This window comes from Carassius carassius, chromosome 23 (assembly GCF_963082965.1).
Source record: "Carassius carassius chromosome 23, fCarCar2.1, whole genome shotgun sequence".
Taxonomy (NCBI): Eukaryota; Metazoa; Chordata; class Actinopteri; order Cypriniformes; family Cyprinidae; genus Carassius; species Carassius carassius.
Window position 1 is genome coordinate 27,734,070 of NC_081777.1, and position 60,929 is coordinate 27,794,998.

Sequence of the window (60,929 nt, forward strand, 5' to 3'; positions counted from 1 at the left end):
CGTTGGACACAGTGCACTGCAGCTATGGAAGCAAACAAATGAACTGGGTCAGAGATTGCAGATTCTACCTGACTTAAAAAGCCTTGGTGTTCATCTAGAAAGATCTATGAGCAGAAGCTTATTAAAACACAGATAAATCATCTCATCAATTTACAGTGTAAGGTTTGTCACTTCCACTGTCAAATGTGTTTTTTCCTGTTGTGTGTCCTCAATCTGGCAACCCTCATGATCACCGAGTCTGAGGATGAAGGAGTGAGAGAAATTACAGTTTTTACATTGGTCTATCTATCTATCTATCTATTTATCTATCTATCTATCCATCCATCCATCCATCCATATATCCATCATATATTTTTCTATCTATCTGAACATTAAATTGCCCCTATTATGGATTTTTGAAAAGTAACTTTCATGTAGTGTGTAACACAGCTCTAACTGAATGAAAACATCCTGTAAATTTTTAAATCTGAAAGTGCACCATGTATAAAATTATTGTTTCTCAAAAGAAAGAGCCGACTCTGAATCATTGAAATTAGTCATAAACGAATCCCAAGCCATTTCATGCTGAAGTCAATAAGAAACATTAGCATATTGCCCGCCCACCTGTTGGTCTTTTTTCACATTGGTATATGAAAATGAAAATGCATTCTTTGCCACTAGGTGCCACTTTTGGAGTGGTAAAATAGCGGTTTCCCTGGTAACGCTGTACACAAAGCAGTACTCACAAATGCTGCTTTATCAGGCATTACAGGCAAGATGAAATGGAAATGAAATTGACAATCTGACCAATCAGCGCAGATTAGCGTAACGCAAAGGAGGGGTTTGGAAAAATGAATTGAATCGTTTCGGAGTCATTGAGCAAGTAAGAATATATGCATATTAATAAGAGAATGAAAGTGTTTTGACATGGCGTGCATGTCAACCTGTTGTTGGTGACTCCCAAAACATAATAGGCACACTTTTAATTCCAGAGTAAAAAAGTTCAACATTACACATAGGAAACAAGCTTAAATTCTAGCCTGTTCTTTAAGATCACTGACATACTTTGAGAGCTGGTGTGTTTAACAGTCTCAATCTGGTGTCCATGCCTCCATTACCAAAACTAATTATCGTCCAACCCCGCAGTCATTGCCATAAAAAGTCCCCAAATTAACAGACACATGGAGTCTCACCTTCACACACCCTGGCTACAGAGAGCTAAACAGCCCGCAACAGGTGTATGTTTGATGCATATGTAGTGATCTTCTACACCCAGTTAACAATGTTAAGATGCTCCTTTGTGGCTATAAAGAGACAATCTTATAGTCAAAGTCACAATTTGTACTGAATTCTCAGAAACAGTTTTTCACAGATCTTGTCAAGTCAAGGTGACTCTTGATATTGTCTCTTCAGTTGGTGGTGGCATCATGTTAGTCTCTGGAAATAAACAGCAGAGAGTTAAAAAATTAATCAACATGTTTAAAAGCTTTAAGGTAGGTTTTTATGGGACTGATAGGTTAGTTGTCGTGGCTCTGAGGCACAAAAAAGGCCTCAGTGACTGTGTATGTGTGTGCACACACTGAACAGTAATCAATCAGTGGAGCATGGCTGCCATTGTGCAGTTGATAAATGAGCCATTGATAATCGTATTAATACGTGGACTGCGCTGAACATTAAGGCCATGGATGTCTACAGAGGGGGAACAGATGGACTCACCCCATGTGGGGGAAGTGTTAAACTCTCTCTTTCACTGTCTTGCTCTCTCTATTTCTCACTCTCTCAAACTGACTCTAATTCAGCATATGAAAACGTCTGTGGGGGGACTTGTGAGAGGGTGGGTTTATCATTTTCCCTTTCCATTTCCTTTTCTTTAGTTTACCAATTTCTTCTTTGTATTATGTTTATTTCTACCTTTCCTTCTGTTATTCCTTAAGTTTACATTTCCTTCCTTCCTTCCTTCGTTTTTTTTCTTTTTCCTTTGTCTTTCTTTTTGCTTCTTTTCTTTTAGTTTCCTATCTTTCCATTTCTTCCAGTCCTTACCTTTTTCCTTCTCCCTTTTTGCTTGCTACCTTTGTGTTTGACATTCTTTCCATCATTTTATTTTACTTTGCTTTCCTTACTTTTCCCATATTCAATTCCTTGCTCCATTTGTTTCTTTCTACCGTCATTCTCCTTCATTGCTACTTTCCTTCAATCCTTTCTTTTACTCCATCTATTTTTCCTTTTCTGTCATTCCTTCTTTTCTTTTACATAACTTTGCTTCCACTTCCTTTTTCATTATTTTTTTTGTTCCTTCCTTTCTTTTTAGTTTGCTTGTTCATTTCTTCCTTTCTTCTTTAGTTTGTTAAATCCTTTCCTTCCTTTTCTTGCTCCTTACCTCCTTCCTCTATTTGTTTGTTCATTTGTCCCTTCTATCATTTGTTTGTTGTTTACATTGTTTCTTACTTTTCATCTGATCTGTCCATTTATTTTTTCTTACCAAATTTACAAATTTTCCTTTTCCAACTTTTTCCTTTTGTCTCCTCCCTATTTATTCCTTTCTTTTGTTCAATTAATTTTCTTCCTTCCTTTTTCTGTAGTTCCCTTCCATCCCATCTATCCATCCCTTTTCTTGCCAAAATTCAACTTTTCCTTTCCAATTTCCTTTTTTTTTACTCTTTTTCTTTATTTTCCTCCTCCTGTTTCTAATCCCACACAACACGTTTTACTTCCTCTCCCCTCCTCTCTTTTACCAACAACTAAGCTGGACAATATGAAGACGCACCCGGCACAAAAAAAATCTGGCTTTACTGTGTATGGGTGTTTGTGTGTGGATTTTTTGTGTATGAGTGTGAGAGAGACAGAGAGAGAGAGAAAGAGATAGAGGCGTTTGACCAAAAAAAAAACAGTTCTGTCCAGCATACATGCATAAAATTGTACAAAGCCTCTATTCTTCAGAGGGCCAGTGTGTAAAGGAGACTGTTGCTTTAGAGGCATCCATCAAAGCTGTGGTACCAGCAGCAGGGCTCTGAGAAACTACACTGGGAAACAGCTTTGATTGACAGGCTGATCATAGCGCTCACTCTCATTCAGATGAATCAAAGAGAGAGGTCAAAGGCAATCCAGTTGAGATGTCCAGGCACCATTTCTCTCTCTGTTATATTAACACTATTGCCTACGGATGCCGTGTTTATTCACACATTGAAACACAGTGGTACACATTGAAAAAATAGATTTTAGGATAATATAACGTTGCAATAAAATTAATAATCTAGCTACAATTCCTTGTGCTCAGGAAGTTTGGCGTGACTTGCATGGAACGCTACAAAGTCATGACTTACAGGCTCAAAACCTGCCTGGAACGCAGCATAATAGACAACCGCGATTATTGTGCTTTTTATATGGCACGAGGGGGGGAGTCATACACTCCACACTTTACAAAATAAACAGAAAAGCACCTGTTTGCTTTTCATCCACTGTATAGCCTATATCATCTGAAGCCATTCAATTTCTTAATGTGAGGGACAGAACTGTATTTACATTGTTTAATTTAAGTTTACATAAACTCATCTTCCTTCTGCTGCAGCTGTCTGTCATTCTCCCCTCAGTATTTAAACAGCAAGTCACATTCAGTTATGACAGTCAGCACGGTAAAACTCTTTCTCCATGGTGATATATTCTCATTATAATACTTGTTGTGAAGATAAAGGTCTAGAGATTCGCATTAAAATTACATCTTGCAGGAGTTCATTGCTCTCTCATTTATCTTCTCTGTTTGTACCATGTGGAGGGCAGTGCGCTGTGACTTATGTTGCTTCAAGCACATCATTCTGCACCTTGGATGTGCATAAGAGCGTTGTGCCACTATGGTTGAAGCATTTAACATTATCAAAGTTTTGCACACAGAAAGATTATTAGAAGCCTTTATTTTTCTATGATATCTACCTTATTTTCCTAAATGAATTTTTTGTAAGAATACAAGTAGTTAACAGAAAAAACATGTTTAAATTGTATTTTATGAACCAAAGATTTTTTTAAGCTGCTAAATTATACAGTCAGTGAGGAAGTAAGTATTTAGTGGATTATGTTTGACAAAGGGTTTAAAAAAGAGTGACCATTTGTTCCACAAACACAGTAGGCTATTGATATTCTGTAGTGGTGTAGAAAAAAATAGCGCTGGTGTTGGATCGGTATTAGAATTTAACCTTACACTGCAAAATAATAACTAAAAAAAAAGATTAAAACATAACATCATAATTATTTACTGAACCCTTAAATTAATCACAATTATATAATGAAAGCCATAAAAAAACAGACAGTTAATCATCATAAACGTCATAATCACCAAAGCCTTAAAACAGACAATTAATAACGGAATAACGCAATAACAATAACGCAATAACGGTGACTATTTTTAGACAATTAATCGTCAGCCAGATTTCATAATACTGACAGCCCTAGTCTTCAGTGTCACATGATCCTTCAGAAATTCTTCTAATATGCTGATTTATTATCAGTGCTGGAAACCGTTGTGCTGCATAATATTTTTTCGGAACCTGTGATACTTTTTCAGGATTCTTTGATGAATAAAAAGTTAAAAAGAAGAGCATTTATTTAAAAATGAAATATTTTCTAACAATATAGACTACCGTTTAAAAGTTTGAGGTCAGTAAATTGTTATTTTCTTTTTTTGAAAGTAATTAAAACTTTTATTCAGCAAGGATGTGTTAAAATAATAATAAGTGATAGCAAAGATTTATATTGTTAGAAAATATTTATATTTAGAATAAATGCTGTTCTTTTTAACTTTTTATTCATCATATATGAATATATACTTTTATATATAGTATGAATGTATACTTTTCATATACTCTTTATGTATGTATGTATATATATATATATATATATATATATATATATATATATATATATATTAGGGATGCACGATCATAATTTTTCATGGCTGATTCCGATACCGATTTTTTTACAAGCAAACTGGCCGATTCCGATACCGATTTCCGATTTTTTTTTTTATTATCTTTAAGCAACAAACAAGAAAGAAGGAAAGTGTGCATAAACAAGATGTTTATTTGGTATTTAATAGGCCAAACTGGCTTTTGGCTATTAAAAACAATAACCGTAACCATCTGAAATTAACGGCAGTACCTGAACAGTAAGTAGCCAACAAACATAGATGGTACAGACATCAGCATTTAGCTTTTGTTTTTGAATTGGGTTGAAACTACAGAGAACTGGCCTTAAATTAAAAGATTAACTGTAACCATGCGAAATTAAAGACAATAACTGCATAGTTCTACAATCCAAACAACAAAATCAACACATATTCAATAAGATGTTCCTTAATCAGCGTTCAGTATTTGTTTTAGTTTTTAAATTTGCTTTTAAATTAAAAAAAGGTCTTTACCAGTGAGACTAAATAAAAGTATGCTATATAAATACATTATTCCAAAATGTTAAAATCAAATAATGTTGGTGCGAATAAAACAAAGATACAAAAAGTATTTCATTCATCCAATAAAAAAAAAAATAGGGTAATGATTCACATCTATATTTTTTTTTTTACTTGAGTCAATGGAAAATAAATAATGTATTATCTCAAGTAAAAAAAATATAGATGTGAATCATTACCCTAAAAAAATGTAATTGGATGAATGAAACACTTTTTGAGTGTGCTACAGCAGGTGATTCTTAAATCAAATTAAGTCGATGTAATTTCAAGGTAAAATAAAAATAATCATCCTAATGCAGAGCTGACGTTTACTTCTGGCTTTTCAAACGTGTATGCAAGTTCTACTTTAGAAAAAAAAAAAAGATTTCAGTTTTGTCACAGTTTAGTCAGTTTCGTTTCTCATCCAACACGTGAGAAGTTGAGCTGAACATCTCTTTACGGTCTACTCGTGTTCAGGGCGCGGACCGGTACAGCTTTAGTGCGCGCAGAAAAGGGGCTCTTATTTGTGCGCCAGTACAAAAACGGCTGTTCGCTTCCCGCTATCTGTGCCTCAGACATGAAGCTCTGCATTTCCAGTGCTGAACGGCTGCCCGTGTCCTGAGCAAAAATGTTTTCGAAATAGGCTATTTCCACACAAATGGCATAGTGAACCATTACAATGTATTCTGTGCACGCGAGCGCACTTCCGGAAAAAATCAGCCGAAAAAAGACCAAAAACCGGCCGATTGCCGACCACGTAGGCTATTTTAATAAAAAACCGCCCGGTTCCGATTTATGGCCGGTCAACCGGTGCATATATATATATATATATATATATATATATATATATATATATATATACAGTCCTGGCCAAAAGTTTTGAGAATTACATAAATATTCGTTTTCCAAAAGTTTGCAGCTAAACTGCTTTTAGATCTTTGTTTCAGTTGTTTCTGTGATGTACTGAAATATAATTACAAGCACTTCATACGTTTCAAAGGCTTTTATCGACAATTACATGACATTTATGCAAAGAGTCAGTATTTGCAGTGTTGGCCCTTCTTTTTCAGGACCTCTGCAATTGGACTGGGCATGCTCTCAATCAACTTCTGGGCCAAATCCTGACTGATAGCAACCCATTCTTTCATAATCACTTCTTGGAGTTTTTCAGAATTAGTGGGTTTTTGTTTGTCCACCCGCCTCTTGAGGATTGACCACAAGTTCTCAATGGGATTAAGATCTGGGGAGTTTCCAGGCCATGGACCCAAAATTTCAACATTCTGGTCCCCGAGCCACTTAGTTATCACTTTTGCCTTATGGCAGCGTGCTCCATTGTGCTGGAAAATGCATTGTTCTTCACCAAACTGTTGTTGGATTGTTGGAAGAAGTTGCTGTTGGAGGGTGTTTTGGTACCATTCTTTATTCATGGCTGTGTTTTTGGGCAGAATTGTGAGTGAGCCCACTCCTTTGGATGAGAAGCAACCCCACACATGAATGGTGTCAGGATGCTTTACTGTTGGCATGACACAGGACTGATGGTAGCGCTCACCTTTTCTTCTCCGGACAAGCCTTTTTCCAGATGCCCCAAACAATCGGAAAGGGGCTTCATCGGAGAATATGACTTTGCCCCAGTCCTCAGCAGTCCATTCACCATACTTTCTGCAGAAGATCAATCTGTCCCTGATGTTTTTTTTGGAGAGAAGTGGCTTCTTTGCTGCCCTTCTTGACACCAGGCCATCTTCCAGAAGTCTTCGCCTCACTGTGCGTGCAGATGCGCTCATACCTGCCTGCTGCCATTCCTGAGCAAGCTCTGCACTGGTGGCACTCCGATCCCGCAGCTGAATCCTCTTTAGGAGACGATCCTGGCGCTTGCTGGACTTTCTTGGACGCCCTGAAGCCTTCTTTACAAGAATTGAACCTCTTTCCTTGAAGTTCTTGATGATCCTATAAATTGTTGATTTAGGTGCAATCTTAGTAGCCACAGTATCCTTGCCTGTGAAGCCATTTTTATGCAACGCAATGATGGCTGCACGCGTTTCTTTGCAGGTCACCATGGTTAACAATGGAAGAACAATGATTTAAAGCATCACCCTCCTTTTAACATGTCAAGTCTGCCATTCTAACCCAATCAGCCTGACATAATGATCTCCAGCCTTGTGCTCGTCAACATTCTCACCTGAGTTAACAAGACGATTACTGAAATGATCTCAGCAGGTCCTTTAATGACAGCAATGAAATGCAGTGGAAAGGTTTTTTTGGGATTAAGTTATTTTTTTATGGCAAAGAAGGACTATGCAATTCATCTGACCACTCTTCATAACATTCTGGAGTATATGCAAATTGCTATTATAAAAACTTAAGCAGCAACTTTTCCAATTTCCAATATTTCTGTAATTCTCAAAACTTTTTGGCCACGACTGTATATTTGGCAGCACAACTGTTGCTAACATTGATCATTCTAACAATAAATCAGCATATTGAAATAATTTCTGAAGGATCATGTGACACTTTAGACTGGAGTAATGGCTGATGGAAATTCAGCTTAGTATCACAAAAATAAATAATATTTTAAAATATAGAATCATAGAAATCATTATTTAATATATTTCTCTAAATTTTGTTTCATTTTAAACTTTAAGGAGTACACTAGCTTATAGACCTCACAGCTAACAGAGATTAACAAAGAAAGCTACAAAACTCTAATGGGGTCATACATGTTGATTAGTCACAGTAATATGCACTGTATTATTTGTAATGCTTTGCCCGAAGACCTATTTATAGATCATTATGCTTGTATCTACATATTCATTTGTATAAACACAGCACATTCCACCTAAGACTAACAAAATTGTCGATTACATGCCTCAATAGAGATATTAAGCAATGACAGAGGATTAAATAATTCACATCGGTAGGCAACCCATAAAAGTCTTCCATCTGGAAGTCACTACTCATTCCCAACAACATGCATCCCCATGCAATAAGACTGGCACATTTGTAAATCTCATATGTAGCTGTAAACGTCCCGTTAGATCATCTGTCACTTTTAGAGGACAGAACCAGAAATGAGAGAGAGAGAAAGTGAGAAAGAAGAGAGAGAGAGAGAGAGAGAGAGAGATTAATTGCTCAATTAATTCCTCTTAAGTCTCATTTGTTTAGCAGCGGACCCGGCGTGGTATTAAAAATGCTGCCAATTTCCATTCCCCTTGATATGCATTACTCACTATTGGAGGTCACCATTAAAATGGCATATTGTTTCAAGATTGGACTCCACCTCCTTACCTATTTTTTATATTGTAAAAGTGCATGATATTAACTCTAATGTAATTTATTATAATGTATGAATGCATATAATGATGTAAATCATGTCGATAATGTAAAAAAAACACCTTAACATAAAGATACACTCATATTAAAGCTCATGTGGATGGACTAATACGGTTCATCTGGTGTGTGTGTGTGTGTGTGTGTGTGTGTGTGTGTGTGTGTGTGTGTGTGACACAACTCAGTATAATGACATGGGTATGACACAGGTATTACAAGGAGAGGGTGACTTATGAGGACATAACCCATGTCCCCATTTTTCAAAACGCTTATAAATCATACAGAATGAGTTGGTTTTTTTTTTGTTTTTTTTGAGAAAGTAAAAATGCACAAAGTTTCCTGTGAGGGTTAGGTTTAGGGGTAGGTTTGGTGTAGGGCGATAGAATATACAATTTGTACAGTATAAAAACCATTACGCCTATGCATTACGCCTTTTCACAAAAACAAACGTATGTGTGTGTGTGTGTGTGTGTGTGTGGTCCTTGTATTGCCTTTGTTTTGGGTGTATAATGCAGTAATACCATTAAATTTTCACCTTGTGGAGACATTTCTTGGTCTCCATGAGGAATCATACAGAATGAAGTTTTTAGCAAATCTAAAATAGCAGAAAGGTTTATGTGAGGGGTAGGGTTAGGGTAAGGGGATAGAAAATACAATTTGTATGTTATAAAAACCATTAAGTCTATGGAATGCCACCATAAACCATGAAAACCAGTGTGTATGTGTGTGTACTTATCTAACAAAACTAGATATGACAGTTATGGATGTCCTGTAAAGAGAAAAACAATAGATGTTTAATTCAATGTGTTACTATCTTTATTTATTTATTTAGAAGTCTGTCATTGTCCACGTTTAGTTAAGTAAATGTGTGTTTGTGTGTGATCGGTGTGCACTTATGCCTCACATCAGTGCTTGTACAACATTAGCTAAACACCATACAGTGCATGCCAACTAGTTTTATCACACACACACACACACACAATCAGTATGTGGTTTCTTACAATACAGAAATTAAACATCCACATTTCCGAATTCCTTCCCACACTGCACAGACTTGAAAAAATACATACATAATAAGAATGAATCAACTATAAAAACAAAATTCCTTCGCAAATGAACATTTTGTATTTTATTATATTGCAGTAAAGTGTGGACAAAGAAGAGCGCCACACACAAGTGCAACCATGCATGTGCCTTTGCTCCGTCCAATTGCAGCCCATTCGAGGGGAACCACAGGCTTAAATACTTGCATTTTAATGACACTCAACAGACCTCGTTGACATCATGTCTGAGACAGAATGATTAAGTATTGAAGGACAAAAATCTTACTGCTCATCCTACACTGTAAAGCACAACATGCTCAAATGTTTACAAGTGTCCTGACGTCTCAATAGGGTCAGCATAATGAGACAGGAGTGTAGCCACACACAATAAAGATGACAGATTGCAGATGTTAAATTGGTTATCTAAACAATTACCTTAAACTGAAATGACCATGGTCTCTCTGCGCATAATTAATACTCTCAGAGATGTGTTTGTATGCAGAATGAAAATGATCTGGCTGCATATCTAACATCACTGCGCACTGCTGTCGGTGGGCAGAGCTCATTTCACACAGAGCCGCTGATACCCCCACTCATAACCGATCAATGTTTAGTTGCATTTAAACATGCATTTGAAAAATACACATGCAATTCATAATGTTGATCTACTGTATGCATTAATATAACTAATACCCAATTAGGACTACGGACAGAATCATAGCACAGCTGAGACCCTGACCATGTGCTCCTGTAGGTAATGTTTGTTGCTTTCTCTCTTTATACCTCCCAACCTCACAAATGCATTATCTAGGTAGCTGATCTTTATCTGTTTGAGCATGCAACTCATATTAATTGTTTAAAGGTGAGTTTTCTCTCTTTGGCCAATAAAAAATGCATCCTCTCCAGATCGATTGTTGTTGCTAGGAGACAGAAGCATCCTGAGGCGAGGCAGCATCCCAAACGCCAGACGTGTGTTTTCTACTACAGCAACGGCACTATTTCTCTCTCCCTCTCCCTCGCTCTTTCTCTAGCTCTCACTCGCTCGCTCTCTGATGAGTGAGGGCAGTGTTGTCAGCCTCTCTGCTGTGCTCCCTGCGTGCGGACCCACACAAACGGAGTTAAGGAACAGTTTGAAATACGGCAAAGAAGAGGAAAAATGCAAGATTGCAGACAAAAGGAATGTTTAATAGAGGTAATGCATTTTCTTCACACAGAAAACTAAATAAGCTTTGCTGCTGTTTTATAACACTGGAGAAATGGATTGGGAATGAATGCAAAGAGAAATGATGCTGTAGATAAGCCAAAGTGCAGAATGAGCTTCATAAATCAGGGCTGATGTGACATTGTTCATTTATGAGTATATGGTAATGCATAGAAATGAAGGCAATTATTATTATTCAGAAATGTTTTAAACTTGTATATGGGATCTAACATGTTTAAAAAGACACCAGGATTGCATGAGAAAACTTTGCATGCTTTTAAACTCATCATGCCCGTCTTAGTTTAGACAGATGCAATGCGTAAAAGTCTTTAACCACTTTGAATTCTAAAGTGAAGTTAAAACTCAGTGGGTAAAATTTGTATATATCTTATGCATATATCTTACCCATAAAATGTTCTGTCTGTTTTGTGTGAATCGCTCGAGAAAACACTACATGAAAAAAACAAAAGAAAACAGTGCTTCAGTACTGTACTGGAATACTCATGGGAAAAGTTTTTTCCAAAAGTTTTGTATGAGCATTTATTGTGTATGTTTAGAAATTCTGGAAAAAGTGGTAGTGTTGCCTTGTGGTTAAAGATCTGCACCCAGTTAAAACCCCTTTCATTTTAAGGGTTTTCTTTGTGTAAGAGTTTGTTACTGGTGGTGAATGAAAGGTTTCAGCTTTGAACATGAATCATTCTGTCCTTGATCAAGACACATCATCTCTGGAATCTCCAGGAGGACTGCTCTCTTTCTCATATATTTAAGTCACTTTGAATAATAAACATCAAATTATAGACTCACTTATAATTAGTCTCGTTTTGCATCCTTACAGTCAGTTTCAGCAACAGTGTGGTAGCTGTACTTTAGACTTCACCTGGATCTGTAAGTTAACCAGAGAAAAGACGAGGATTATTCATAATTTATTGCTTCAGGGGTCTGCGCTGAATTTTAATATCTCTGTTGCGTTAGGTTGGAGCAATCAATGTTATAATGAGATGTGAGGTTGTAAAGCCTGATGATGTTCTGATATTCTGCACGCAACAGAGGTGTGGCTTTAACTCATTTGGAATAATAATTAGCACAAGTAGTTAAGCTGGAGAACACTACAGAATAGAGTGCACACATGTAAAGGGACTTTCACTTAATCTCAGCCACTGATAAAGGCAAACAATGTCTGTGTCGTCCAGGGTTGCAATGGAGAGTGAGCGTCATTAAAGGTCTATAAATGTAATGATGCGCACATGTTTTGCATAGGTGTTTTTAGAAGAATAATAAAAACGTAATGTGTGTGTGTGTGTGTTTGTGTGTGTGTGTGTGCGTGTGTGTGTGTGTGTGAGAGAGAGAGATACAGTATAGATAGATAGATAGATAGATAGATAGATAGATAGATAGATAGATAGATAGATAGATAGATAGATAGATAGATAGATAGATAGATAGATAGATAGATTATTATAGATATTGATGTAGAATACGCATCATATGTAGAATATATCATGAGTATATTATGCCTTTTTTTAAGAAAATACATTTGTTTGTTTATTGTTCTTGTTTGTTTGTTTTGTAATTTTAATACTTTTTAATATTTTTTAGTATTCTCCTAGATACAAATATACAAATCACACATTAAATGTGTAGAATATATATAAAATGCATCAAAATCTAATAGTTTATTATTAATAATATAATGCATAAAATTATACTTAATTTTTCATAGACTGACATTCATCAAATTATAATAATTTAACTATTCATATATATATATATATATATATATATATATATATATATATATATATATATACTCACTAAAGATTTTCTAACATAATATTTGCAACATATTTTGTTTTAAAATGCTGTCTGAAATTCAGTCGATGATGTGTGGATTGTGTGTGAATGTGGGTGCGCTAAAGAAATCATTGTTATTGGACTGGAGGAGTTGGCTTTGAATATGCCAGACCACCCTGTTGAAATGCCTGAGAGTGTGTTGTGTTTAAAGCTCACAGTGTATGCATTCTATAACCATGCATATGTGCATGAAATTTACAGCTTCTAATAAAACTGCACATGCTCATGCACACAATAGCGTTTACTAATTAGCAAGCGTCAAAGTTGTTATTCAAACTGTCTGCTGGGATTTGCAAGATTTTATGCATGTGTGCACAAGCGTGCTTCTCTCCATCAGCATGCATGTTTGTGCAATGGGCTGTTTTGTACACACGTGTGCTTGTGTGGGAGTTTGAATTAGTAAGATGCAGAATGGCCTTGTATAAGACCGGACAGCACTACATTTAATGAATATGATGCAGTAAAGTGCTGTGCAATAATAATTAGCCTTTCAACAGTGTGGTCCGCTCGGCGCATGTAAATAAGTTCTTCCACAGCCCAACGCGCTATAACTAGACTTGCACATATGCTGGCTATCCATCTGTCAGATGTGCCTTAAATGAGACTGAGATCTCACTCTATTACAAAATAAACTTTAGAAATAATTTCTTGATAATTACATAAGATAAACATAAAGCAGCAATGGAGTTTTTGCATTCTGTACCTTGTCACCATACACATGTGTTTTCAAAAAACCAAAAACATGCGATAAACAGTATTCCAAGTCCAACCCTAAAATGGCAAGCATGTAAACCACTGTGAACACAGCTGAAGTATTTGTGAGCTCAGTGATGCGAATGCTGTTTATCTCCATAAGCGTTAAAGCATCCTGACTGCTTATATTTTTCTTCCTCCTACGCATGTGTTCTCTCTTCGCTTAGGAAGTATACCTTTGTTAGACTGCATTTTTCCCTGCGACGAAGCCCCTGGGTGCAGAACTCTGTTAGAAATTCTGCTTTAGTAAGAGACTCCAAGGCCCCATCAAGCTTTCAAAAGCCTTGCCTTCATATTCATTAATATGGAAAGAGTATGGAGCTGAACACTAAAGATGCCATCAATACATTGTAATATTCTTACATGCACAGCAAAGGTGCTGCGCGGTTGCATATGCATGCAAACACGCACTTCCAAAGTGTTCTCGTTTTCTTGGCTTGCTAAAATATGAAATTTGCATTGAAAGGCATCATTGTTTAAGAGTAAAAGAGTAGCGTTAGATCATGATGAGAAGAATGAGCATGTCAAATGCATCACGCGGTGGCTGCCAGAGGGTGGCGTTCCCACTGAAAGTGATTTTATAAAGTAGGCTAGCCTCTTCAGACTCCTTCAAAACAGCAATTCTGTTGCATAAGTCATGCATCAAATCAATAAAGAGATGTTTGAATGTGTCTGTCTGTGTGCATGCAGAGAGAAAGAGAAAGTGATATGCAGAGATTTCAGCAGTCTGGCAGTCCCACTCGCTGCCAAGTAAATCCATTTCTGAGCAAAAAGAACAGCTTTGTAGTGTTTTTTTTTTTTTTTTTTGGAGGAGCAGCGTTGTTGCTGCAGAGCACTTCTACACTCTACAGAGCTCTACAATCTCACGTTTACAAAGCTAACTGATTCTCAAACCAGATGCTAACACATTATTATGATAACAGAATGTTTTTTTCTTAGTGCAGCCCAACAGTCGATTATGTCTATTGGGTTTAGGTTTAAATTCAGCAACAGATTATTTTGGTAGATAAACAAGCGCAATGCAATGAAGAAGGTAAGTAACAACTTTTCGTGTGAGAACATTTCTTTCTTCCTCCAGGTCAGATTAGTTAAACTCTTAAATTCTGTCATAGTTCACTCACTCTCATTTTCTACCAAACCTGCTTGACTTTCTTTCTTCTGTAAAGCACAGAGGGTATATTTTTGACACATGTAATGTCAGTGAATGTGCCTGTGGCTGTCAAGCTTCAAAATGACAAATTAAATTGTAAAAGTATCATTAAAGTGGCCCATATGACTTGTTTATTATTATTATTATTATTATTATTATTATTATTAAAGCTCCAGTCAGTAAGTTCTGCCTCTTTGTAGCCATCTCTGTTTGAAATCCTGTAATTGCAGCTGTTTGTGGAATTATCATCACCACACTAGTGTGGATATCAGTGTTGGGAAGGTTACTTTGGAAATGTAATAGGTTACAGATTACAAGTTACCCTGTTTAAAATGTAATAGTAGTGTAACTTTTTCAATTACTTTATTAAAGTAATGTAACTAATTACTTTTGAGTACTTTTTGATTACTTTTCTAAATTTGTGAAAATTAAATAATAATAAATAAAATCATATACATCAACTCAAATACAGTTATATAATAAGCACGTGTATAATAAACTCCTGAAACATTGGTGTTTTTTTTAAACTGCTGTCTCTTTGTATATGATGTGATGATAGTTTTTTCAAAATAAGTAAAATGCACATGAAGTGACACAGAGCAGTTCTAGAAATTATGTTTATGTGCTCGTGTACTCCTATATTGAGGCAGCAGAGGTTGAAAACACTGCGAGCTTCAGTAGGCCTATGTGTAGTAAATGAAACCATGTCTTTGCCATTAATTTACGGGAGGGACGGACTGGGAAAAAAATTCAGACTGGAAAATTCAAATTCATACAAACAAATTAATGGACAAAACTATTTTTTGTATGGACCTGACATAAAAAAGGTTTAAATCTTTAATTTGGGGACATGCAAAATAATTAAAAGTTCTCTCCTGAACTCTACCTTCACTTCCATTTTTCTCTTCAGTCTCTTTATTTTGCCCTGTTATCCATCTCTCTCTTGACTTTAATACTCAAGATTGAACAAAACTATACTTTACAATACAATACTCTACAATACTACAATATATTTATAGAAAAATCCTAATACTGTACATGAGTCATGTTTTTCCCTTACAAAAAATGACCATGCTTTTATTAGCCTATATAAAAGTAAAATAACCTTGTTTTGTTTTTTGTTTTGCAAATGGATTTCTATTTATTTTTAAATAAATAAATTTGTAAAATAATTTTTGGTTACCACAGTTAAACAACAGTAACCATTTTCTCTGGATTATTAGTAAAATAACAAAACTTTAATTTTCGTAAGGGTTGTGTTGTTGTCTGTCGTAGCTTCCACAAAAAAATCTGATCATTTTTCAGCTAAATTACTACTGTAACATTACAACAGATAATAATGATGTCCTTCATATAGTATTTTGAGTGATGACTGATGAGCAACGTGCTGCTGCTTGATTAAATAAAAAAATAAAAAAATAAAAAAATAAAAAAAAAAGCATCTTTACAGATGAAACTGGCCTGAAACTCACTCTCTCTCTCTCTCTCTCTCTCTCTCTCTCTCTCTCTCTCTCTCTCTCTCTCTCTCTCTCTCTCTCTCTCTCTCTCTAACTAATTACAGTTACATTAATTTTGTAATTAAATTACGTAACGCCGTTACAGGTAACTAGTTACTCCCCAACACTAGTGGATATACCAGTGTGGACTTCGCAATCACAGATTCTAGCCTACGTCTTGAATTTTATGATCCAAAATAGGAATATTCACTGTATATTGTCATCTGAACACGTAACAAGTCTGCCATGTTTGTTCTGACCAACTGAGGAAAAAAGCATTACAATAAATTGCACTATGGTGATTTAATCTAAAGATTGGTTAGCTCATATCAAATGAAACTGTGCAAATTATTATTATTGTTATACTTTATTCTCAAAATTATTAATGTTAACAAAATCAGCATTTCGTGACTATGAGTATAGTGTGTATTAGTTATGTAGATTTCAATTTCTGTACAGTCTAATCTCCAATTAGTCTATAAACTACCCGGCAGCAACATGCACAAATTTTCCATGAAAACTTACCCATACACATTATTTTAAGATAACAGTGTTAATCGGGCTAAAGTAAGGGGATAGTTTTGAACACTGGCTGGTTATGTACTTGCTCAAATATTGATTTCAGATCATTTTTAACCAAAAAAAGTTACGGACTGCAGCTTTAATGAAAATCTTGACATTCACCCCTCTGTATTTCTACTTTGCAAGTCAGATTTTTTAAAATGAATCCGTTTACAAAACTGAACTGACTGATTCATTCACAGATCAGACTGATCCAGCTCTCACTGACTAGCTGTATGTCCATTAATGGCAAAGAATTATTTGTACAATATTTAAAAATTTCTTCTTCAATGTTCATTGTCATGAGCTTGGAGCAACATTAGCATGATTAAAGAAATTATCATTTTTAGTTAAACTATTCCTTTAAAAAAAAATGGTTCCACATAGCACCAGATCAAGGTTCTTTGATAAATAAATATCAGAAAATATAAATATATAAATAAATATCAGAAACCTGCTAAAGTGGCATAAAAAAGCATTAACAAAATGGTCATATGATCAATTTCAAAAAGGCTAAAACAAGAGGAAACATGGTCGAACATTACACGCAGTTCTGTGCCCCCCCCCCCCCCCCCCCAAAAAAAAACTAGAATTTAGATTCACTGCATTTATTTAAGCAGATTTTTTATTGTATAGGCTATAGAAATTTTTTTTGTAAAATACTGTATTAGAATTTGGGAAAGGCCACAGCCATGAAGCACAAATTCTCAATGGTACTAACAGGCTTCATTCAAGTCTTTCTTTTTTAAAATCGGATTATGTTAGGTTCACCCAGTAGGTGTCGTTAACTCATTTACTAACCTTTGTATATACAGCGTATAGTTCAGTTTTGGGGTAACAATGAATAGGGGATTCGGTATCTGTCTTAAAATTCCCTTTCAGCGCATGTTGAGTGACTGAAGCAGACTACATCTGAAACGACTGAGATGTTAAACATACCGTAACGTACATCTCTTCTAGACTGGAATGAAGACTTTCTAATGATAGTAATTACTGACAGCGACGGCTTGGCAGGAGGGATCACAGTTGACTGGAAAAGTTTGGGCAAGTAGCCCAAAATGAAACAAACTCTTTTGTCCTTTAGGAGTCTACTACTGATTGTGTCAGAAGATGTATCTATTTTGTGTGTGTGTGTGTGTGTGTGTGTGTGTGTGTGTGTGTGTGTGTGTGTGTGTGTGTGTGTGTGTGTGTGTGTGTGTGTGTGTGTGTGTGTGTGTGTGTGTGTGTGTGTGTGACTAAATAAATGATGTGATTTATCAGCTTCAGTCTATGGCTCCTGACAGCGCTTCGCTAAGTCGTCACTTCCCCACTGAGTCACAGCATCCTGACATACACTTTATCTCTCTGCTCTCTCTGGAATATCTCTCTGCTCTCTCTCTCTGCTCTTCTCTGAATATCTTAATCCATAGAATGCGATTAATGGGGAACTCACTCAACTCCATTTCATATCTCAGGAAATGTGGCTTGCTTTCGAGTCATACAAAAGTCCTAATAAAACATGTAGGTCACTCTGTCTTGCAGGACTTGTCCTCATGCTCCGCTTTCTGGATTTGCTGTGTTTGGAGTTTTTCCGGCTATACCTCTGTGTCCTATTTATGGATCAGTGGCCTTACAGCTATTACAGAAGCATTTTTAATATTTAATTGTGTCCCTCTACTATTGCTGCTCCAAGGCCTCTTTCTAATCTGCAACACATTTATTATCATCAAACAGCCTTCAGATGCATCTTACAAAAGGATTCAGCAATAGTGCATTCAATACTGTGTGTCAAAGGTCACACTTGCCTGTTGTGGTTTTGCTATGTGGTTGCAGATTGCACAACTTCAAGCTCTCGATTCGATTCGATACGGGTCTTGTTTCAATATTGATTCTTTTGGAAATATTTTATGTACCTGTCAATTTTTCTTAAGTAAAAAAAAAAAAAATTACATTCTGTCAACTAATGCTGCAAACTGGGAACCTTCTCACTTGATGCATTACAATTATATTAAAGGTTAAAATTAACCCAAAATATATTAAATTCAATTGCTATTTATCAATATTCTATTTATATTAATATTAAACCTTTTATTTTAATAAACAGCACTCAAATTAAGTTACATTTAAATGTACACATATTTATATCCACTTTCTAATGATATATAGGCTTATGTTTTACTTCAATTCATTATAAACCTTATAATAGTAATAGTAAAAACTAATGACAAATATATTACTTCAACAGGTTAAAAATATAATGAATCTAATAAAGTATGTACACTATAAAAAAAAAATCCATAAAATTTATGGTAAAAAAAAAAGCAGCTGTGGTTGCCGGAATTCTACCGCAAAAAAATATGGTAACAACGTTTTAGGTTTTATGGTTTTACCTTAAATTTACAGTTAAATACCGTGATTTCATTAACTGATATAATGTTAATATACCAACCTATTGAAGTACTGAAATCTGTTGTGTACCTTTGTAATACACCATGATAATCACCAAATGCTGGGGGTGTTGAGAACGTCACGTGATTAACAAAAGCCCATCACAAGCAGCTTTTAAATGATAACATACAGTGTCACATGTTTGTTCCGATTTTCCTTATTTGGTCCTTCCTGTGCCTGTCTTCATCATGTGTATTAGTTCCCAGCTGCGTGTCTGTGTATTTAAAGTTTCAAAGTCCTTAGTTTTTTCTTTTATGCCAAAAACCATTAGGATATTGAGTAAATCTTATGCTCCAAAAAGATATTTTGTTACTTCCCTATCGTAAATGTATCAAAACTTAATTTCTGATTAGTAATATGCATTGCTAAGATCTTCATTTGGACAACTTTAAAGAAGTTTTTTTTTTTTTTTTGCAGCCCTCAGATTATATTTAAAACTCAATAAATAAAAAAAATACCCATATGACTGGTTTTCTGGGCCATGTTCACAAATGGGTTGACATTTGTATGATTTGTCAATTGTGTGAGGAGGATATGGCAACTTGGACAACCTTGGAATATGTTGACGTGATTATTCATATAATGAATTTTAACTGAGGCGAATGTAGCAAACATATCAGATACGCCCAGTGTGATTATTATTATTATTTTTATTATAGAAAGAATACAAATGCAGTAAAATATTTAAACAGGATGATAGCAGGATAGAACGGTAAGATAAGGGAGAATAAAAAATGGAGGGTTGACAGGTATGCATTGCAGGACGATTAATGGTGTATGAGGTGTAATTTGTTAAAGCAAGGTGTACTATTAGCTGATATTAGTCATACTTAAAATTAGGGATTTTAACTCTAACCCTTAACTCTAAGGTTCCTTTAGTGCTAGCTTCAAGATTAAACCTACTGTCTTTTAATATGAAGGGCAGAACCATAAAGCTACACAGATCTTAACCACAACATAGATTGTGTTAAAGCATGTGAAACAAATGAAGAGCTCTCTGGCTCTGAATAGCTACATCCTTTAACGGGGGTTGATGGTCCACCGGGCATCTGTGTGTGTGTTTGTGTGTGTGTGTGTGTTGTAGTGCCAGGTTTCAAGCTTAGTACCACCCCCTTATTGAGGAACTCAAGTGGATCTTTTAGTCCTTAAAGAATCGCTTCAATTGTGGGAAAATGTTCCTACAGACACTCTCATAGCATACAAGCAGAGACACAGAACACAAACACATACTTCAGAAATAAACTCTATTTGAACCCAACCTTAATTATTAAACCTCTGTGTGTAACTCAACCTATACCGTTTACTGTTCAGAATTATACAATCTGCCTGGAGAATGATGAAACCGATAGAAAAATAAAATCATAAACTCATAAAAAAGGCAAGGAGCGACCATAGACACCTGAATATCTTAGACTGTTAATATGTGTGTGTGTGTGTGTGTGTGTGTGTGTGTGTGTGTGTGTGTGTGTGTGTGTGTGTGTGTGTGCTCTTGTTTTTGTGACATATCAGGACGCAACGGGTATGACACAGGTATTACAAGGAGAGGGTGACTTATGGGGACATAACCATGTCCTCATTTTTCAAAATGCTTATAAATCATTCAGAATGAGTTTTTTTTGAGAAAGTAAAAATGCACAAAATTTCCTGTGTGGGTTAGGTTTAGGGGTAGGGTTGTTGTAGGTAGGGCAATAGAAAATACAGTTTCTACAGTATAAAAACCATTACGCCTATGGGATGTCCCCACTTTTCACAAAAACAAACATGCGTGTGTGTGTGTGTGTGTGTGTGTTTATTTTGTAGCTTCATTGCCAATACTTTAAAAGGAACTGCTAAAAAAAAAAAGGTACAAATCTGAATAACTGTACCAGCCATAATTGGGGGGGGGGGGGGGGGGTAAGAACATCTTTATTTTGGGGTTCTAGAATGTTAGAATCATCAGAATTCAAAGCTGAACTGAGACGGCTCACCTAATTAAAGGTCAAAGGTGAGCCTGAAGTCAAGGGTCTTCCATAAAAATGACAATTCAGTTCAGATCCTTTCTAAAAACTCCAGACCTAACAGATGGATTGGATTCTACATGGCCTAACCACATCAACACACAGTGACTTTATTTAGATGACAACAGAGGTTCTTAATGAGCTGTATCTGGTATCAGACGCACCAGCGAGTGATACGTCCTCCATGCGTAATTTGTCTTCAACTCTATTTCTAAAACCATGCTCTAGCTTAATGCAGTGCGCTGTGGTAATGCCCTCCCTTGATCTGCTTTGCTGATTGGCAGATGAATCGATTGGCATGCTGGTTAAGACTCTCCGGCGCCTCTTTTGGTGCGTTTCATCATCAGAGGAGTCACTCATAAAGAGGACGAGTCATCAAAGGCTCTAGTGCACATTACAACTTTGCAAATGCAAGTTCTGACAGATGATTGGATGATGTCAAATATCTCGGCCAATCACAAGCTCTAATTTTGCTGCAGAAAAATGGTGTTGCGTGCACTACATGCTTAGGTGAATGTGCAAAGTATTTTGTAGCAGAAATGGGATAGTCTTCTCAGATGATTTGAAAGGCCTCAAAAATTACGATGTTTTTCCTTGTATGGTCAGGTCAGGCCAGTAATTTAGATTTGATGACATACAATAGTGCATAGTCGTTTTTTTTCTAGTAAAAATATTGACAGAGATGATAAATTAAGTGCAAGTCTAAAAGGGGCCCGTTTTTTAAAGAATAGAATTACAATAGAGATTGCTAGAGTTAGAGGGTCAAATAAAGATGGAAGAGATGTGTTTTTAGTTCGTCCATGAAAGTGATTTTGTGCCTCTTTATTGGCACAATAAAGCGACGTTCGTTTGCAGAATGCAAGCTTCTAGAGGGCACATAAGTCTGAAGTAATACATTTAGGTAAAGTGGTGCAGAGCCAGTGGTGGTTTTGTAGGGAAATATTAATGCCTTGAATTCTATGCAAGCAGCTATAGGTAGCCAGTACAAATTGATAAACAAAGTTGTGACGTGCATTCTTTTCGACTCATTAAAAATTGTTCTTGCTGCCGCATTATAGATTAATTGTAAAGGTTTGACAGACCTGCCAAAAGAAAATAAATTTTAACATGTACATTTTACATAATGCCAAATACATTTTTAGGAGCAATTATATCTATCTATCTATCTATCTTTCTATCTACAGTATCTATCTATCTATACACATAAAATATAAAAAGAAAGTAAAATCGTAAAAACAAAAAAGTTAAAAATATATAATAATTGGCTTACCATACTTTATCATTTTCAGCCCATTCTAACTGATGCTTGCACTATAGTCCCATAAATCATTTTCACAATTTCAGCAGTCTCATCTGTGTAAACCAGCTACATTATGTTACCTTGGCATTACATATTTAATTTGCAGGAACAATGCTATAATACATCACAGAAAAACAAATGTTAAAATTCGAAAGGCATAAAAACATGCACATGATCAACAAACATGAAAAGCAGTGACAATGCAGCACTTGCAAGTGACAGTTCTGTCAACTGGTCTGAACCGCTCTCACACTGGCCCCGGGGCATCCTTACTGTTGAACCCCTGCTATTATTCCTGTACTCTTGTAAAAGCACAAGTATGCAATTTAATAGAAAGTATTCTGTCCCAGGAGGATCCAGACTCTCTCCAATAAAGACTATTTTCAAATAATTGCACCATGACAAAAGAATTCTTCTTTAAAACATTTTGCATCAACTCACTGTTCTTTGTGGCCCTTGAAGCAAGCAAAACTAATTTTTATAGTTTAACGCATGAAAAGAATTGTTGTGTGGAAAAAGAGAAAACTTTAATATTTCTTTCAAGTTATTTTTGGCACAGGAATTTAGAATTGATATTTTCTAGCTGACTGTTTGGTTTGGTTAAGGAACTGCCTGCACGCAAAATCCAGTTAATTCCTGACTCTCTCTATACCCAAAAAATGCCCCGTACCACACTTCTGTCCTACCCCTCTTAACTAATTAACATGATTAGCCATGAGGAACTGCTTAAAGATAGGCTACAGTAGGTGGTTAAGGGAAGAACAAAACTACCTGCGACTTCCCACCACCAAGAAATTACTGCAGTCTGGGGAATTGTTTCAAAATCAACCTGTTTGATTGATTTGATAATGAGCACCTTGATGAATATCATAATTAATTTAAAGATGTTCAGGAATTAGTTTGACTTCAGATTTTGTTGTGGTTAATTTTTTCTGCCTCTGTATAGATTTACAGCACTTGTGAGAGAATGACTGTGTGATGTACTATTTCATGATAAAATCCTTTATAAACGTGATTTTTAATTTGCAAAACTCTCATTTTAAAGTGTTTATCTTACGAAAATGAATATCTTTTTACACATGTAACACCTCTTCTTAAAATTTTACTCCAGTTTGGTGGAGAATGTAAATAATTCATTAGCACAAATTATGCACAGGGGCTTCCTTTGTGAACAATAACATACAGCTGGTTATTATATTCCCACTGATTTAAGACAGACATATTTACAGAGTAATGTATAATTATAGTTAAAAGTCTGTGCTCTTATTTTGAATGTGTGTCATGTTTAAAATCATAAAATCATACTCAGCAAAGCAAATAATGCAGGGCTTTTATCCATCGGGAATTGAGTGGATCGTGAAAACTGCTTTCTATATGACAGGTGTTAGGAGGAAAGAGGCTGGGGGAAAAGAGTGACGTCAACCAAACATGCAAGTCTTTTCAGAGGCAGAGCAAGTCATTATATTTTTATGTTTTTTCTTTGAAATAATGTGCACTGACTAATCGTGCATATCTTCAAGCATCCTTGTTCAATTTGTTAGTATTTCTTCAACAATATTTTCTTCATTTAATCTTAAACAGAAAAATATCACAAAAATAAAAAGACCCCTTATTTTCCCATTCACTATAATGGACCCCAGGGTTGTGTGCCATACAGAACTGAATTGAGAAATTAAATTCTGTAGTTTAGAACAACTTTCCCCCATGTTGTTCCAAACTTGTATGGATTTCCTTCTTCTTCTGAACATAAAAGAAGATATTTAAAAAAAATTGATCCCATTATCTTTTAAAATAAAAATTTTTCCATACTATGGAGGTAAATTTTGGTGGGCCAATGGCGCAATGGATAACGCGTCTGACTACGGATCAGAAGATTCTAGGTTCGACTCCTGGCTGGCTCGCTCTGTGCTTGTTTTGTAGCCGAAATAGCTCAGGTGAGAGAACGTTAGACTGAAGATCTAAAGGTCCCTGGTTCGATCCCGGGTTTCGGCAACATCTCCCACACTTTTAAGGGAAGTCGTGGCCTAATGGTTAGAGAGTCGGACTCCCAATCGAAAGGTTGTGAGTTCGAGTCCTGGGCCGGCAGGAATTGTGGGTGGGGGGAGTGCATGTACAGTGCTCTCTCCACCCTCAATACCACGACTTAGGTGCCCTTGAGCAAGGCATCAAACCCCCAACTGCTCCCCGGGCGCCACAGCATAAATGGCTGCCCACTGCTCCGGGTGTGTGCTCACAGTGTGTGTGTGTTCACTGCTCTGTGTGTGTGTGCATTTCGGATGGGTTAAATGCAGAGCACAAATTCTTCAGTCGCCATACTTGGCTGAATGTCACTTCACTTTCACTTTTTTTTTTCACTAAATGGGAACCACCAAATGTTTGGTTACCCACATTTTTTCAAAATATCTTCAAAAAATCTCTATAAGTGACCCTGGACCCTGGATGGATGGATGGATGGATGGATGGATGGATGGATGGATGGATAGATAGATAGATAGATAGATAGATAGATAGATAGATAGATAGATAGATAGATAGATAGATAGATAGATAGATATCGCCCAGTGTGGCCACAGAGACTCAGTGTGCTAAAACAACACTAGTCCAGTTCTGAAGAGTCCAAGAGTCTTTATCATCAAAGCAAAAACCACTCTCCCTCCCCTCTCATCCAGCCCTCCAGATTTCCCGCTGACCTCTCAGGAGAGAGAGGAAGAGCGCAAGCAAGTGGAGGCCCTTTAAACCAGCAGCGGCCGCGTAGCATTTGCCCAGCGAGAGCACCATTGTTGCTGTTCAGCTAGCAGACTGAATCACGGAAGAAGATAATGAGGAAAGCTGCCGTTAGTGCGATGCTGCCAGAGGCCCGCATGTTGAGCTTTGTGTTGCATTGCACGGTGGAGATAGCATCACTGCAGTGGAGTGTTATCCAGCCTTGGAGCCATCTCCGGGCCAGGCTGTGAGCCTTTGTGTAGCTGCCAGAGCCGTGGAAACCCGGCAAGCTATCTTGCACACCTCATAAATCCGCCCCCCATTGCCGCCGCCACCGCCTGCGCTCGCGCTCGCCCACCCTTCTGCAAGGCAAAGTGGAAGAGGAAATCAGATTAGGGACGTTTTTTTCCCAAGCCCTGAGATCAAAAACCAGGCTTAGATATCAAGGCTGCCTTTTGCATGGTTTCAGCACAAATGGAGAGACACACATACCCGGCATCAGATTTAACAATTAGTGCCTTTCGCTTAGCTCTCTGAGAAGCTATTTATCAGACGGCTATATTTGAAGCATTTTCTAAAAGTTGTAGGTTCGGGATTTAATTAGTATTTCATACTTCTGTCATCTGAGCTCCATTAACAATGGGGAAGTCAACTCTGTACTAACAAGGAAGAAACATTAATGCTCATTTGAGGAAGGGAAAGGGAAACATGTTACGTAACAGGGCATAATGGATTTAGCTTTACAGTAGTTTCTCATACTCTCCACAAACATGATTTTCTCAGGCAAATTCACAAACCGTTGCAATGCTTTTGCACATTTCAGTGCAAAAACGTTCATCATGCATAGTTAAATTTAGTGCTTTAACACAGACTCAAACTAAGTAAATTTATGACTTTTTCCACACAGCTGAATGGATTTATCTGCAGTAAAGCCCCGTTCACACCAACAACAGTAACTATAAAGATAACTATAAAGTAGTGCTGTCAAACGATTAATCGCAATTAATCGACTCCAAAATAAAAGTTTTTGTTTACATAGTATATGTGTATATTAATTATGTGTGTATATACACACACATATATACTATGTAAACCAAAACCTTTATTTTGGATGTGATTAATCGCGATTAATCATTTGACAGCACTACTATAAAAATAATTATAATATTGGAATGGTTGATATCGTCTGTTTATTCTAAGTGGACGCTCATCTGCCGCTTTAAATTTTCTTGCTCATCATAGCAGGATGGATTCTGATTTGCTGTCAATGTTTTCTGTGCATTTATCATTATAGCTGTGGTGTGGATTGCTATTCTTTAATACTGATGATGATTTTTTTTTAACTACATCTTTATCATTATCTTTATAGTTATCATCCTTAGTGTGAATAGGCCTTTAATCTGGGGAAACTAAGGATAAAAAATGTATTTGTATAAAAAATATCTGACTTGGAAAAAAAAAGTTTACTCAATTAAAATGTACTAAGCTTTCTTTTTTTTTTATAAACGTGAGTGAAATGTTTGTGAAATGCTTTATGTTACCTGATTAGCAAAATTCCTTTAGTGAAACAAGGGTTAAAAAATAAAAAATAAAAAATAAATGGCCCTATGATTGGATACAAAATTTTGTTTTTGTTTTGTTTTTTTCTCAATCAGCTAAACAGTTGCATCATCTGTCTGAGCTTCTGTGCTGATTAATTTATGTTTCTCATGTGTTTTCCCTCCTTGAGAATCTGTTTTGACAAATCTGTTCGTAAGGGTACGGAAGGTGCGGAGGAGTTGGTGTTGGGTGAATTTGTTGAGATTCGATTGTCTGTGCGCGTCTGTTGTATATCTTTGCAGACAATCTTCTTTCAACTCTAAACAGAGCACTGTGATTACAGAGAAAAACACAGGAGAGCCCTGAAATGTCTAATGATTAAAGTCTGACTCTCTTCATCTGACTAACAAAAGTCTTTTTAATTCAGTTCAAGCGGCGGTCGTCTTTTTAACGCCTCTGGGTAGATATTTCCTATGCAAGTAATACAGACTGCACATGGTTAAAGCTATTACACTATAAACTGTCTAAAGTTGTTACTGTACAACCACAGTAAACTATTTCTACAAAAAAATATCATTGCACTACGTTTTTTTTGCATATAATACATTGTTCAACAATACTTTTGCACACTCATCCAACTGTATTTATTACCACTGTTCTCACGTTCCTGCTATTCATAATGTATATATAATCTTTCATTGCTCTGTTCATAATGTACATACAATCCCTACATTACATTCATATTTATATTCTGTATATACTCTGATCAATATTGTATATAGCAACTCCACTGTACATTCTGTATATCATAGCTTTACTTACTCTGCACTTTTATGTATATAAAACACTATATTCTTGCACTTCTGGTTAGATGCTAACTGCATTTCATTAGCTCTGTACTTGTACTCTGCATAATGACAATAAAGTTGAATCTAATCTAATCTAATCTAATAGAGCTGTTCAGGTGGTAGTCCAAAAACCTAGAAGAGAATTAGCATTTTTAACTACAGGTTCCCTCTGGATTTTCCTTTGGGCTTTTATAGTGACAGTTTTGGATTTATGAGTAAAATAAGGTCTGTGGTAAGCATTAAAAGAAGATACTAAACATTTTGTTCTACAACATAAATTGCACACAGTTATATGCTAAACATCTATTTTATATACCAAACATGTATCAGGTATTTCGTAAATATGTATTAAACATGTATTTTATTCCAAATACCAAAACTGTAAATTTTAAACTTCCTTTCATTTACGAAATAGTATTTCATTCTTCTGTTGAGCACAAAGATATTTTCAGCTATTTGTGTAGCCAAACAGTGTTTGCTCACCATTGACAGTGGGGACCAGCAACTGTTTGGTTACATGCATTCTTCCAAACATATACCTTTATGCTAAGCAGAAAAAAAAAAAAGAAACTCATATGGAAACTTGGGTGAACTAACCCTAAATATCAACCCTATATAAAAAATAATAAAAAGCTTGAAAACTATTCCAAGCTCTTCTACAGTTACTTGTTAGCAACTTATGTATAAACTTCAAAATTCACATCTGAGGTATGATTTTGTGTAATTTATGTAATAGAACAAAGCATTAAAAAATGGCACAAATTTATAGTACATCACAGTTGAACAGCTCCATAGGCACATCATGAAAGCAGTAATTCATCAAAATATATGTCCTGAGTAACTACTTGACTGGGAAAAGTCTGAAATCTCCAAAACTGTTTAGTAAGATTTCATGGCACTTAAATATTTCAAAGATGATTTGCTCGTAATATCAAGAACAGTAATTTTCAGACTGGTCCAGTCTATGTGCTTTCTAGAGCAAACAAAGTTTTTTACTGAAAGGTGGGAAGTCTTAGCCACCTTATTGAGCATTACGATTTCTCACATTTATATTTCAATGCTTAGTCTGTCTCCTTGCCTTATAGTGTCTCCTTCTCTCTGTCTGTTTCTGTGCAGTTCAAAGGCTGAACCCAGTGCTGTGGATCTCCATGAGTAACCAGACAGAGCTCCCTGCCTCCCCTTCATGCCGCTGTCAGTTCTTTGACACCCACCTTACACCCTCTCTCTCCCCACCTGACCGTTAGACCTCCTCAATCCTCTTCCCTTAAATGATGTGGTCTGCTGTCCGTGCTCTGCTCCTGGTGCTGTTGGGTACCAGGGTCCTGGTCTCCACCGGAGACTCTCCCCGCAAAGAAATTAAGATCGATGGGGACCTGGTTCTGGGAGGCCTCTTTCCCATCCATGAAAAGGGCATGGGCATGGACGAATGTGGCCGGATCAATGAAGATCGAGGCATCCAGCGGCTTGAAGCAATGCTCTTCGCCATAGATCAGATCAACCAAGACGTAGGTCTGCTACCGGGGGTGGCTTTGGGTGTCCATATCCTGGACACCTGCTCGAGGGACACCTACGCACTAGAACAGGCGCTGGAGTTTGTTAGGGCTTCGCTTACAAAAGTGGATGATACAGAGTTCATCTGTCCTGATGGATCCTACGCTCTTCAAGAAGACAGTCCGCTGGCCATAGCTGGTGTCATTGGGGGATCTTTTAGCAGTGTCTCCATACAGGTCAGAACCAGTCAATTTAAGCTAAATAATATATATATATATATATATATATATACACACACACACACACACACACACACACACTTGCTGGGTTTTTACAAAAAAATTTTTTTTGAAAAAATAATTTTTTTAAATAAAATAATTGTTTATGGAATTAATAAAATATTGTTAGCAACTTAAGTTGAAAAGCTTTAAATTCACATTTGAAATATGATTTTGTGTAATTTTATGTAGTAAAATGAAACGTCCAAATATCTAAAAATGTAAATAAATAAAGAAGGTAAGTACACAAAATATGTATAGTGTTTCATATAGTTCCCAACGAATGGATTAAACATAGTTTGATTTCACAAATTAGTTGCAACAACATGTTAAAGAACTTAGTTTAATTAGCTCATTTAATCCACTTAAATTAAACAAGCAGCAGAAAATCCGATCCCTGTAGTATAACCTCCCTTGAGATCTTCCGGTTCACATTCTGAGCACGGTCACCTAAATAAACCTCTTTTATTTGTGTACAGTTGGGAAGAATTCATCAAAATTACTGAATTATTTGCAAGTTCGGCTTTGTGAATCACAAATTTGTTCTTTACCCTCTAGAAACCAACTTGGCAAAAAAACAACACAGCCCTTTTTCCTGACCAACTATGAAGAACTCAATCCATTATTTAGAGGGCCGCCTTCAAATAAAACTCTCAGCCACCCCGTTTCCATTCTTTGCTCCTGTAAATCCAGTTTGCTCTTTCCTTTCCTCTTGTACGTGCACGGATTAGCACTGTGGCTATACTATTGTGTGTGTTGTGCGTTGTTGCTTTCTAGTACCTCTGGTGACAGAGCCATGGGAATTTGCATAATTTTGCATAACCCTCTCCCCATTTGTGGCTCAGCAGAAGCTGACTTCCTCTATCAGTTCCGAAATTCGTAATCTGTCTAACCCTCCTTTCTTCTTGTTCCCTCTCTCTCTGTCTTTTTCTTGTTCACTGTCATTCTTTTCCCCTGTCTTCCTGCAGTTTTATTTATCGATATCGCTCTGTTTCTGGCAAAGAGCTGGGAGAATTGTGACCTCACAGTGGTCTCTCGTTAGATAACCATTGTTATCCATCGCTCTCCTTTCATCGCCAACGACTGGGCATTGTTTTTCTCTCACGACACCAGCTGTTGTTTGACAATCCCGCCTCCCTCCCTCTGGCAAACTCTCTCCTGAGAGACTGTGTATGCTTCTGTCCCTCATTCCTCCATATTCTTTTAAGTTACCTCATATCTCAGCTTTTAAAGGGATAAAGTAATACAGGTTTACTTTCCGTCAAACTGAAAAAAACAAGGTCATTTTTTCTTGTCTTTAAACATTGCTTTTTCTGTACATCCTATTATTGTCTTTTTAAAGTCAGCTGTTTTAAAAGATTTTTTTATAAAATAAATTAATACTTTTAATCAGCAAGAATGCATTAAACTGATCAAAAATTACAGACTTTTACATTGTTTTCTTTTTTTATCTGACTTCAAATCAGCATTAGAATGATTTGTGAGAGATTTGATGCTGCTGAAAAAATCAGCTTTGTCATCAGATAAATAAATTATATTTAAAAAATATATTTAAGAAACAGTTACTTTAAATTGTAATAATATTTTTGAATATTGGCATTTTACAGAATTTTTAATCAAATAAATTCAGCCTTGAAAGAGAAAAAAACTCAAACTTGTAAACGGTTTTGAATTTCAGAGAGCAACAGAATCAAGTCCCACCCTAATTATTATTTTTTCTCTCATTGATTAACCTATTCATAAATGAAGACAGACATACTTCAGGTTTGCTAAAACAATACCTATTCTGGTTTAAAACTAGCCAATAACATGCATGGCCTCTTTTTTTTTTGTTTGTTTTTTTTTTTTTGTTTTTGGAATGTGCATTTTACATTTTAAATTTTGATCTCTACATACACCTAAACATCAACAAAGTGTCAGCAACTTTTTTGCAAACATTAACTACTTTCATATATAGAAAACATATCTGTGAGCATCCCAAAACCTGATCCGGATCCGACACCTCCGAAATCGGATCCGGCACCTCATTTTGGCAGATCCCCCTCCTCCAGGGGTGGCGTTTCCGTATGGCAGACAGATATGTGCCGTGATAAATTAACCAAAATTCATATCTCTATTATTATTCGTTATTATTATTTTAAATCAGAGGGTTTTTACAAATATTTAACCAATGATAAGTATTTAAAAGAGCTTGTCAGTAAAACTTCATTACGTCATTGGATCCTCAAGCTCTAAGCGAAACCTCGTCACTTCCCCCGCCTCCACTCAGATTGACGCGCGCACAGCCTGGAGGAGACAGATCGCCGCTTATTCGCAAAGCAAGGGTAAACAAATAACTGTTTGAATAGTACAGCATTTTCTTTACTCAAACACTATGTCTGTAAAGGCTAATGTCTTTGTGTTTTTTGCCATCTAGCCAATATTCTTTTGTACGTTTTGAATATCCTTTGCATAAGCGCTTTATCGTTTATATCATGAGACATTGGCCAAGTTTACTAAACAACAAGAAAAACTAAGTGCCCATATAACAACAATAAACGTTATATAGCATGTAAAAGGTGATGATAGCATATAATGCGCTGCACTTTCCTCAGATGCGGACAAAACACAGATCTCCTCATTCGCCGGCCAAAGACGTTGTTAACTCCATTTGAGCTTGTTTTTCATATAGCCTAATGTTAATTGCACGTGTCTGATACAACAAACACTGACGACGCAGTGTTGTTCAATATTTGATCCCCCCCCCCCTTTTTCTTTCCTTTCCCCCTTGTATTTTAGTATTAAACTGTTTTATTTGTCAACAACCATCAGACATCATATTGTGTGTATTTGGTTGCTTAAACTCAACAAACTCCGAAAAATAACTCTTATATAGGCTAATACTCGCGAGGCAGCTTGATACGCACGAGCTTTGAATGTGACTGCGAGGGCACATAGTCTACTGCAGCATGGGGAGCGCGCGAGTACCAAATGGCTTAAAATACTTAAAAGGTGTGCAAATTATACATTTTTGTGACAATGCAACAATTACCTGATTAGTCAAGTGACAGTTCTGTCAGCTGTCCCGATCGAAATGCGAGTGAGTCTTGTATCGCAGCTTGCTGCAGGTCGCTGAAGTGCAGACAAGATGCGCTGATGTGAAGTGCTCCGAGAGAGTTTATAGTTTCGAATGACTGATTAAATCTTGTTTATGAGGATTTATTTTATTATTCAAACCTACAAGCTATGTTGAATAAATGCAGGGATTTACCTCATTATAAACTTGAAAGCTGCAAGAATTATTAAAACCACAGAAATGTAGGACCTGATTAAATATAACTATTACACAGAGATTTGAAAAATAAAATTCCACAACTTTTTCAAAACGTTTTTAGGCCTGGAAATTGTTGTTTTAATATTGCATGGCATTTTCATGACCTTACAGACCCTAAATGCAACTGATGCACGCTCTTAAAATTACTTAAACTGGTCCAGCAATGTGATTGCGCGAATGTTCCGTTACCTCTCCCTCCTGTAATCACATGCCAGATCCGTTACCCCGCTTTGTTCCGGGACCTCACAATTTACAAATTAAGCACTGGTCCTATCTATGACATAAAGACCGGCGAGCTGTCATTGTGCATGCCAGAGTCAGTGTTATGCAGGAAAAAAGACATTATCCTGAACAATTCTGTGTGTGGGATGTGAGATATGGAAGAGCCAAGCTGCATCTCACCAAAGAGAAACATTTCCACGCTGCTCAGCCCTGCTGAGGCTGCCTGCGTCCTTAATTGGGCTAATGTGGCTTGATCCAATCAAATGACTAAAAAAGAATATTTTATGTATCATCGACTTTGGATAATTAATTCACAAGGTGCTGACTTATTGATCGAAACAGGGTTCGTAATGCAGAATATGTTTGTGTGTTTCTCCCAGGTTGCCAACCTGCTGCGACTATTTCAGATCCCTCAGATCAGCTATGCCAGTACCAGTGCCAAACTCAGCGACAAATCCCGCTATGATTACTTCGCACGCACCGTCCCACCAGATTTCTACCAGGCCAAGGCCATGGCAGAGATCCTGCGTGCTTTCAACTGGACCTACGTTTCCACCGTCGCCTCAGAGGGTGACTACGGAGAAACAGGAATCGAAGCCTTCGAGCAACAAGCCCGTTTGAGAAACATCTGCATTGCTACTTCTGAAAAAGTAGGACGGTCGAGCGCGAAACGCTCTTCGTACGAGGCGGTGGTTCGTCAGCTTCTACAAAAGCCCACGGCCCATGTGGCAGTGCTGTTTTTGCGTAGTGACGATGCACGAGAACTCATCGCGGCTGCCACCCGCCTCAACGCATCTTTTCTCTGGGTGGCAAGCGATGGATGGGGGGCGCAAGAGAGCATCGTAAAAGGGAATGAATTCACGGCGGACGGTGCGATTACGTTAGAGCTCGCGGCTCATCCTATACCAGAGTTCAACCGCTACTTCCAGAGCCTCACGCCTCTTAATAATCACCGCAACCCTTGGTTCAAAGACTTCTGGGAACAAAAGTTTCAGTGTTCGTTGGGCAGCGCTTCAGCCGCAGGGGCGGGAACCCCAAAGCCACCTTGTGACCCAGAACTGGCTGTCGACAAGTCAAATTTTGAGCCCGAATCAAAGATCATGTTTGTCGTAAATGCTGTATACGCCATGGCACACGCCTTGCATCGAATGCAACGGACTTTTTGCGCCAACACCACACGCTTGTGTGATGCCATGCGGAGTCTTGACGGCAGGAAACTCTACCGGGACTTTCTACTTCACGTCAACTTTAGAGGTAACCTGCTTTGTTTTGTTCCTCACAGTCTAGTAGCGTACAAGTTTATGTTGTTCACGGCGTATCTGTGTCACTCCGTGGTTCCCAAACGACAGGTTTACAGGCTCTGTAATTAGAGACACTGTGTGTCTTGATTGCGACTGAGAGAATGAGGCAGGAGTTGAGCAACTTCTGTCAGTGCCGCAGAGAGTTTGGCGTTGATTGACAGCTGAAGGAGGGAGAGGCAGGTAAAAATAAACTATGTAAAAGTGCTCAGCATGCTCAGGTTGGCAAGTAGATGGGATTATGCCACACTTATCTGTGACTATGCACAAACACATTCAAAGACAAACTCACAGAGGGAGAGAGCTAGCAATAGCTAGAAGTTTAGAGGAGGAAAGGATGCAGAGAATTCTGACTACGCCAAACAGAGATGATGGGAACAGCAGCACAATTATATTATACATAATCAGCACATAAGGGATAATGTAGAGATGCAAAATAAAACAGGATCCTCACTTGAAAAGAGTGGTCTTATATCTTTCTAAGGGGGTTATTTTGCAATAATGACTGGCAGACTGTGCATAATTTAGTTGATTACAAGACTACTTACCAAATAAATAATTGATGGACATTAAATATTAATTTGAGCTGTAATTTCTTTATGTGTGAAAAAAGAGGCTGCAGAGTGATGTAAATAAATACCATGGTCTATAGCACAGTATACACTTACAAAAAGTTCTGTGATGGTGCTATAGTATCAGATGTTAATAATGTGGTATTTTGAAATATACCATAGTACTGAAGTTCATGGTACCATATCTAAAATACCATAGTGGTACCATAGTAAAGCGCCAAAATATCCATGATTAGTACTTTTTATAAGGGATGTACAATGGATCAGAAATGAATATGTACATTTATTAATAATAATAATAATAATAATGCTGATAAAAAATAATTCATTAATAAATAAATACTCTTAACAGAAATCTCTTAAGCTCACCAGGAATACATTTTTATCACAAATGCAGTAAAAATAAATAATAAATATAATCAAAATCAGTGATTTTGTGGAATATCATTACAGTTTAAAAAAAACTTTTTCTATTTAAATACATTTAATTTAATCAAATTTTATTTATTCTTATGATGGCATAGCAAAATTTTCAGCAGCCATTACTCCAGTCTTGAGTATCACGTAATCCCTAATAAATAATTGTATGCTTATTTAGTGTCTTAGTAACATTTTAGAATATTATTAATGTTGAAATGTTTTATTTTTTTTTTATTTTTTTTTTTTATGGAACATGTTGCTTTAAAAACAATTGTTAAATAGCATTTCAAATAGAAATTGTAGCATTTATTATTTTATTTTATTGTTGCTTTTGATCCATTTAGATATCTAGAACTACATGAAAAATTGTGCCATACAACAAAATACAAAGTCCTTTTTATACAGTGCATATGTATGCATGTGTATGTATGAAAGACAGAGCAACAGAGGGAGGTAACACTAGTTTCACACACAGAAAAGAGAGAAATAGATACAAAGACAGATGGAAAGAATGAGAGAGAAAGAGAGAAAGATTGGGCAGATAAAATGACGGGAGAGAGGTTGAGTGGGCTGGTACGCATCAGCAGAAGAACATTCTCTTTGAAGTTCACCATCTTAATTTTTCAAGCGCAGAATCAAAGACATGTGGGGTTTGCTGTCTGGGGCGATTGAGAGGGAGGCAGGAGGCAAGCCATGCAGGAGAACAGGAGGGAAAAACACGTCATCATCATGCAGACAGAGGAGATGGAGGTAGAGAGAGAGACAGAAAAGACCGAATGGAGGAGCTTGTGGAGTGAGAATGATCGTAGATGTGCCTGGAATCAAAAGAAGGGTGTTGGTATAGATGATCTGACATGGAGAAAGAGAGAAACGGAGGAAAGATGGAAGATATGAGAAGAGAAGCCCAGAAGGGTTTACAGTTCACATTCTCCTCCCTACAGTGAAGAATTAAGTCCCTCTGCGCTTCCAAGCATTCTGACTCACAAAGTTCACACAGCTGCCCCTTCTCTAGCTCTCTTTCTATCTATGGAGAGCCTATTATTACTAAAGGTGCTTTCACACTTGAGCTTTTGGAGGCTATTTGTCATTTGTTTGGCTGGTTTTTAGAACTCGGAAGGACACCTTTTGGCATTTTGGCTCACTGTAAATATGAAGTGTAAATGGGCTGCCACTGGTCATACAAGGTGTCCATACGAGTATATATAACAGGTATTCTAACAATGATAATGATTAAAAATCTTTCTAAATCAGCAAATTAAAATTATTTCTGAAGGATCATGTGACACTGAAGACTGGAGTAATGATGCTGAAAATGTATTTTTGCCATAACAGGAATAAATTACATCCTAAATTAAAATAGAAAACTCCAGTAATATATTGCAATATTACATTATTATACTGTATTTTTAACAGCCTTCGTGAGCAAAAGAGACTGTAGTGTACCAAACAACATTGGAATCTATACATTTTCTTTGTGTCGACGAAAACACACTGAGAAACTTCTCAAAATATATTTTTATGTCTTTTAAATTTGTCATTTTAGTATTATTGAGATACTATCATTGCATTGATATTTTAAATGAGTTTTATTTTTATATTTTTTTTTTCATTTTAGTTAAAGTTTTAGTCATTTTGTTTAGTTTTTTTAAACATGTCTTTATAGCTTGTAATCATTTTTATTTGGTTTACGTTTTTGTCATTTTTGTACCTCTAATTAAAATAAATGAGAACTATAAAATGAGAAATATTGCAACTACTTTAGATAATTTATTTCAGTTCAAGTTTATTTGAGTTCATATTTAAGTAACAAACCTTTTTATGTTTTAGTTCGATAACTACATTAATTGATCATTTGTGACTGATTCACCCAAAGATGGATATTAACACCAGGTGTACCATCTACAACCCTGAAGAATATTCCACTTCCTTCTAGAACATTCTTCCAGCAGGACCTGTTTATGGCTTATTGCATGTTAAAATTGTTAGAAGCGGTTAGCTGGATGTCACAAAGTGCTATTCACAGGCAGCTCCTCTTGTCAGTGGTGTTATGTAAAAACCTTACCCTATGCGTCAGAGCATATCTGTGCTGCGAGGAGCCTGTCACATCTCCAAGAGCCCGACTCCTCGAATACCCTAACACACAGTGGCAACATGCCGTTGCTATAGCAATTAGGTCGCCACATGGCATCAAGTGGTGAGGTAATCCAGTAGAGTTACAGAGGGGAGTTCTGTCAACAAAGAGAAAAAGAAAGCAAGATAGAGAGGGATACAGTACGTCCATTGAGACACTAAGCACAAACACAAACTTGGATATTCGCCTTCATATTGCAAAACCGCATGATCTTTATTGCTTTCTACTACCTACAAAGGCAACTGCCTTCTTAAGCAACATCTAAACTAAAATAAAACTTCATATGTGACCCTGGACCAAAACAACAATCTTAAGTCGCTGGAGTATATGTTTAGCAATAGCTGAAAAAACATTGTATAGGTCAAAATTAACGATTTTTCTTTTATGCCAAAAATAATTTGCATATTAAAAAAAGACCATGTTCCATATGCATTGCTAAGAACTTAATTTGGAAAATTTTAAAGGTGATTTTCTCAGTATTTGGATTTTTTGTAGCTTTAGATTCCAGATATTCAAATAGTTATATTTCGACCAAATATTGTCCTCTCCTAACATCAATGGAAAGCTTATATATTCAGCTTTCAGATGTTGTATAAATCTCAATTTCTAAAAATGTACACTTTTTTGGTCCAGGGTCACTTATGGGATATTCTATGTCTGGTACGCTTTGTACATTTAAAATGACAAATAGATAAATATTTAGAAATATAGGTAATTTTAAATATACTAAGCAATACCACTGCAATTCATGCAAAAACGATATAATAATACATATATTTGGAAAATTTGACTAACTAAAGCTAATTTAGATGAGGCTGCCAGGCATAAATTATATTGAATATTACATAGAGTAATCTGTGTAAAAATGCTTCAGTTAATTAAAAAAAACATTAAAAAAAGAAGGATGAAGGATGCATCCAATTACAATTGCAATCTACACTACTTTGTAATAAAACACTAAGAAATTTTAATACAATTGAATACAAAATCTGTATTTATTTGAATGAAATGCTGAAATAAAAACCGTATATATATATACACACACTAAAAAATGTTGGGTTAAAAATAACCCAACCTGTAACCCAACTATGGGTTGGTATAGCACCTTCCCATCTATGGGTTATTTCAACCCAACCAATTGGGTTAAAATCCTGTTGGGTTAAAAGTTACCCAACAGTTAAGTTAATTATTTATATTAATTAACATCAGTATTTTTATTAAAAATGACTTAATAGATTTTATTACAATTTATTTTAATATGCAAATAACACATTAACAAATATATTTTAAAAAAATTTATTTAAATGTACAAGAATGTGTAAAAATACAACTGACATTTTCAAGATGTACAAATGTGTCAATTCATATTCATATCAAAACACACAAACGTGCAAATACAGTTCACAGCTGTGGCCTAATGTTTAGAGAGTTGGACCTGTAACCCGAAGGTCGCCGGTTCGAGTCTCTGTGCTGGCAGGAGTTGTAGGTGGAGGGAGTTAATGAACAGCGCTCTCGTCCACCCTCAATACTCATGGCTGAAGAGCACTTGAGCAAGGCACTGAACCCCCAGTTGCTCCCCAGGTGCAGGATATGGCTGCCCACTGCTCTGGGGGTGTGTTCACTTCTCACTGCTGTGTTTGTGCACTTGGATGGGTTAAATGCAGAGCACCAATTCCGAATATGGGTTACCATACTTGGCAAATATTACCACTTTCAAATAAAATGAACCTAACATATAATAATAAAACAAAAAATCAAGTAATAATAATAAAAATATACCAGCTGCTGGACCTACTGATGATCAATAAAATAAAAAAGTTTTTTACTGATTACAAAATACAACGTTTTTAAGGAGGAGACAGTGTGCAGAAGAAACTATTAAAGACTGTGTGTTACAAAAACTCTCAAATATGAGCAAAGGGCTTTGGGTTGTAGATGTCATATACAAAGAAAAGTTTGAAACACAGATCGACTGCTTGTAGTATCGTCTTCTGTTCCATCACCTCCCTGTTTAAAATAATAAAATCTTGGGAGGAGTTTTCCTTGTCACCAAGCAGAACATGTGGATTCTGGCTTGTCTCGGTATTCAAGTACAGCACTAATTAGTGCCAACCTTAAAAGAATTTTAAAAAAAGTTCAATTAACATGCATTGTGATGATATTTCATTGATACACTCACTTTACAAATGAGTGAATTTAAATGAGTTAAAAGCTATAGCGAATTTAAATTGGTTAAAGTGATAATTCACCCATAAATTAAAATTCTGTCATCATTTTTCTTTTTAAAATGTCTTCTTGGAACCATTTGTTTTGTACAACGTGTGTCTAATACAAAATAAATAAAGGTGACTTGACTACACAGGGCACTGTAATTTTAAGTGTTGCTTTTACTTACAGGTTGAATGTCAATGAAGGACCGCTTCATTTCCGTGTATGATGTGCACACCATTTTTCCATTTGTGTGGTATGGTGCAGACAGCAGGAAGGGTTTTAAAGACAATTTCTGCACGAAGGCCTTTAAATGACAAAAGTACAGAGAAAGCACAAGTAAAAAAACTAAGCTTACAGTTTACATTTTTACAGTCTTTGTGGGGATCTGCTATCATTTGCACTAAGAGACAGACTAAACCAGTTTTCACTCCCTCCAGAAAATTACTAATGTGAGTAAATTTTACCACCCTTTACCCTTTGACTGATTTGGACTTGTAGGGAAGAACAAAAGTAAACTGTAAATTAAAGTAATCTTTGATGGACGGAATGCAATATGTCTCATTTCTCTTTTTTCATAATTTTTGGAAGTCATAGGTCTAAGTAAAATTGAAAACTTATGTATCATTAATTTAAATAGGTTACTTACCTTGAAATGTTTCAATTAACAGGCAGAAATACTATTTTTTTTTTCCTTCACGAAAAAGTCCATTGTCTAAAACTAAAAAAATAAGTATAAACACATTTAAAAACATGTCAATCAATCTAGCTTCATAAGAGAAATTGTTGTAATTATAGGGTATTCTGATAGATGCATAACAATATTCAATATGAATAAACCATATAAACACTATTACTGTACAATTAATTAGTGCTGGTGCGCTAAGACGAATATGGCTTCCGTTTAACGCTCCCCTCTTAAAGGTTGGTTGTAGGAGTAACGTTAACGTTATGAAAATTTGGGACACTGGTATAAATTTCCGCTGAAAGTGCGGATTGCCTCACGACTGCGCACTTTTCTTTCATCTGGGTTTTGAACTTTTAGAACAGAAAATTGCAGGTTCATTCAAACGATTCTCGCAGAGTCTGTTGTCTGTTGTCTTTTTTTGAAGCACCCCTGGGCGCCGCCATTGTCTAGCGGACCCCCACCTGCTGTTAGCATTCCATTGACTCCCATTCATTTTGGCGTCACTTTGACAGCGAATAACTTTACATCTGAGGTGTTTAAAAACTCCATTTATCCATTAATTATTTCTAAAGAAACAAAAATGTATAAAAGGCTCAATTACCTTGTATCTTACGTTATGGTCCCGTAGAAGCAGTTTTTGTAAAAAATAGGCTAACGATTGCGTCATAACCAGCGACTCTCTGTCGCACAGTAGATAAATTACCATATGGACAGGAGGAGAAGCTCGCAGGCAATCTTTTACTGTGTATCAGGCAATCGGGGGGACGTGGAGGCATGAAGTCAAGGGACATAATTAATCAGAATACTTACCAAAATTTGTTCCTGTCCACTCTCGCCTTCTCTGGAAGATTCGGTGGGTGATTTAGATTTCTCTTGGCTCAGCGATTAGAAGACTTACAGGTTGCTCACGTGACATCTACGTCATCAAGCTCAGTTTGAGTCTGAGCAGTTCGCTCGACCCCCAGGAAGTAAGTGCTTCTAATTGACTTCACTTGTCTCCGTTGAATCCAATGGGGTCGCTGTGTCCATTTCTTTTACTGTCTATGGTCGCATGACTGATGTGTGTGAGCTCAGAGGTCGCTCGAGCAGCTTCTTTCACTGGTCCGATCCGATAAATGGTCCGTGCGGCTTTTCTAGCTTAATTCTAATGATTTCGTCAAACTTTCACATTTCACCAGACATTTTTATCAACTTTAAGTAATACTTGTCTAAAAAGTTTTGCAGCTTATCTTTTAGTGTATTAATGCTGGCGAACAAACAGGAATAGGATTCCTCTCTGGGGGAAACAAATGGACTAAAGGGAATAAAAACTTTTTTAACGTATAAAAAAAGAATAATTAACGTATCAGACACATTACTTGTGTTATAACAGTTATATACATCATACGATTATATTAACAGTTACTTACCCTTCATAATCATGCAGTCGCTGACTGGACCATTAAAATTTGAACCGGAGTGAAGCGGGAAACATATTTAACCCAACAGTTGGGTTATAACTAAAAATAACCCAACGACAAAAAAAAATGACCCAACAAATTTTAAGATAACCCAACACATTGACCCAATACGTGTAACCCAACGGTTGGGTTAAAAAACAATCCAACGTTTTTTTACTGTGTATGATTCTGGTAGTATAATTCTACCACTAACCTTTTGAAACCATCACCTTTGTGTCTGAAACACCTGTGACGCCTCAAAATAATGTCTAGGTAGGCAGCTCACTAGAATCTGGAAATGAGTTATCAACACACACACACACAATAGGATATTTGTGTTTTTCCATTTCTCAGACACTTTCAACCCACACATCATGAAACAAAACAATTGCTCGTCCGCCCACCATCGCCTCACACACAAACAAACACACACACACACACATATTGAAAGCTGGGATTTAAGCATAACCTCCATCTGAAGCCACTAGATCACTTACAACTAATTAGCCGCCTCTCAAATTCACAGATCTGGAGTAAATATTTATCGTGCCTCACAACAATGGGTTATTATTTTAGCAATGGTGTATTTTTGGAGCAGCAGAAGCGTTTGACACTGAGCAGCTACAGAAGAGTTTTCACCTTGCATACATTCTTAACACACACACACAGAAAAACATCATAATACACTATAAAACAAAGCAATCGCTCATCCACCCACCATTAACATAGACACACACATGCACTACTATGAAGATAAAATTATGCCATAATGAATTGCAAGCGCAAGGTAAAATTTGTGAAAGTGTAAATAAGATTGCAAGCGTAAATCAAATTTGCATGCGCAAGATAAGATTTGTAAAGGTGTAAGTCGACTTTCAAGTGTAAGAAAAAAATATTTGCAGCATTTTAGTGTTATTCGTAAGTGTAATTCATGTATTGTGAAACTGCAGCTTCATGCTAACGCAAAATAATAAGGATCTGCATTCTTCTGACTTCCATTTTTCCGCGTGTACACTTTTGGCACTGTTTCAGCGCACAGATGCGGCCAAAAGTACTGCAGGTCTGTGAACATCAATTTGCAAGCGAAAGCAACAGAGTCAAGAACTGCAAAACAGATTAATTGCGTAAAATCAAACTTTGTTTAAAAAATAAACTGCTGCAAACGTCTAAATTACTTGTTGGGTGCGTAGGATAAACGCTCCCGAAATAACCTGGTTTGCACAGTTCGTCTTTCTGCGCTTACAGTTTTGGCACGATTCTATCACTGACTTAGCTTTGCAAGCGTGAAAGAGGAGGGCGGGTCCACCTTCTTCATGTAGCCAATCAAATGAGCTTCTTGCTGACTCTCGATTTACTCTTATCTGATTGGTTCAATTATCGCGCCAGTCACCAGAAGAGAAACAAACTCCTTCGTGAGTGACTTTCTGACTTGGCTCAGCATCTTCCTCGCCGCCGTTATGGTACTTTTAACGCACACACAAATATATAAAAATAAACAATTGTTGTAGGCCTATATTAAAATAATTTATAAGTTGTGTAGGCTACTATTAAGCCGACTCCCGCCTCCCGTGTGTTAATACTGCATACTATGACATTCTCGGTGTTAAGAAAAACAGATTCGGCTGGTTTGGCATTTTCATTGAAAGGATGTAGGTCTATATGTTAAGCATCAGCTCAAAATTATGTATATGTTAGGCATCAGCTCAAAGGTCTAAGCATATTAAATGGTATCTGCTTTGAGCTGATGCTAAACTATATAATTAATACATTTTATAGCAAATCTATAATGTGCATGTTACATATATACACAAAAAAACTATTTATTAAATATTTATGAAAAGCATATTCATGTTTTGTAAATTATTAGTTATTATTTTACTAATCACTTGTAATGACTTGTAACAGTTTACAAAATATACATAAAATATTAGTATATCACTTTCTAATCATTTATGAATGTTTTCTAAATGATTAGTTCATCATTAACTAACCACTTAAAAATGACTTACAACTGAATGTTATTATAAAGTGTTTTCCAAATTTTGTGAGATAGTTATTTTTAAGATGTGCTATCTAAATATTTGTTTAGGGTCAGGGGAGATCAAGGGGTTGAAAATGTAGAAGTGGCCCGTATGATGTTTTCAGTTCGAGGTACAGGAAGAAGCAGCTTCATTGCGGGGAAGAGTGTCCACAATCAAAGGTTGTACTGTTGTTATACCTATTTCAAATGTTAATTCAAAAAACAATAATGTCAATATTGTAACATAAAATTTATACATTAACAGAATAGAGAGGCTTTGGAGAGATGTCTGGGTTGCAGCCACAAACATCTACTACAATGTGCTTCATCAACGGCGGCGAGGAAGATGCTGAGCCAAGTCAGAAAGTCACTCACGAAGGAGTTTGTTTCTCTTCTGGTGACTGGCGCGATAATTGAACCAATCAGATAAGAGTAAATCGAGAGTCAGCAAGAAGCTCATTTGATTGGCTACATGAAGAAGGTGGACCCGCCCTCCTCTTTCACGCTTGCAAAGCTAAGTCAGTGATAGAATCGTGCCAAAACTGTAAGCGCAGAAAGACGAACTGTGCAAACCAGGTTATTTCGGGAGCGTTTATCCTACGCACCCAACAAGTAATTTAGACGTTTGCAGCAGTTTATTTTTTAAACAAAGTTTGATTTTACGCAATTAATCTGTTTTGCAGTTCTTGACTCTGTTGCTTTCGCTTGCAAATTGATGTTCACAGACCTGCAGTACTTTTGGCCGCATCTGTGCGCTGAAACAGTGCCAAAAGTGTACACGCGGAAAAATGGAAGTCAGAAGAATGCAGATCCTTATTATTTTGCGTTAGCATGAAGCTGCAGTTTCACAATACATGAATTACACTTACGAATAACACTAAAATGCTGCAAATATTTTTTTCTTACACTTGAAAGTCGACTTACACCTTTACAAATATTATCTTGCGCATGCAAATTTGATTTACGCTTGCAATCTTATTTACACTTTCACAAATTTTACCTTGCGCTTGCAATTCATTATGGCATAATTTTATCTTCATACACTACACACACACATTGAACTGGCACCGCAGAAAGAAGAGCTTGTGTACTTGTTGCTCTATGGAAGATTTATTGTCATGTAAACAGCGATGTGGGAAAGTCAGGCATGGATAGCATCTCTGTGCTCATACGACACAATCTCACAAACTGTGTCCAAACTGCTGTGCATTTATATAGCTGGAAAAAGTCATAAACACATCCACAACTATCTAGCAGAGGTGGTAAACCAGGCAAGCCTCGAGTCTACAGTAAAGAAAAAATGTCAAGTCAGTGGCTCACCTCATGCATGTCCTTCTTAGCACAAAAAGTGCTTTATATTACTCATTTATTTCCCTTATATGAATTATAAATATCTGAAAAGATACTGTTGTTTTGTCTACATTAATATCTAAAAGCTGATTCTGGCAGCAGTAGCTAAACTGTATTATTATTATTTAGAATTTCTTTGCATCATGACTCCTATTCCTCCAAAAATCATTCCCAAATTTCCATTCATTTAATTGGACTAATGTTTTTTGATCAATTTACTATATCCCCCCCCCCCCCCCCCCCTTGTAATTGATCAAAAAACATTAGTATATTTTTATATATATATAATATAAAAATATAAATATATTTTTTTTTTCACCAATTCAGCATATTAGAATCATTTCTGAAGATTTGTGTAACATATATATATATATATATATACATATAATGTATAATATGCTGTATATATTTTTATTTGTTCTTTTTTACTTATACTACTTATTTACATTAATATTAAATATAAACATATTATTAATAATTGTATATATTTACTCACCCACATGCTATTCCAAAACGGTTTTCATCTGCAGAACATAAATATTTTGAAAAATGTTTCAGTTGAGGGAAAATCAATGGTGTTCAAAATTTTTGAAAGGAACTAAAGGTAGCATAAAAATTATCAATTCATCTCCAGCAATTTAATCCAAATCTTCAGAAAACATATGATCATGTGATGTATGATTAACAGAGCAATATTTAGGGAGCTATTTATTCTCGAATCAAATGAAACGATTGATCAGCTCATGTATACACCCATCAACCAGTTAGGTTTGATGTTACTGAAAGGTAGCTTTAGCTTATTTGATTTGAAGTCTGTAATAATTTGTTGAATTAAAAAAATATATATTATAATAATAAAAATGAATATAATAAATAAGTAAATAATAATAATAATTTAGTCTTAAATTTCACTCTGGGTGACAAAAGCAATGTAAATGGCATGCTTTTGCATGACTGTGCACTTGTGTAAATGTAGATTGAGAGGTTTTAGTTGTTCTGTGACTCATTGTGCAAAAATAATTCATTGTTATAACATTTTTGCATCATCTACCACAAGTCCAAGTAAACACCTGAGTCATTTCTTTTAAGTAAGCAAGTCACAAATCCTTAAAAGTGCAACTCGAGTCAAATCATGTATCTGTAGTCCTTCACCTCTGCTATCTACTCATGACACAGCTCTTTATCATTTCTTTCTGCTCTCCTTTCTCGGTGAAGAAGCTCTTTAAAACACAACTGTCAAACTCAGCTGTGGATATGTCTGTAGATGTGTGTGTGAGGGTCCTTGACAGGGATGCTGTATCTGAATGGCGACTGTCAGTTGCATAGGTGTGCACAGGGGAGATATGTTGTTTTTAAGCCTTGAATTTTGGAAAAGTCTCGGATGCCAGATTGGCATGTTGTGGTACCTCAGAGTCAAGAGGATCATGCTTAGCAGTGATGCCACATCCCCAACTCTATGTGTCTCCGTCAAAATGGAAAATAATGTTACCATGGAGCTTAAAGAGTAACTGACAAGCGCATATTACCAAAGAGAGAGTCAGAAAGAGAGACTGCACAAGTTGCCATGAAAAAGAAAAAAAACCTGAAACTAGCACTTTTTCTGTTTAAAACAATAGTGTATTATATTTTTATATTTATAGTGTTTTATGTATGTATGTATAAAACATACATTGTAAAAAATAAATCTAGTTCTTCTTAAAATCTTAAGTTCAGTTGCAGCTTCAAAAATAAGTGCAAAACAACCCTGACTGCATTTATACACTTGATATGCCTTAATGGTGATCTTTATGCCTTGTGTCAAAATCTGTTATCGATTTTTTGAATCCCCTATGAGAGAGAGGTAAATTATAAATTCATGTTCATCCTCAGTAGGTCTGTGAATGTTTATGTCCCTCCGCTCAATGAGCAGTCTGAGTGATTCGTGTCAAGCAATAATAGAAAGAATTGCTCCTCTCACAGGTTAAACTGCTCTTGCCAGATCTGTTCAAATCAATAAAGCTATTCTAAGGCACCGTCAGACTATAAGCCTGATTTGTTGCATCTGTGCAACATCTGCAAACACCTGTCAGGGATGCACAGAGAGATATTCTGAACCACGCTGGTTTTTGTCAATGATAAAACTCTGTTCTATAACACAAGGTATCAAAAGATCGTAAAATAAAAGTATAAAACATTTACAATAAAGTAATTATTTTGCAGACTGCCATAAAATAAGAGAATTTGACATTGAACTCGGATCAAACCAAATTATGACCCATATCCTATATCTATCCATCCACACATGATTTAATATCTGCATTTCAATCATACTGATCTATCCATCAACCTATCACTGATAGATATATTTCAGTAGACCATAACCACATATCTATCCATCCATCACTGAATATCTGTGATAGATAGATAGATAGATAGATAGATAGATAGATAGATAGATAGATAGATAGATAGATAGATAGATAGATAGATAGATAGATAGATAGATAGATAGATAGATAGATAGATAGATAGATAGATCCATGATTGTTGCTTTGAGTCCTATATGGAAAGCATTTGTCCCATAATAGGTATGTCCATATCCTTAGAGGCTCAGCGCAAGCTAATTAACTGCAATTAGTGTTTGTAACGGGTAATTATATTACAGTTAATTATCCTGTTACCAAATGCTGATTATTTAATATTGGGGTGTGCTCAACATCTGCTGTCAATGAGGGATGATTACACATTATCGAGGGTCACATGCCATCAAATTCTGGAAAGAACAGATGAGCTATGAAGAAATGAACTATGGGCCACAGAAGGTTAATTTGATCCAGCACACAATGAAGTTCTCGAATACAGCAAGACGTGTGTGGATTTCATTGCACCTCAGCTGCATTTGTGTGTGTGTGTGTGTGTGTGTGTGTGTGTGTGTGTGTGCATGGGTGTTGACATTGACGTTATCTTTGTGAATGATGGGGTTCATAACTTCTAACCTGTTTTCCTTATCTGATGAATCATCATCCAGCAGCGAGCTTTCAAAGACCCTCTGAGCAATTACACTGTGCAGAGAAAATGCACTGCACCAGATTTGGATGTAGCCTACTATTTGTGTGTCTACATATACTATAGTTAAAATTACAAAAATAATTATTTACTGTTATAAATACATAATATATATATATATACATATACACATCCCTGACAGAACCATTTAACTAGCTGAATATGTATAGATGTACGGTATTTATTTATAAAAGTACTAATAATACCTGTTATATAGACAGAGGGACAGAAAAATGGATGGATGGACAGATAAACAGATAGATCCAGAGACAGAGAGATAGACCGATAACAACTGTCAACATCGCCACAACTTTAATTCTCACTCTTTCTCTTGCCCCTATAGAAAATAATCACTTGTACAAACAGTAGTGACAGTTTCACCATTATCCCTTGAGGGGCATTTTCTTCTTGTCTTTACTCCTGGTTCACAATATATCATTCTCCCCGAGGCCAAAACGCAAGACAGAAGCATCAGCTCCTCTATGCTCATTTGCCCGTGTCTTATTTTGCAATGTGCTGACCAAGGACGCTTACTCCCAGAGCCCCGAGCTACAGTATGGGTTGTATGGGAGACTTCATATGAACAATAAAACCAATACCTAGCACATAAACCCTGACAGTAAGCAGCACGATTCCTCATCAAACCCTCAATACATACTCAGCTCAAAATCGAATAGTGTTGCAAAGTCATTTTGTTTAGAGATTTGATGATACTTTTCTTTGCCTACTATAATTGCTTCATGAGCCTGCAGCCATTTACATACTTACTGAAAATAACCAAAGACAGTCATAAAGGGAACTATCTGTTCTTGAGTTAATAATGTGTTTCGTTCCACTTGATATGTGTGAATTAACTTCTCCCGTCTTTCTCTTACTCTCTCTCAAGCTCCGTTCTCCCCTGCCGGCTCAGAGAATCAAGTAAAGTTTGATGCATATGGTGATGGAATGGGCCGATACAACATCTTCAACTACCAGCGTGTGCCAGGCAGCGACAAGTTCACTTATATCCAGGTTGGAGAGTGGGCAGAGAGTCTTACCCTAAATGAGGGCTTGATTGGCTGGCCGAGGGGAGCGGATGTACCCACGTCCCAATGCAGTGACCCTTGTGCTCCCAATGAGATGAAGAAGATGCAAGCAGGCGAATACTGTTGCTGGATTTGTACACCTTGTGAGCCCTATGAATACCTGCCAGATGAGTTCACATGCATGCCCTGTGCACCTGGCCAATGGCCCCGTCCTGACCTGACCGGATGCTACGACCTTCCTGAGGACTACATCATGTGGGAGGATGCTTGGGCCATTGGACCCATCTCGATTGCATGTGTTGGCTTCATATGTACCTTAATGGTCTTCGTTGTTTTCATTCGGCACAACGACACGCCACTGGTCAAAGCGTCCGGTCGTGAGCTGTGCTACATCCTGCTGCTGGGCGTCTTCATGTCCTATGTCATGACTTTCATATTCATTGCAAAACCTTCGCCTATCGTGTGCACGCTGCGGCGGTTAGGCCTCGGTACCTCGTTCGCGGTATGCTACTCCGCCTTGCTCACGAAGACCAATCGCATCGCTCGCATCTTCAGTGGTGTAAAAGAGGGCGGAGCACAGAGGCCACGCTTCATCAGTCCCAGCTCACAGGTGTTCATCTGTCTGTTGTTGATCGCCGTGCAGCTCTTGTTGGTGTCCGTCTGGCTACTCGTGGAAGTGCCTGGCACACGGCGGTTCACAACTCCGGAGAAACGTCAGACAGTCATTTTGAAGTGTAATGTACGGGACTCTAGCATGCTGCTGTCGCTGAGCTACGACATGGTTCTGGTGGTCCTCTGCACGGTCTATGCCTTCAAGACCCGCAAGTGTCCGGAGAACTTCAATGAGGCCAAGTTCATCGGCTTCACCATGTACACCACCTGTATCATCTGGCTGGCATTCTTGCCTATCTTCTACGTCACCTCCAGTGACTACAGGGTACGTCTGACACTCTAAAATTAATTCTGTAAAATTAAAGTTAACTGAAATTCATATAACTGCAATAAGTGTAACATTTAAATGGATAAATCACCCAAAAATTTTATTGTGTCACCGTTTACCCACGAACATGTAATTCCAAAACTGTATGACACTATTTCTTCTGTCGAACACAAAATAAGATATTTTGTGTTTTTTATGAAAGTCATTGGGCTCCAATGTTGCTTAGTTGCCAAAGTCAAAGTATCTTCTTTTGTTCTGATATGAAACAATGACAAAAAGTAAATTTTTGGGTAAACTTCCCTATAAGTAGAAAAGGAAGGTTTGTCAAGGCAAATCTTGAATGATGGATTCATTAAGCCTCGTCTGAAAGTTTAAAGATGTTTCATAGGCCTTAAACACAGACAGATCTATAATATTTAAAATGTATAGATTGTTTGTTATATACATGTTTAAAAGAGTGTAAAAATGCTAAATTCTAATAATAGCAGACAAATCAAATAACAGAATCCAAGTCAAAAATACATTTGAACAGTAACGTATGTGACCCTGGAACACAAAATCCGTCATAATTTTTTTTTTAAATAAATAAGCTTTCCATTGATGTATGATTTGTTAGAATATGATAATACTTGGCTGAGATATAAATATTCTGGAATATAAAACATCTGGAATCTGAGTTTGCAAAAAAAAAAAAAATCTAAATATTGAGAAAATCGGCTTTAAAGTTGTCCAAATGAAGTCCTTAGCAATGCATAAAATGGGTAAAATAAGTATTGAATGCGTCACCATTTTTCTCAGTAATATGTATTTCCAAAGTTGCTGTTAACTTTATATTTTTACCAGATGTTGGTAACAACCCATGTAATCCATACATACAAAGAAGACAAAACAAATAAGTTCAGAAATTAAGTTAGGTGTAATAAAATGGAATGACACAGTTTTACTTGGGTTGTTACCGACATCTGGTGAACATTTCATGTCAACAGCACCTTTAGAAATATATTTACTGAGGAAAATGGTGAAGTGTTCGATACTTATTTTATTTACTATATTAAATAAAATATGTATTACTAATATGTATTACTAAACAAAAAAAATACGTTTTGTTATATTTAAAGTAGGAAATTGACAATATATCCTCATGGCAAATCATCTTTACTTCATATCCTAATGATTTCTGGCATAAAAGAAAAATCAATAATTTTGACCTATACAATGTTTTGTTGGCTATTGCTACAAATATACCTGTGTGACTTAAGACATATAAGATATATAAATTCAGATTTAATGATTCTGCTGAGTTGGAATATGATGTGGTGAATAATGAATATGTTTGCAATAAATTTATTTCATGGAATTATTAAATAATACATCCTTTTTTAATAACTTGAATTATTAGAGAACTAATATTCTGAGGGTAGGGGACATCTTACTTATCTTTTTACTTTAAAAAAACAAAATATTTGTTATTGTTCAAATTGAAATGAATTCAGCTTGCTTTGGGGTGTGGCCAAATTGATTACATTTCCAGCCCATGAATTTCAAGGTAACCAGTTCTTAACATAACTGAATTATACCCATTCCTGTCTGACATAAGCAGAAATACTGCTCAAATCAAATGAAAGTACCTGAAGCTAACTGAACACAGATTTAATCTGCTTTAGTGAGAATGAATCAAACTGATCTGAGCTGAAAAGCGGAACCAGAAAAAAAAGCCATTGACGTGCAAAACAGACGACGTTGTCTTGTATCCACGCTTGTGGGACCGCAAGACGCCTGCTGTTCAGATAGCTGTTACGTGTATTAAGAACTACACCAAGTAAGCAGAACTGTCAGATAGAAATCTGTTGACAAATTTAAATCTTCAGCAAACATGTAGCCTCAACAGAGAACTTCTCAATAGCTCGTTGATGCAACAAATATATCACATGGAGCGATTCAGTCTCTATAACCCAGCTTGTCATTCACCACACCAGCTTGAAGTACCCAAACAGCATTGCCACTCAAGAGAGAAACTGGACCATGTAGACAGCCTGCTGACGCAAAGAGGAATTCTTGCAGTGAGCAGGACGAAAACGTATATTACTAGGCCGCAGTCAATGAAGTGCGAAGAGAGGCTCTTTGCTCAAGAGACACGGCCCTCAGAGACCGTTCGCGCAGAATGCTGATGCCTGTAGAAGCACAGGATAGTTGAAAGATACAGAAACCCATGTGCAAATGCATGCAGAGCTATGAACCAACCGAGTAAAACACAACAGAATAAGAACGGCTTCATAAGATGGCTCACGCTGATTACATTGCAGAAAATATGAGCAAGACTAACAGAACAGTTTATCTGTTCGCATATTTTTAGCAGGACATGAACATACGCGCATGGGGAACCCGCTGATAAGTCATAATGAGATAAAAGTCTAACTGAAAGGATCATACCGTTCATTTAGCTCTCTGTGAAATCGTTCCTTAAGCGGAACAGCGTTGGATATTTAGTGAAGATCTAGATTCCCCTGGGCTGAGAAATTTCTGTTCAGTTTAGCGTTATATCTGTCCTCCTATTCGTTCTCTAACAGCGGTGCGCGTTGACGGGGGACCGCAGGGAACAACACGAAGATCTAAAACTGGAGGGAGGAAAATTATGTTGCTAATGGGAGACTTTCAACTACTTCTAATCAAATGCTATTTACGCAGCACTTCGCTAAATGTCACTGTTATTATACCCCCGTGCTCTACTTCTTTATTAGCCGAGGGGGTTCTTGATAGTTACAACTAATAGCTTCTGATTATGGGAATGAATGGGAGTCACCATAGATACAATGAGGGTGAGACATGAATTGTGGTTTTCCTCTCTCTCTCTCTCTCTCTCTCTCTCTCTCTCTCTCTCTCTCTCTCTCTCTCTCTCTCTCTCTCTCTCTCAGGTCCAAACCACAACCATGTGTATATCTGTCAGTCTGAGTGGATTTGTGGTCCTGGGCTGCATGTTTGCCCCCAAAGTCCACATCATCATGTTCCAGCCTCAGAAGAACGTCGCCAGTCATCGGTTAAACATGAACCGGTTTAGTGTGAGCGGGCCGGCCACTAGCTACGCGTCCCACGGTGAGATCTACACCCAAAACGAAAATATATTTTGCCATATTTGAAGTTTAATTATGTTACATTGGTCACAGTTTATTTTACGGTCCAATTCTCGCTATTATCAAACCATTAACTACAAATTTAGTTAGTAAGGTCGCTGTTAAGTTTAGGTATTGGGTAGGATTAAGGATGTAGAATATGGTCGTGCAGAATATGTACTTTATAAGTACTAATAAACAGCCAATATGTTAATAACAGGCATGCTAACAAGCAACTAGTTAACAGTGAGAATTGGTCCCTATACTAAAGTGATACCATCATGTTTATGCCATTCACATTAATAATACAATTGTTTGAGAAAATAAAATTGAATAGTGAAATTTTTTGCAATAAATAAAAATTAAACATTAAATAAATAAATACCTACTTATTACTTTTTTAAGCAATTAGACTTCAATTAGAATTTTAACTTAGCAGACTGACTGGTAACTACCCAGGACAAATAGAGTCAAAATAAAGTATAAAATAAATATATTTTTTTAATTGTCTTAATCAATCAATTGTATTGCCATGGTTGTGGCGTGATGGGTCTAATGTGATAATGAATTATATAATTTCACAATCATGAATCACAGTCAAAAACTTGCAACCACTTTGACCCAAAAAAAGCACAAAAATTAGAAAATGCTGCAAAGCACAAGTGACACACAAGGCCAACTGGTTGCCAGTGTTGAACTTTCCGCAGTGCTTACACAGACGATTTGTAGTGATTACAGCCCTTTGATATGCCAATTTACACTGAGGATTTTAATGTCAGCATTGTCACACAGAGCAGTTGTGTAAGAGCCCAGAGGAAATGTGTGGCTGAGCGGCCGTTCTGCTGCCTGATGCTGGGTAATAAGCCCATGTGTGCACAGAAAACAGCTTCTGCTCTAATGCATTATTCACAAGCACAAAAACAGATCAGGTAAACAGTTTCATCTTTATTTACATTTCATCCATCTAATAAATAACATGAAAGACACTGCAAAGAAGAGAAGACACTGCAGAGCAGAGATCACATACAGTTACATGCTAGGAGGGAAGAGAGGGGGAGGGAGGTGATGAGTGGAGAATCAAATTAGGGAAAAACGATGTCGGTGAACTATGTGAAGTTTGTGGTCCCTTTTATGTGAAGTTGGCCATCTGTAAACCTGGCTGTGTTTGGAATTTAATTTTAACATCTATTTAACATCACTATTGCTGCAGTATACAGTATACTTGTAAACAGAATATGGACATTTTCATTATGAACGGAATATCTTAAGTGATTTCCCTATACCTACTTTATGGTCACACTTTATCTTAAGGTCTAATTCTCACTTTTAACTTCACTTTTTTGAGAGTTGCCTCAAAACCATCCTAATTTGTTGCTTATCAGTACTTAGTAAGGTAGGTGTTGAGTTTAGGTACGGGGCACGATTAAGAGATCTAAAATATGGTAATGCAGAATAAGGCATTAATATGTGTTTTATTAATACTAATATACAGCCAATATGCTAGTAATATGTATGGTGCCCGTAAGGTGACCTGTTCAGTTTACTTAGTTTTGTCATGGCCACGACATCATTTTGTCGAGAATATGAATGAATCCATCTCTGATAATCCAGGGTTGCTATGGTCACGCAGGTTTGTTTAGGCATTAAACTCGTGGCCACGAGAAAAACATGTCGTTCCCTCAACATAAGAAGTCGTGACCACGAGAAATGGATGTTGTTCCCTCAATATAGCATTTCGAGGCCACGATATAAGGATGTCGTTACCTCGACAAAATGATCTCGTGGCCACGACATAATATGACGTTCCCACAAGTTTATATGATGTTCCCACAAGTTTATATGATGTTCCCATAAATTAATATTTCATGGCCGCGACATATCACGTTCCCACGAGTTATTATTTCGTGGCCACGACAAAACTAAGTAAACCGAACAAGTCAACTTACGGGCACCGCAAATATGCATGCTAATGAGCAACTAATTAATAGTGAGAATTGGTTCTTACTATTTCTAATGCTATTTCAGTTTAAATAATCAAAAATAATATGCATTACTGCATGATTTTATAAAAACTTTGGAATACATTTTTTGCGAAAATAACTAAATGATATTATATGTAGTATCAAATATAAAAATTTATGACTGGTTAGGTCCCACCTCTTTTACATTCCTGTGTCCATACCTTCTTTTCATTTGTCTAATTCTCCTTTTGATCTCTTTCTTAAGCATCTGTTAGCGCCCACTACGTTCCGACGGTGTGCAACGGCAGAGAGATCGTCGACTCCACCACTTCCTCTCTGTGACCTCGCCTCTTCCTCCAGACTCCTGCTCCTTAGCGACTGTTAGCCAATCAGCACACATTGTGCTCTGCCCAAGAACTAGGTCTGCCTACAGTGTGTAGAAAGTGTGTATGATTATGATGATTATTAAATTATTTTTAGGGCTTGTTGTAAATATTAACTGACGTTGTAGAGAAACAAAAGAACAAAAAAAAAATCCTTTATAGAGAGATTTTGGAAACTTTTGTTTTGTTAGCTTTATTATGTATGTTGTAAATGGCCATCATGTGATAATGTAAAACTCAAACCAGTTTTTGATCGGGCCACAGTAGAGACTGACAGAAACAGCTCCGCCTGCAATACTGGACACTGGAATTTGTGGTCTTTTTCTTTTGTAGGCCTCACTGTAATAACCTAAACTGTATGTATTTCTATGTTGTACATTTTGTACAGAATCTTAACCGATGGTTTTAACAGCACAAGGTGACAGTATTAGAGTCTATGCTGGTCATGAGGTCCAGAGCAGGAAAACCATTGAGTAAGCGCTCGCACCTCTTCACGTCGTCTCATCACAGGCAGTGGCTGTATGCCAGAGGTTATAACACCATTTTAGTACACCGTCATGACATCTGAAAGCATTACATTAACTGCATCTCATAAGCGTTGCGTTCAGATTGGCTGTGAAGCATGATTATGTTGCAGCGCAGATGTGCAGTGCTCTGAGATGTTATATGTTTACATTGTCTGTGACGAGAAGACTTCAGGGACAAAAAGTCTGGAAGATGAGCATGTGAGGTATTTTTTTTTTAAGTTGATATATACCTCTTTTCCACCATAATGGTGCCATCCCACATTTGTCGACTGGATAAACGGTGGTTCGCCAGAAAAAAAAAATCACATCCACACCTGCCCCTTAACCCTGTTTGTGACGAAGCAAGAAATAGTATTGTCAGAGGAGAAAAATTTAAATTGCTAATATTTACATTATCTTTTGCTCACCAAAGGCTGCATTTAATCAAAAATGCATTAACATTGTGAAACATTATTACAATTTAAAATAACCGTTTTCTATATAAATAGATTTTAAAATGTGATTTATTTCTTAAATGGCAAAGCTGAATTTTCAGAATCATTACTCCAGTCTTTAGTGTCACATGATCCTTCAGAAATCATTCTAATATGCTGATTTGCTCCTTGAGGAACATTTCTAATCTTCAATTTTAAAAATAGTTGTGCTGCTTAATATTTCTGTCTACCCCAACACTGGCACCGGCGCCATTTCAGTGGAAAACTGGTGATAATCAGTTTCTGATGTGTGAAATGCTTTGTGATGCAGTGAATGTAAAATGTATTCTGTTGTTCGATATCGGCTTGTTGTGCCTTATCATTTGTCCTATAGTTTTAATATGAGAGGTTCCTCAGAGCCTTTGGGCGGGAGGGGGCCAGGCCATTTTTTACAGACGTCTTTTTTTACATTTCAGAAGTTTTATACATTTCTATGTTTTACTGTTGGTTCGTTTTGGTAGTGAGTGGGACGCTTGGGTTCTTTGACAAGCTGAAGATTGAGGAGAGCTAAAATGTTAAAACTTTGCTCGTTTTTAGTTGCGGTCATCGCACGGCCCCAAGGGATTCTGTACAATATCACGCTATCTAATGTAAGTGTCAAACTGTATCATGTAGGACCATCCATTCTTGGCTCGTCAAAAAGAGACATAGTAAACAAACATGTAACAGTAACCTAGAAATGCTAAAGCTCTCAACATTCATAATTCATCAGCATGGCAGCAAAGGAAATCATTTGTGTGTCAGTTAACAGAACCAGGATATGAACATACACAGCAGGAACGAGAAAATCGGATGACAGAAAAACATAACCAATCAATGACAGATTTAGTCTTCCAATGGAGATGGACTTGCTCACAGAAGAGACACAAGAGATACAAATTTGTACAATCAATATGCAGCTGAGCCCATATAAACTATACACTTTCTCACTTTTTTCCTTTTTTCGCCCACTAATTAGTGATTACTATGGTGAGCAATAGGATTGCAATTCCAACAAACACCTAAACCTAAGTAAATGTCATTAGGTAGCCTGACTCAAAACTCAGAACAACCTGCAAAGCAACATTTAAAAACACTCTGAACATCTGTAGCACCTGAATAGTAACTTGCTAAAAACCACTTAAAACATCTGAACAATTGCATAGCAACACCCTGGAAACTGCTTGGAACGCCTTAAAACCATGCTAACCAACACATAGAAACACCTTAAGAACTGCATAACTACACCCTGGCAACCATCCAAAAGACCCTAGTAACTGTTTAACATGGTAAAAATGGATCTTTAGCAACTGCATAGCAATGCTAGTAAACATTCTAAAAACCACCCATAATATCTTCACAACTCCATAGCAACACCCTGATAACCAAACAGATACTAGCAACTGCACAGTAACAATCTGAAAACCACCCAGAACACCTTCAAGGTCGTGTTTACCAAATGTTTTCCGTCATTGACAATTTTTTTTTAGCAGTGACAGAAAAATCTGAAGGCCGTCTGTCACTTTGACAGATCACACTGAGGGTGATCTATTGTAATTTATAACTGTTATTCCCACCCCTGACCAGTTGATGCCAAGTGCACTCCAGTGTGGCTGCAGAGTCAGCCTCCAGAACAAAAATAAAACAAGTCACGAGTGATTTGCTTTGCATTTGATTACGCACAGGTGAGTAGTAAGTAAAATGCGAGACGATCAGTTGAATTTCCTAATAAAATAGAATGCCAGAATTTGAAATTTGTTTCATATCAAAAGTAACAATGCACAAAGCTTAGCCTATTGTGATTTACTGGATGAGGCACACTATATCATAGACTGAAAACAGCATCGATTGAGATTTAAGAATAGATAATGGTCCACAAAAAAGAGAAACTATTAAAATAGGTTTTTTTTTTTACCCAGCCCTAGCATATTGTGTGGTTTTTAGTGGTCTCCGCTGTCACTGTGGGTTGTGTGCTGAAAATTAAAAGTTACGCACAGTCTCTGTTCATCTGTTCTCTTAATAAATAAATAAATGCATAAACCTATATGCTCGTCCTGTAGGTTAATTATAAAAAATTAATATGTGAACAAAAATAAAAGAAATTAAATGTGTTATTATAATTAAAACATGAAAATTTAAATAACAGGTAATAATAGATTATGACAGAATTTTTATGACCCTGTCCATCAAAATAAAATAAAAAAGTCTAACCAACCTCTGCTCCATAGCAACACCCTGGAAACCAACCACACCCTAACAACAGCACAGTAACATTCAACCACCCAGAACATCTTTGCATGCAACTGCATAGCAACACCCTGGAAACCAGTACTGTGGCGGTCACTTTTACACAGGCAAGATCAATAAATCTAAATTTTGCTCTTTGTATAAAATAACTACAAAACCATATGAGTAGAGCAGATACAGTCCGCGTTTGAAACAAAGAAAGCCAGCGAGTGTAGAGAGATAAACAGCATGGTTTATGTAATGTATTTCACTGCCCCTAAACTCCAGTCCCATACTCAGCAGCTCAATGCTGTTATGGTGAGGCTTACAGTAAAACACCTTCCCAAAATCTGCACACATCCTTTCTGCACGTTAAGTTGCTAGGGGTCCTCGTTCCAGCCTTAGCCTCTTTAAGAATGTTTTTGAGAGAAGAAAAAGTCAAATGTGGCGGTTTCGTCTGAGTGGCTTAGAAACATTTTAGGAGGGAGCCGAGACTGCAGTGTGCGCGGAAACACACATGGAGAGTGAGCCTCCCTCACCCGCTGCAGCAGTTTCATTTCAGAGTGGGATCGAGGGTCTTACTGCAAAAGCAACCGGCTGTGTCTAAACGCGTCACTGCGTGGGAAAGTTTAAGGCAAACTTTGAGACATTTAGTTCATGTTTGACATAAATCTTTACACCACGGCAGAATACGGATTTCAGCCCTGTTTGGAGTGCTAAATACGGTTAGGTTCATAAACTGTTTTGAAAGAAAGTGACAACCGTCCGTATCCTATAACCAAAGTGACAACATCACACTTACAGGTGTCACATCTGAATTCAACATCAAGTTCAGTTGATGTGTGATCAGAACTACAGATGGTAAATAGTGGAACGTGTACTATGTAAGCAGAGAGCAAGATATTAGTATCACAGTTCACCCAAAAAAATTTGAGATTTTACTGATTTTGAAATGATTTCTCAGGCTATACAATGTGCTTCTTCATATAAACATTTTTGGATAAATTTAGCATTTTATCACTCGCTCCCCAATGGATCCTAAGGGTTAGGGTTAGGGTTGCTGTCAGAATGAGAGTCCAGATAGCTGATAAAAACATCACAATAACTCCAGTTCATCAATTAACATCTTGTGAATCGAAAAGTTACACGTTTGTAAGAAACAAATCATTCATTGTTTAAAAAAAAACTTCAGACCACTGCTTCTGTCCAAATGTCCATAATAAAGGACACTATGGGATGGACATTTTTTTTACTGGAAAATACATTATTTTTAATTATAGACCATATGTTTTTTTTCTTAGAAACATACAGCCTTTTGCTTTTTAAGATATTAATTGATGGACTGGAATCTTGTGGATTTCTTTCTGATTATTGTGATGTTTTGATCAGCTGTTTGGACTCTCGTTCTGACGGCACCCATTCACTGCAGAGGATCCATTGGTGAGAAAGTGATGTACTGCTACATCTGTTCTAATGAAGAAACACACTCATCTACATCTTGAATGGCCTGTGGGTGAGTAGATTTTCAGCAAATTTTCTTTTTTGGGTAAACTATTTCTAAGTGTCTTGGCAGACTAATTGAGAAAAACAAGTTTTTTGACTCATCTAAGAGAAAAATAGTTGGCAAAATATTGTTTAGATTAATGAAACTATATCAAAACAATACAAAATCTTGATGTTTACTGTGGTTATGTCCATCACTTATGGTTACAAGCACGGCTCAAGACCAGACCTGTACAGAATCTGCAGACTTTTCCCCACATTATTCTGAAAAGAAAAATCTGAAAAAAAAGCTGTTAAACACAGCTGAGATTATTAAAATACTTCCCAAAATACTTAATAAATATAACTTCGGTAGGTTCCAATATTGTGAAAATCAGTTAAACTGATTCTGTGCAGGCCTGCAAGTTTAAAACAAAATGATTAATTTCATTTTCTGTTGTATGTATAGGAAAATTTAGTGTCACATCTGTTAGTAAGTACAGTACAGATGTCAAACCCAAATATTGAATGTGTGACTGGACACTCTTTCTCTGTCTGTTTTTCTGAAACGGCATGTTCGTTGGATGTACCAAGAACAATTTTTGATTTTGAATTTTTATGTCAGGCTTAAATAGATTAAAAACCCTCCTTCAGATCTGTAAAGGAGTTACAAATGTGTGGGATGTGTACTTCGGGAAGGGACTGAACTTTTCGGTTTGACCACAAAGCAATAGAACAGTACCCATGGTGC

General features: G+C 36.7%; 1 protein-coding gene and 2 non-coding genes across 3 annotated transcripts; all 3 read left to right on the forward strand.

Moving 5' to 3' along the window:
* The first annotated feature begins 10,606 nt into the window (after window positions 1-10,606).
* Window positions 10,607-56,338, forward strand: grm3 (glutamate receptor, metabotropic 3). The gene is made up of 6 exons (XM_059506793.1): window positions 10,607-10,966; window positions 28,717-29,327; window positions 33,285-34,158; window positions 48,962-50,037; window positions 52,953-53,130; window positions 55,374-56,338. Exons 2-6 carry the CDS (start codon window positions 28,869-28,871, stop codon window positions 55,448-55,450), a joined length of 2,664 nt encoding a protein of 887 aa, XP_059362776.1. The 5' UTR covers window positions 10,607-10,966; window positions 28,717-28,868; the 3' UTR covers window positions 55,451-56,338.
* Window positions 24,339-24,411, forward strand: trnar-acg (transfer RNA arginine (anticodon ACG)). The gene has a single exon. It is a non-coding gene; the product is annotated as a tRNA-Arg (tRNA).
* Window positions 24,430-24,502, forward strand: trnaf-gaa (transfer RNA phenylalanine (anticodon GAA)). The gene has a single exon. It is a non-coding gene; the product is annotated as a tRNA-Phe (tRNA).
* Window positions 56,339-60,929: the final 4,591 nt, after the last annotated feature.

What these genes read in the sequence shown, in the direction of transcription:
- grm3 (XM_059506793.1), top strand. Translation starts at nt 28,869, where the DNA reads ATGATGTGGTCTGCTGTCCGTGCTCTGCTCCTGGTGCTGTTGGGTACC. An exon ending in TTAGCAGTGTCTCCATACAG is followed by an intron (nt 29,328 to 33,284) that starts GTCAGAACCAGT and finishes TGTTTCTCCCAG; the next exon opens with GTTGCCAACCTGCTGCGACT. An exon ending in CACTAGCTACGCGTCCCACG is followed by an intron (nt 53,131 to 55,373) that starts GTGAGATCTACA and finishes CTCTTTCTTAAG; the next exon opens with CATCTGTTAGCGCCCACTAC.